General features: G+C 39.4%; 1 protein-coding gene across 3 annotated transcripts; it reads right to left on the bottom strand.

The window, feature by feature from the left end:
• Positions 1 to 19,812: 19,812 nt before the first annotated feature.
• Positions 19,813 to 59,258, bottom strand: MBTPS2 (membrane bound transcription factor peptidase, site 2). Of its 3 annotated transcripts, none has more exons than XM_033051914.1 (11): positions 59,100 to 59,257; positions 54,206 to 54,354; positions 52,372 to 52,510; positions 48,483 to 48,586; positions 45,968 to 46,095; positions 42,131 to 42,249; positions 41,104 to 41,284; positions 38,591 to 38,685; positions 36,188 to 36,383; positions 26,942 to 27,017; positions 19,813 to 25,635 (listed from the first exon to the last, which is right to left on the bottom strand). In XM_033051914.1, the coding sequence occupies exons 1-11, from the start codon at positions 59,172 to 59,174 to the stop codon at positions 25,413 to 25,415; spliced, it is 1,485 nt and encodes a 494-aa protein (XP_032907805.1). In that variant the 5' UTR covers positions 59,175 to 59,257; the 3' UTR covers positions 19,813 to 25,412. The 3 variants fall into 3 exon arrangements, with proteins under 3 accessions (XP_032907805.1, XP_032907806.1, XP_032907809.1); XM_033051915.1 differs by lacking the exon at positions 59,100 to 59,257 and adding an exon at positions 58,747 to 58,880; XM_033051918.2 differs by lacking the exons at positions 19,813 to 25,635; positions 26,942 to 27,017 and having other exon boundaries at positions 36,200 to 36,383; positions 41,147 to 41,284; positions 59,100 to 59,258.
• Positions 59,259 to 70,172: the final 10,914 nt, after the last annotated feature.

Genomic DNA, 70,172 nt, shown 5'->3' with positions numbered 1-70,172 from the left:
AGGGCAAACTTAGAGTATCCTTGGTTTTGTACAGTTATAGTTCCATACAGGCACCCTGAGCAAAGCAGAAACATTCATTGGAAATGTGCATCAGAAGATGCACAGACATCTACAGGTCTGTAGTAACTCTACTTTCTTCAGATAGTCTTCATTTGATACAGCTCATGGATGAGAGGCTGGGGGGTTTTATGATTAATTAGCTAAAATATACAGCTTTGCAGGTTCCCATTCAATGTCTTTGATCCAATGCTGGATGTTGTAGATTACATAGTTCTGTTTGAGTGGCTTGTGTATCGTTGTTGCCATTCCATCAAGAATTCTGATTTTCCTTAGTGCCATCTCTTTTTTTTTTTTTTTTAACCAAAATCAATGCTTCCATGTGGCCGACTTCAATCTCTGGACATTTTTTTTTCCAGACTTGCAACTGCCCCAAGACAGGCAGTGCTCTTTAAAATCTCTTACATCTCTCACCTTTGTTTGTGGCTGCTGCAGTGGTTTCAGTTACCTCATTCCATAAAGGAGGTTACTGGATTGATTTTTACTCTCATCAGTGGGAGCAGCGCCTTGTCCTATTACATTCTCTTTCCATTGTGGAAAAATTGGAGAAGGTAATAGTGATGTTGCCACCTAAGTGCCTTCAAATGGATTTGTTCATACGTGCCAAGTGCCTTGCTAAATTATGCCCTTACATACACATGAACAACTTTCCTGAGTTTACAGGGGAAAAAAACACCAACAAAGGTACCTCAATATGTCATCCAAATCTTTTCCTGGCATTAGTTTTGCAACTTAAGGCCAACCATTTCAGACTGGCACTTAGAGAAAGTTGAAACATCATCTTTTTAATTAAATTTGCCATGGAAAAAAGAACAGTGGTCTTACTGTGTCCTTTTTTATATGATGAGAATTTTGATTTCATAGTGGGCTGAAGAGCTGAAAAGGCTAATGACTTATTACAAAGAACAGTATGAAGTCTTTCTTTCTTAAACTTTGACTTAGAGGACAGTTATTATCCATAAATGGCTTTTGCAGCTGCTCATTGGGTTAGGTGGAACTGGGAAAGCTGGCAAAACAACATGAACAAATTCAATACAGGGTGGAAAAGAAGAGAAAGAAGAGGTTCATCTTGGTAGAGCTGTAGGAAAACCACCAACACAAGGAAGAAACCTGCAATATCAATATGTAGGAGTGAAAGCAAACAGTGAGTTACGTATGGTTTTACAGAAAAGCATAAAAACAAAGCCCACAAAATTTAAGCCTCTGTGAAGGATCCCGTCGCTGAGGAAGGAGCTAACAAAATTCTCTTCCACTTCTTTGGCATGACTGCTCTGTGCATATACTACTTAACTAGGTCATGCCTGGGATATTTTTGGGAATCTTCCTGTTAGAAAATTACACTGAAGGGAATTTTTAAAAGAGCAATTAAAATAATTAAAGAGATTAAGGGATTGATTTATGAGACAAGATCAAAAGATCTTGAATATTAAAACATGTTTCACAAATGCTGTGGAGTTTGGATGACATCACGTTGTTAAGATTAGCACAGACTGTTTGGAAAGAGTTTATTCAGTGTGAGATTACGTGCGTATTTTGAAACTAGTAGAAACTGCAAAAGCGAGGAAAAAAAGGTTGAGGTATTGGTGTTTGGAAAGCTTTGTGCTGAAAATCAAGGACAGAGCCATACCCTCTACAGGTAGACTGGTAGATTCAAGACACCAGCTCATGGGAACAATCTTGCACTGGCAAATTCTGGGACAAAGGCTTTGCACAATATGCAGTAACCTGCACTAGATGTGTGTTTTAGCCTGCATAACCTCTGTTCTTCATACAGGACCACAGCAGGCTGAAATACCCAGTGTCTCAAGTCTCCATGTTTTTTTAAACAGGGTGTAATAGCATTTTTAACCATAAGTTCCCTGCTCATCCTCTCTGACTACATTCCCCTCTGTTCATTGTTCTGAAAATATTTAACCTACAAATGCCACAATCCAAAGTTCACCTCAGGAATGAAAGTTAAACCCAGTTTCTTCCCATACACAGCTAAGAAACATAATTTAAGAAAAATATTTTTTTCTCCTCATGTTTTTGACCTGTTCAGAAATTCATTAACTTCAGGTCCTTCTGAGTCCAGCCTAGGGTTCACTAGGGTTGCTTAACAATAGTAGACTTTTTTTTCCTGAATGGCTGAAAAGTTTCTAAAGTGATGACACATTTAAGACAGGAATTCACAAAGGTTGTGTTAGCCCTTGTTTAGGAGGACGTGTGTATCTCATGGCTTTATCACTTGGGCATAATGTGGCCATCTCACAATGCTAATTGAAACCTTGAAATTAAACATATCTGTCTAAAATACACGTACACATGAGTTCTCTCTCCACGTCTGGTTCTATATATTCAAAGTATTATTGAACATTAATGCAACACAATTAAATAAACAAAATAACATGTGCAAACATATAACCCCAAGCTGAAGTGCCTGCTGGAAGATAGTACCAAAATGGGAAAAGCAGGGGCTGCAAACAGAAGAGGGGTAGAACTTGGTGCAAACCCCACTTCATGGTTTGTGCATTCTGGATCAGTTTTTCCACAGGAATTTTCTCTTTTTTTGAGCACAGCTCTAGTCCTTAAGTATTTGCTTATCATTGACAAAAGTCATGGTAAATTTTGAGAGGTAGGAGAGGGAAGATAATACTTCATTTTAGAAAAGTATTGGTGGGATGGGATGGGAAAGGGTCTTGTAAGTTAATAGTTGTAGAAATTGAGGTGACAATGTGGTATCACCATTGTGACTAAACTTGAAATTCACCACCTTGTGAAACAGTATTATCTAATTATATGAGATGAAATTTGTGTTTTCTAGAGGTGAACAATGCAGCTAGGAAAACCAGAACTGATTATTGTAATGAATTTACTCCTTTAATTCTTATTTCTACTTTTGTGCCTGAGCATGTTACTGTTTACTAAAACAAATACAGTTTATCTCCCCTCTCTTGGATGCTTTCTATCTAATATGTAGGCTTGTTGGGGCATAGCTCTAGAGGCTTAAAAAAAAGATAGACAACTGTCCATTTAAAATTAAATTTAGGCAGTGTGGATTCTACATCTTACTGGAAATTATGAGAAAAATCTCTGACTTTAAAGACAAGCATATTGTGTTTGACAGGAAACTTACTCAGGTAGATTACAAGATGAATAAAGACTCTTTTTTTTCCTTTTTTTTCTTTTTTAATTCTGCAAAGAAAGACCTTGGAGAGTCAAATTATATCATAGGATGTAAGACTTCTCACAGAACAAGAGAACAATTTCAGGAAGTTAGCAAACTCAGATAAGAGTTAATTACTTAAATAAGTGCTACCGTAAATTATAGCAGCTATTATATTCCCTACTTTTTGAGAACCTTCTGCTGGATTTCAGCCAGAGTGCTGTATGTGAACCCTTGGGATTTCCTTTGGTCCAAACAGACTTCAGCCTGTTTCTTTTGGGCAGAGGTTATTTACCATGGAGGTGAGACCTTAAGTCCAGCCATCCCAGGATCCTGGTCATCCTGCACATCTTCTTCAGGGACACTTGACTTGTGCTAAAACACTCAGTAATCAGGTTCCAGTCTTGACAGAAGCTAACAAATTATTTTGATAACACTGAGAAGTAGCCACAGAAACCACTTACAGACCCTTCCTTACCTTTGCCTTCCCAGCAGCACCCTCTCAGCTTAGCCCACATCATACCTCTAATCTGCACCTAATGGGAGGTTTGGGATTGGGGTTTTGTCCTAACTGCCAAAATGCCACAGACCTGACAGGTTTCTTTGTGTTTCTCTGTAGATGTTTGACCATTCAACAGAATTCCCCAGAATCAACAGCTCTGGGCAGCTCAGCAGGTGATTCCCAGTACCACACCAGATGATCATAATCCTGGATAGCAACCAAAGGGCTTGCCTGGCTTGTCCACCTTCTGTCATGCCTGTCACATTGTCTGGATGCACCTCGTCAGGGATCGATAGGGCCTGCCAGTACTCGTCTTCTTTTATGACCTAAGCTATAGAAGTTATGTCTGATGGCTGCATCAACTTGTTAGAGTACATAAACCACTCCCAAGTGGTGACTTACAGAGTACAGGACAGGACCTGTGCTTCACAATCAAAAAGAATGTAACAGAAAAAATTGGATTCTGATGCCTCATTTCCCCACGCACAAAGCAGAATGACAAGCTCAGGTGAGGTCAGGTAACCTAGGGGCAGCTGTGTGTGACATGGTTGGGACTTTAGGATAGGCCTTGTTTCCACCAGCAATAAAAAAGAATAATTTTTCTATTACATTAAGCTGGTTTTAGTTGTTTGCTTGGGTATTTTTTTTGTTCTCCTTCTGTTTTGTTTATATTTCCTAATAATTGCTGTCACAAAACCACTAATGCACAGGTTTCCCCAATCCCTTCAAGTTACAGCATCCTGTCTGTTGATTAAAATTTCCCATGGTATGCAGGTGACTTCAGGAAGAGGTTATCCCTGGATATCAGAAAACACACTGAATAGATAAATCTTTTTCATCACAGCACTCTGTACCCAGTGGACACCATTCTCCTTTCTTATGAGCAACATTAGCAGCTACAGCTGAAACCATGTAAATATTATAGAAAACTGTAAATAACCTGATCAGGACAAAAAATTTCTTTTACACCTTGTAAAACTCTTTATATTTGGGAAAATATAAATGGGGTGATAATTTGTAATACTAGCCTCTCATAATATGAAGAAAATAATATTCTTTCTGATCAAAGTTTTTTTTATGGAGGGAGAGAATCCCTGCACAGAGAAAAATGGATGGTAAATTGTTTAAAATTAGAGTAATGAATTCATCCGGACACCATGGAGGCAGTAGGACAGATGAGCAAAAGAGAGGGAGTGTAAAAAAAAAACCAAATAGAAAATACATTTCACCTTAACCAGACATCAGTAATATGTAATTTATGTACATGTTTTGCAATATTATTTCTCATAAAGTTGTTCCTTTTTGTTACCTTTACCATTTCTCTTTTGAGTGATGATGCCTCAGTGTGCACTCTGTGAGAAATGCTGATAAATGATAGTGTGAATTTTATTCTCATATCTGTATTGTCTACTGGATTCAGGGCTTCTTACATGAAATTCTGTTGCCACTAAAGTCAAAGACAGACTTAATGCTACCTTCAAGGGAGCCAGGATGTCAGTATTTGGTGCCTGCAGGCAAGGTTAGACCAATACTCTTTTTTACCTGGCCATGTGACTTTCCAGGCAGGATTGTATGCAACAGCATTCAAAATATAAAACCAAGGAGAATGAAAAAAATGCTTAAATACATGCCAATAACTCATATTAGCTACAATTAAGTCATAAACTCAACCCTTCAGAACTCTGTAAGGAGTATTACTTTATTGATGAGTTCAGCTTTCTTATTATGAGACAAGATATTACTATTATGCCTGTATTGAGTGAACCTTTTGACTGCAAGTGCAATACAAATTCCAAGTCAGAAAATGGTCTCTTCTGCAACGGGATTTCCAGATTAAAGAAATAGGCCAAGGTGCCAGTGCAGAACAGCTGTTGCACATCAGGCTCTCCTGGGCACCCTGCACATGAAACTCATCCCCCCTCACTCAGATGTCTACAATTCAGAAGCCTGCATTTGGTCTGGTTGTCTTGACTGCATTCAGAAACAGCAGAAAGCCAGTTTTAAGATGCAGTTCATCTCATCTGCAGTTTAAACCAGATCAGATAAAATGTGTTCTGCTTGTATCTGTTGCTTATGAATTGCTCAGGTGAATTCCACATTCATGGGGTACTTTGAACAGATTGAATTAATTTCCTTCTATTCAGCGATATTCACTACATGAAATAAGAATTGCCATGTGGGGATGAGAGCCATGGTTACTTCCTTCCAAGTTTTCTCCTTAGCAGAAACTTTTGCACAAACTTCTCCATTTTCTATTGCAAATAAGAAACAGCATGTGCTTAGGAAAGAGAGATGAGTTTTCCAGGGTAAAAACAATACAGTAAGATAATACTAATCAACTCAGCTGGCCATGATCTCATTTTATTTGCTGTCAGACCATCTTTGAGTTCACTAAATAACATCACAGAGAAAAAGTTGAAAGGACTTTGCGAAAGACTTAGTGGTTTTTCACAGTCAGTTCCTCTAAGAAGTTGTCAGGTAACATCTAATCATACATTTGTATGTTTTTTTAAATGCAATGGAAGTCAAAATGTAGAGTCAACAATATAATCCAAAGTTATTGATCTATAGCTCGCATAAATACTTTCACAATTAGAACTAAAATGGATAAACCAAATTTGGAGAAATTGACAAAAGTCTAGTAGTTAATCCTCCAAAACCTACATAAAAATTCTGACTCTGTTGACAAGGTAATACAATAATAATGTATTGTAACCTGTCACCAAACCTTTACCAGAACTCAATAAAGTAGTAATAGGCAGTAATTACAGCCTATTTGGAGTTGACATAAAAATTTGGAGTTTTTTGGAGTTGACATAAAAATTTTCAGCCTGAAACAGCCTGTTGTAAACATCAGAAAACTTACGTGTCCTTGCCACTCAGAAGTTTGTCAGGTAAGATACGCTGATTGTAGAAGTTAGTCCCCACTGGTGCCAGCTCAGTCTTTACTAAAATATCTCAGCTGATTCTTTGAGAGAAACTAGAGCAGTAGGTTAGGAGTCAGGAGATCAGTGTTTTAATTCCTAAGTTGCTAATAATTATTCTGCCCAAAAACTGGTGGCAGCAATGCTTTCTTTCTCTGTCAGTTTGTACACACATGAGGATGAAAACTGTTTCAGCTGTGACATTTTAAAAAATACAAATTCAACAGGTAGCTCTAAATTCCTCTTGGGAATCATGTATATGGTATTCTACACAGATTTTCCATAATGGTTCTTTATTACTTGCCTTATATTATTACTTGCTTTATATTATCTGACTGATTCCTTATACAGCTTTTAATATATTCTCCAGTTATTTAACAGGTTGGTTTAGATTTGTTTTTTAGGTTTTCTTCTGTACTCTGTTAATTTTAAACTGAAAGAACTTCTGATGAACATAGAATGGCATGTAAAGATATTGTCAATGAGCAAGCACACTGGTTCAAAAGATAACACAGTTTGCTTAGAAGTTTTGGCTGCAATGCTTATGCAATGACTGTTATTGCCAGCAACATTAACCTCAAATACAAGAAAATCAGAAAAGTAATCAGATAGGAATACTTACCATATACAAAGTTCAAATGTAGGTGTTTTTTTTTTTCTTCCCAGCATCAGAATTCTGAAAGATTTTCTTCAAAGGGGTAAGAGGTGAAAATCCTGAGAGGGAAGATTTTCAAATTTTTAAGGGGATTTCCGATAGAACCTGCAGCTACTGGTAACACCTGAGGATAATTTTAAAAGGTAGGACTTTTGAGTACTGTATCTATTTTGACTTTTGGGCTGAAAATGGTGAAAGAAATGCAGACCTGGAAAAAGAGACAGAGCAAAAGAATTTTGTATACAGAATTCAAATCGTCATTAATTTCCTCTGCCTGGACAAAATTGGAAGCAAAAAACTCCTTTGGTGAGAGTTATGTCAAAATCTAGGCACTGAAGATGCCAGTTGCTTCAATAGGCAATGATCATTCAGCTACATGAAGGAAGGCTTTTCATACAGAGTTCTGTAATCTAAGGACTTCAAGTATCTTATGAAAAAACATGCAATTGTATTTTCTGTATTTTAAAGTTTATCAGTTCAGGGTCTTACTTCTGTGAGTGTATGAATCCTGATAAAAAAAAGCAAGTAGCTATTTTGTTTCCTATCATTTCCCAATCCCAATTTTACTAGCATGACATGCAAAATTAAAAATGTAAGTGAATAGGTAATGTCATTAGAATGTCTGGTGTGGGAACATTTTAATTTTTCAATTAAAACTTGACAGAAAGGTTGCTTTTATGACCTGAAGAAAATGGTGGATAATTTAGTTTCGTCTGGCTCCTATCCTTTCAGTGTTTTGGGATCGCTCCTATGCAGGGGTTAAGCTGTAAGAAGAAAAGAATGTATTGTTGTACCTGCAGGGTACTAGAAATCCTGGTTAGGTTTCTCTTCTGATCTAGGCAATGATATGGTGGCCTTGTTTTTGTACTCTGATGAATTCAAGCTGCTGTGTTCTGAGTGCTCACTACTTCCTGACCTTTTTTCTATTTTGCCCCATTTTCAAGGGCTACATCTGTCATAAGCAATGACACTGTGTGTCATTGTGCCAAAAGAGCTCAAGCTGGTGCCTTGCCAATACCAAAAGACACTGATTCAAAAAGATATTTGAGAATGTTGAAATGAAATTCTTGGATTGCATTTTCTTCCTGATTCCTGTTTTAAATTGTGCACTATTGTATTTCTCTTCATCACATACTCAAACTGACAGAGCCCCATGTAACAGTAAACAATATGAACTGCCAGCCTTTAACTTTTACTGTTTGCTTAGAAAGTGTGCTGGAACTAATGAGAAAGTGTATGAATTCATTTTTTGACCAACAAATGTTGAATAACAGATTTTGCAATTAAAATGGCTCAGGAAAAGACAAGATGCATTTTCTATGAGACAACCACTTTTGGGTATGTCAAACAAAGCTGTAAAACTTGACCAATATGTCATGCAGACTTCTTGGAACAAATTATGCAGTTGCCTGATTCCATTCTTTCAGAAAAGTTTTCCGCAGATTTTATTGCACTCTGACATGGTTATACTGTGGCACTGAGAGCCACCAGCACAAGGAGCCCAGGGCTCTCCTGGTCGATGGGGCCAGTTTTCCTTTGTGTTATGGGCAGGTCATGCAGCCAGACTTAGTGTGGAGCCTTTCCTGGCTGCAGCACTGCAGGAGTGCAGAAGCAGCATGCAGCTCTGCTTGCCCACACACTGTCCTGTGTTGAAACTATGCAGACGGATTAAAAGACTCTGCCCTAGCAGATAACAGCTTATCCTGTCATAAACCAGGCTTGAGTGCTTATGTTGGGGTCCCTGTAGTCCCCCTTTCCATTCCTAGTGGTATGGAAACAAGTCCCATGGGATCCCATGGGAGGAGCTGCAATGGAGCTGCAGGAGGAAGCCAAGATGCTCAGATGAAATACTAGTAAGTACCTTACTCTGTAAGTAGTCTTCTTCCCTGGAAATACTTTCTTGTCAGCATTTCTACTGTTGGATCCCTTCTAGTTATGAGGCCACATGATTGTGGTTTTGCAGGGTAAACTCAAGGAACTCTGAAAAATTTCTTTGATTTCTGGACAAGAGAGCAAACCCATTATATGTATTGCATGTAGGACTGTTTAGACTACTGACCACTTGGCAACAAATTTGCTTTACTTTCAATTAGATTTATTCAAAGTGTTGGAGCAAGAACAGAAGAGGGAAACAGAGCTGGTGAAGGGTCTGGAGCACAAGTCTGATGATGAGCATCTGAGAGAATTGGGGTTCTTAACCTGGAGAAAAAGGGTCTCTGGGGAGACCTTATTGTTCTCTTGAGCTACTTCAAAGACGGTTGTAGCCAGGTGGAGGTCGGTCTCTTCTTCCAAGGAGTAAGTGACAGGATGAGACAAAATGGTTTTTAGTTGCACCAGGGGTGGTTTAGATTGGATATTGGGAAAAATGTCTTCACTGAAAGCATTGTAAGGCATTGAAACAGGCTAGTCAGGGAAGTGTTGGAGTCGACATCCCTGTAAGTGTTCAAAAAACATGTGGGTAGGGCACCGGAGGACATGGTTTAATGTTGAACATGGTGGTGGCACCAGGTTGATGGTTGGACTTGATGATCTCAAAGGTCTTTTCCAGCCTTAACCATTCTATGGTTTTCCTATTGTTTTTCTGTCTCATTCATGACCATCAAGCTAAAAAAACATTTCTTCCCCTGTGTTTTGTTCAAAATGTAAATGGTACTTTTTGATGGGAAAGAGACCATAGTTCTCTGCTTGTAGATAATATTTCTGGTCAAATTATATCTTGTGAATTACATTGGCTTTAGGCTCACTTCTGTCAGTAAGCCTTACTTCTACCTTTATAATAATTCATGGAATTCAACTTTAAGGGATAGTGCATGTGTTATTGCCAGAGCAGGCCTGTTCATATGACATCCCTCCTGCATGGCATATTCCATTGCCTGGACTATGTGCAGTCAGTCTGAATGGTAGCCTCCAGTAACACACTTACAGTATATCCTTCTCCTGAAAACAACACAGAGCTCTATTTATAAACTGTTTAGGAGTTAGATGTCTCATGAGTGTTCCAGCCCTTAAAAGCAAGCATTCACATTTCCTATGTATTAGTGAAATGCCCACATTTATTCACAAATTGTTCTCTGAGCTGGTTTTATCAATTCTAAACCACAACTGAATCAATGATATTTCTCCCATCATCTGGCTTTCAGTCAAGCCCACAATCACTTTCCCTGTGTGCCTTAAATGTTTAATTGGTAAACACTGCAGGATAATATTTAACTACAAATAAAAATCTATCGTTACTGCCATGTCATAAACACATAGGGAAATTCCAGTTTAATTTTCTGAAATTGCTTGCTTGCAGCACTAAATATGCGGGATTAAACTGACTTTGAGAGAATGCTAACTGAGAAGCAATAAGATGCTTTTGGCCTGGTGCTGTTTCTGAAGGCTTTGCAAAGATGCTATCATACAGTATTTCAGTCATGGCAGGAATGAACTGGAAATTTCCTGAGAAGAGGTGGTGGGTAGGTAAAAGGTTGCTGTAAAACCTTAAGCCTCCCCTAAGGTCATATTGCAAGCTGCTTGAAATAACGAATCTTAACATATAATGCAACTGTGGTGCAAATACAAAAAGTGCTGCATGAGAAAGTAGACAAAGAAATAATAAAAAAACCCCAAATACCTCTGAATGAAGGAGAAGCAATGACTATCTACATGACTTCTCTTTAATCCTCACACTCTTTCTGCAGTTTCAAGTCCCAATCATCCCTCCCATTCCCCCTTTCAACTTCCTGTCCCTCAGTTCCAGTCTCTCTTCTTTCTTTTCTGTGATCATCACTTTAAACCTTTGCTGACTGGAGGCCTTGTTCTTCAATACTCTCCCAACTATTTCACCGCCACTAACCTGGTTTTTCATTTGCTGCATGCTACTCCAGCCCTGCTTCTGTCTATAGCTCTGTGGTATTTAATTTAGCTTATTAACTTTCATTTATCTTAGCATCTTTATCTGTTATTTGGAAATCAGCAGAGCTTTCTCTATGTTCCCATTCAAACTGCACTTTTGCCCAACCTGTTCTGAATGCAGCACTGTTTGTTCTCAGTGCTTCCTTTCTTCTTCTCCTAAACCATACTTTATTCTGTTTGATACCATCATTTGCATTCCCTCCTGCTGAATCTTTTGTATGATGTTCATTCCATCAGTTTCTGATTTCTCTGCTGTTTACAACTGCTTTTCTTGCTCTGCCTGCACTATTGCTGACTTCTTGACTGAATTAATTTTCAAAATGCGTGCTGCTGTTGGAGTTCAAACTACATGACAGAGATCATGTTTAAGACCAAATATTTCTTTCCTAAAAACCAGTTTTTCCAGTGCACACTACTTTCAAACCATATTTGTATCAGTACAAATCTCTCCCAAGAGAGTTATATCCTCACATCACTGCACTCAGAAAGAGGGACACAGAGAATTTATAATCCAAATACTGAAAATAAAAAAGATCAGCAAAACACCAAAACATTATTGCTTCTCTTTTACATGGGCTGAGCTGAAAGTTTAATTCAGGTCTTGTAAAACAGTCCAGTTTGTTAATGGTGGAAATACTCTGTTACTCAAACCATCATCTCTCTGGTTCTCCAAGAAGTAAAACCAAGCCTGGGCAGATGTGGAGATTTTCCCAGCACCTGCCGTAGTTACTCAGTGTCACATTTAAGGTGCTGTCAATTTTAATGACAGATGCATTGCAGGCTTTACTGTCATCCAGTAGAAACTGGTCCAAGGCACTAAACCAGGCTGCTATTATTTCAGCTGTCCAGGAAACTAGTGTGATTGTGTGTGATAATATGGTTAGTGCCCTTAGTAGCACCTGTCTTTAGTTTTTCCAACCATTTTATTTTTTCTTTCAGTGGGAAGTAAATCACAGTCACATATACAAACACAAATGTCAGTGTGTGGTAAGCAGTGGTCCTGGTATGCAAGTGGGCTCTTCTAAAAAACCTTCATTTTCCATTCTCTTGCTTTGGATAAATGAATCCTTTAGACTGAGAATTCTAGAAATATACCCAGATTCGGTCATCACTTTCCAAAATCTTGGCTGGATCTTTACATGATGCATGTGATGCTTATTCACTGTACAAACATCTTTCTTCCTAAAGCAAATCATCCTTCAATGTGAATCCAGGTTTTTGCCTAATATCTGTAATGCCCTCAAGGGAGATGAAGCATTAAGCAATAGATAGTATGAAAGTATGTAACCTGGTATATATGAGCTAATAATCTCTGGCCAGAAGTGCAGCCTTTCAAATTTAGTTGCCACAGCTGGCAAACGACACGTAATTACATTGGGAGTCATCATTCTCCTCACAGTCCTTGTCAATCATATCACCACAGTAATTCCTTTTAAAGACATGTAAAAACCAGAAAGTGTGACAAACACATTTGCTAATTAATTCCCCAGCTAAATCTGGAGTAAAACACAGATGCCATGCTCCTCCTTTGCTTCCTCTTGACTGCACAGGAATGGCTTGTTGAGAAATTATCACTTTTTCATTAAAAAATCATATATTACTGACAAAACAAAGGCAGGCAGATACTAATAACTCTGCAATATGGTTCTGGATTTGTTAGTGAGAAGGTAAAGTCAAAGTGAGGAGGTGGGAGAGGTGCTGGGAAAGGCAGGAGGCAGAAGAAATACAGGTTGTGAGTTCATTGTCAAACTGGTAATCATAGAATCACAGCATGGTTTGGGTTGGAAGGGACCTTAAAAATCATCTCATTCCAACCCCCTGCCATAGACAGGGACACCTTCCCCTAGACCAGGTTGCTCAAAGCCCCGTCCAATCTGGCCTGGAACACTTCCAGGGACATCCCCAACCTGGACAACCTGTTCCAGTGCCTCACCACCCTCACAGTAAAGAATTCCTTCCTAATACACAATCTAAATGTGCCTATTTGCAGTTTAAACCTTTTCCCCCTTGTCCTGTCACTGTGCAGCCTTGTGAAAAGTCCCTCTCCAGTGAATGAATGTGGCAGTCAGCTGTGACAGGGAAGTTGTATCTCTAATTGGCTTTCCAGCCTTCAGGCTTGATCTTGGCAGAAAGACAGAGAAACGGCCAGTGAGCAATGCTGAAGGTAAAAAGTGATTATTTACAACTACAGCAGAGATATAGGGTGTGGGAGGTGGACAGTGATGATGTGAGGCCACACATGTAATTGGGAATGCCTGTCTTCAGGCATACATTTTACTTATGTTTAAGCCTGTTCTAGATAGGGTGATTTCTAAATCACTATCTTCATCATTAGTACTCGTTAATCATTATTGTTTACTTTTTAAACTCTTTTTACTGTAATTGTTACTTTAAAAAATAAGAAGAGACTGTTAGCTCCAGATACCTAGCAATTAGAAATTATTCATGATAATGTTTCAGTGATCTTAAACACACACACACATATAAGAAGGGTTATTGTGTTACCAGACAAAAATATTTTAAAACTGTGAATTATTAAGACCAATACTTAAAATTTTTAGAACATGTTCTAAAGCATTCTCTGGAGGAATGTGGTGCATGTGAATGAAGACCTTTTGAGTACAGTAATCAGCCACAAACCAGTGTTTATTCACACAAAGCTTTTTATTCATAAATGTGCTGTGGACCAAAGAAAGAAAGAAAGAGGAAATAAGGCAGTGTAGGACCCAACCCTCATTACTCTGTTCAACTCCATACTGCCTGTGTAGGTACTCTGAGCAATCCTATCCATTAATGTTGTCCTTCTGCAACAAGGCTGTGGAGCAGGCTGTGCCCTGGCTGCTCACCCAGGCTGGGTCTGTAGGGTGTTGGTTGCGAAGCAGCCCCAGAGCCTGGTGCTCCTCAGATGGCTTGTCTGTGGTATGTTTGTCTTTGTTAACTCCAGACAGGCTAAGGTGACTTTCCAAATGCCTAAAGCAAGTGACTCAAGTTAGGTGGGGTTCAGTCCCTGAATTCCTCCCCTCATAGCAGCAGTCTGTTCAATAAACAAGAAGCCTTGAAAACTTGTTACAGCCCAAAGCAAAAAAAACCCTTCCAAATTCCATTTGATTGCTACATCCTTATGCTTCAATATAAAATAACTTTTACAAGATGTGCTTGAAGAATAGGGCTATGTCTTACAGTACAGAAGTAAAGAGCTTTGCAAAATGCATAACTACAAGAGAAGGCCCTTGATTCATTCTGTAGGTTGGAACAACTGTTTTCCTCCCTCAGTAGGTGCAGCTGTGACACTGTTCTTTAGGCCATATCACCTGATTCTGCTATCACTTTAACACTCGATACTCCCCTCTATAGGGCCAGGATGTTTCCCACTAACATCAGTGTAGCCAGCCCATGTTTGTGGTGAACAAGGATGGAAGAAAGGAGTCCTTCACGTTTACATATTGATAACAGTCCTATTGCTCGTGCACAATTTAGCTTTGTTTTCACATGCATATCATATTCAGGTCTACTTCAAGGACTCCATTTGTTTTGGACCTACAATTTCCTGGTATCAGGTCTAATTGTCTGGCTGTGGTGTTAGATTTCATAGGACAACATTCCAAAAGCCTGAGATGCACAAGCAAAAATCTCTGGTTTCAGATGCCCAAGTGACTAATAAGTTAAGCTGACTTTCTTTACAGCTACACAACAGCAAGCTTTTATCAGCACCAAACTGGTGCTGATACAACAAGGACAAACATTTTGAGCAGTTGAAGAGGAGACAGCCATTTCAAAGCTCCTTTGTTCACAAGCTTCCATGGCCCAAGCTGCACGCTCCTAAACTTGGAAGAAAGTTAACATGTTTTTTTTTAACATTGAAAAGCTATTTCAGCAAATTCTTTAGAAAAGCAGAACAGCTTTTCAAATACTAAAGCAATTTTATTCTTTAATATAAAAGCATTTTCCACCAAAGCCTAAAGTTTGCAGCATCTCTTTAAAATTCCTCTCCAGCAAGAAAACACCTCATTCTTACATGGTTTGTATGCATCTGCAGATACAACAAAGATTAAAAAAATCCCAACAACCAAGACAGTGTTTAAAACATTCCTGGAAACTTCATGGCTCTGTCCTGGATATTTTAAGTAGGCCAAGAACTGGAACTGCCCTATAGCATTACATAAACTATCCAGTGGTTCACTAAACAGACACTGGATTGTACCCAGGTCGTTCCCCATCTGCTGTATCCTGCTCCCACCCCTGCATACAGCATTTTCCCAGACAGAACTACCCCTGCTGCATTTTGTGGGGTGCTGGATTATAAAATTCCATAGTGAGACTGAGTGCTACGCTGAGCCTCTCAAGCAAGAGGAGCAGCACATGTCGTTGCCAGACCCCAGCCTGGACATTGCATGTGAGCTCTTCTGCTGCCAGGGCTGGCCATGTGCAGAAGAGCTTGGGGCTATTCTGGGTAAAAATCTGAGCTGGTTCTGGAGGGCTTTGACCTCAAGGTAAGAAAAGTCTTAATGGTAGAGCTTAGTGAGATCTACTGACCTAAGTCCCTGCTAAGGACTGCAGGTGCCTTTCTGGGGCTGGCCCTGGCAGGTGCTGCAGGTCACACAGGGGAGCACAGCAGGATGGATTCCTGCCCTGCAGGGTGGCCTCACATCCCAGGCCCAGACAGAGCTGCTCAACCACTTTTTGTCACTGCAAGTTGTGTTTTATGGACCTGACAGTGCCACTTCACCTCAGCTACAGCCTGTATGTTCACAGCCTCCTAACGCCACAAACAATCCCTACTTTTATCTAAACTGATGCTAGTGCAGGCCAGCAGAAGTTAACCAAGTGCTTATCAAATTCATATCTCTGTCTATTCACAAACCCATGTCAAAAGACAAGAGGCTCATTTTGCCTTTTAACTCCTTTTTGATCTAGAAGAGTGCCTTAATTTAAGGGGTTTTACCCCTCAATTTATTTACTTGTAACTAATAATAAATAATTTTTTTAAACTTGCATGACCATTAATTATCTGGATTATTTTTGCTATTTTACATCAGAACATGACAGATTTGGTTTCATCACCACATATATGAGATCAGAGTGATTTATACATTTAGCGTCACATTTAGTATCACTTTGTTAAATTATGGTTTTTCTCATTTGCACATGCTAAAAGAGAACCCCTCTAAGTAACCCTGTAAGTGAAAGCTAAAATGTTCTCTTCAGAATGGTTTTTGGTATTTCAATCAAAATGAAAAAAAAAAAAAAAAGAGGTTTAAAAAAATGTGCCATTCCAGTTAGTTAAAATCTCAACTGAACAATAGGTTTCTGCATTTTTATGAAAAATTACCATTTGATAATATGCTGAAGTTTCCACAACAATGACAGTAATATTTTAACTTCTGGTTTGGCTCCATTTAATTGCAGAGGTCAGTGGTACACAGAGGCCAGTTAGTTTAACTACTGAACTGCTCTCCTTAGGAGTACCTTTGAATATAAATGCTGGAAAAATAACCAGACCCTTAATCTATGACAAAATAATCTTACCTGTGTTGGTTCACTAAATGAAAAGTGAATTTTGTTGTAAGAAGCACACTATGCAAGTTTTGGGTTGCCCATTTTTTCCATGTTTAGTGCTGCAAGCGCCAGAACATTTCCAGGGAATAAATTCAAGCATCTAATAAAGAGCTATACAGAGTCAAAGTGAGGAAAAAAAAAAAAAAAAGATAAATTTGTTGGTATAACCAGTGGCAAGTACCCAGGAATTTATGGTTTATCATGCACATTCATAATCTTTGTTGATTTTGCAGCTATGATGGAGATACAGGTGGTTTGGCCAAGTATCTGCTAGTTATTCAAACAGCTGCAGGAATGAAAACAAAGCCAAGGGGCAAAACATTTTAAAAACTGATTTTTTTAATAATTGCATTTATAAGGTTAACTCATGCTGAAGGGGGAATGTGGAAACAGGAGGAGAAAAGTTCTGACTTTGCATCCAGACTAAATGAAAGTCAGATTGGTCCTGATCCTCAGTCAGGGCGAGGGACGCAACTCCGAAGTCTGAATGCCCTGAACTGCTGTCTAGGAGAGGCTTTTATTGCCCCTCTGATCTTACTACCAATGTGTTTCTGCCAAAGATGGAAGTTTGTTAGTTCTAGTTGCAGGTAAGCTGTATAAATGCTTCAATGGAAAAAAAAAAAAAAAAAGAAAAAAAAACCGTAATAAAAATTCTTACTGTGCAGTTACTAGTGATTCTGTAGATGAACACCTCTCTCTATCACTCCCTTCCCTGACTTTATACCATTCTAAACTGGAAGTCTCATTTCCTTTCTCCTACAAGTTAAAAACCAGTCAAATGTATAGTTGTGGCACTTGGCAGAGATGCTCACAGTTCCTTCACACAGCCTTGTCTCTACCTGGTGCCTCCACAGCTTGAGACTGATGGCATTTTCCTTATAACATCAGACTTCCTATTTCTTCCTGTAGGTAATGCAGCAACACTAATTGCTGCTGCTTCCAGGCCTCATGCAGGAGAATGCGTGTATTCTGCCAGCCTGACTTTTCTACAACAGTCTGGATCACACTATTCTGAAAACAGAAAAGCTTAGATTAATTTTATGTCAGATGTACTTACTCAAAAAGCCTCACAGTCTACTGTAATTCACGAGCCAAAAAGAAAAAAATGCAAGGAAGAAAAGGAATCTGTTTGGCTTGATTTGTTGCCCACGTGCAAACATCTGGTGTGATACAAAATGCCCTCAGGTACCTTTCCAAGTATCCAGCAGCTGAGCCAGAATGTCTTTGATCTCCAGTAGGGCCTCACCCACATCTGGAAGCCCCATGTGCAGGTCTTAGAAACCCCAAGACTCATCCACCAGGAGGCAAAAGGAGACAAGTGGGCGATGAGTTTCAAAATGGTCTTTCAAGTCAGATTTTTAACCTAAGAACACCTTAAGATATCTCAGACCATACCAGATGCCTGCGTGGGCAACTGAATCAAATTCAGTTGCTTTGGGGAAATTTAAAACAATATCTGGTAGTATTTTAATAGATTTCCTCAAAGACCCATGAAAGGTAAAAGGACAGGAACTTTTGTAATACAATAGCAAATAAAAAGAATGACATTTAAAAGGGAAAAAAGTGTTTCTTTTCAGTTTGAAAGATTTCTTTGAGGGGAAATAAAAAAAGATGTAGGACCATGTGTCTTCAAGATAGTCAGAAATGGCAGTGATATAGTATTCAGCCACTAATATACTTGCAAAAAACTAAAAAGAGGTAGAACTAATCATAATGTAGAGAATATGATACATAATTGGTAAGAATATCCAATTGTATTTCAACACCACCAGAACTTTTAAAGTATGAAAGCAAACACTGGACCCACATCTCCCTGAGGTAATAAAAGGGAAAAATTTTAGTCTAGCCACAAGACATTTATGAGCTTAGTCCTCATAAATGTTGTGAATTCTTTCAGTTTACCACCATAAGATTAGAATCAAATCTTAAATTATATTTTGTTGTGTAGGTCACATCAAAATATCTCAAAAATATTTTAAAAAATATTTAAGCGAGCTCAGTGCATACAGATCTACTGAAGATGTTTAGGAATACTTCTGCTTGGTGGTTCAAACTGGTATGATCACAAGAAGAATTATATTTAGCTTTCTTTATAAACTTACCAAAATAAGACTCAAAGATACAGGATTTCTTTTTAAATTTTACCCTGAAATTACATCAGTGAATAAGGCAACATTCCTCAGGATGGCATTGGGATATAATCGATTGTTTTTCCAGACTACAAGAGGAACATACCTTATCACAGTAAAGGATAACATTTTCAAAATCAACTGAAAAACCTCAGAACTCTCCTAAAAGCTTACATACTTCAGAAAAAAAAAACAAAAAAAAAAACCACATCTCCTCATGCCAGGAAAATGCAATTCAGAAAACTGCAAAAACTGCATAGCAACCTATCTGGGAAATCCTACCAATGTGCCCAATCTGTGCTTTGTGTCCATTTCTCATGGTAATCTTTTATCTGGGAACAAAGCCACAATTGCTGAAACAGCTCTGCTTGTATAAAGTAACAGTGTCCAATAAGCAACAAAGGACGATTTAGTTCTCAGAACAAATAACCTGGCTGGCTCCAGATGAGCTTGCTCAAGAAGCAGAGCATCAAGGCTCCCCTCTCACAGAGCTGCAGTACCCGGGTACGCTGTGCTAGCACAGCCCAGACCCACCTGGACACCCAAGGAAACCTGTCCAGAACCAGCAGGGCATGTGCCCATCTGGGCTGGCCTGGATAAACAAATCAAAGGTACTCATACAGAAGCTCACCTTTGACGAGCTGACATTCTGAGTTCTTCACACGGGACTGGCCAGAGCAATGGTTTTGCTTACCTTGACGATGACATCAAGTGTCAAATGTTTCAACTATTACTGTGATAAGCTGATAAATAAGGGAAAGTGGTAGTTGGTATTATTTTTAGGAGGTGGTCAGATACCCAAAAGGATGGTATATCTTATTGGTACCCAGAGAGAGAATATGAATCACATATGAAGAGAACAGAAACATATGAGAGAATATGGCAATTGCCACTAGTAAGGAATGATGTCACTCTACCTTATTTTTAAAAACAGACTTAAGCACATCAACAATCAGACAATGAATTTATTTGCAGGATACATTTATTATACATAGAAAACAATACTTATTGTTTGGTTAATTAAATAGAGAAAAAAAGGAAAACAAAACCACAATACATTATTCAGTGTTCCATATATTTGCTAGCTGACATTTTCAAAATGAAGCTTTCTTTTTTTTTCCATTTTTTAAAAAAACCCCATGATCATGAAACAATGCATAGTGGGAACAAAGGGTCTAGAACTCTAACATTCCACAGCTGTGAGTCAGTATGAAAAATAAGGCAATGTAGAGGAAAAAAACCCCACAGTGAATTTCTAAACAATACGTATTCCATTGACAGGCTTCAGATAAGATCAACTGAGTATATAAAATCTAAAAACAATGTAATGTAAGGAAAAGATGAATTTAAAATATTATCAAACAACTTGAAAATATATTTTCCTAGTGATGGTTTGGAAATAGCCTCCAAACTTTCAAGCCAGTATCAATGAAGATCAATTGTACTATGATGCTGCAAAAACCATCCCAGGATGAACATCTAGAGGTGAGAAATATCCAAGTCCATTTTACAAAACAAGCTACGACTATCCACACTACTCATTCAGCACATATTTATTGAAGGAATGACCAAGTGTTAAGAAATAAGTTTGACCACCAGTCACTGAATGATTCAGTGAAGGGCTGCAAAACATATCTTCCTGCTCTGAAATGTTAATTACTAGTGCTTTTCAGGTTTCATGACAATGTAAACGGAATGAAAGGAATTGCAGTGTCATATCCTGCTCTTTGTTCCTGTACTTTCACACCAGGTCAGCAGTGTGAACGTTTCATAAAGCTGCCATAAACTGAAGTCCTTCACTGCCCTTAAACACTGCCATCTACTCTTCACAGGATGGAGTGGGTGAGCCCAAGGACCAGCAGTCAGAGAGCTGCTGTTTGCTGGCAGTCTCCAGTGCAATGTTCCCAAATGCTGCATTGATGCAGGGTGTGTACCCCAGGTAACTCAGCCACATTAAATAACTAATAAATAGCGTTACATGAAATTCAGAATAAAGAGGACATAAAATATTTGCCAATATTGGATCTTACCTGTGTTAAGGTTCAAGATTCCTTACTCACATGATTACAAGAACAAAGCTGAGGCAAAACTGGTTGTGGAAATTGGTCTGAATGCAGGTGTACTAAATGCATATTTTACAAATAACTATTTACATCTAGCATTTAACTCTCATATTTTTAAAACAATTAACTACAGACTAGGCTATAAAAACCTTAATAAGCCTTCTTCATCTGTCATTAGTGATACTCAAATCTGTATGAAAGCTCTGAATTTGTAAGAAATACATAATTTATTTTAAAAATATTCCTAGAGGTCACCCTTTGACATCATGTAAAATGTATGGGAAGCTATGGGAATGCTGGGATTGCTGATGTGCTAAGCTGAACAAAACATATCCTTATTAAAACAAAGCTGAAACACCCTGCCATGGAGAGTTCTGTCCTGAAAACTTTATTTCTTCAGTATGCTCTACATAGTCTTGTTCATCCCAGTTCTTTAGAACAGCACAAACACCAGCAGTAAGAGAGTGATGCATTCCAAGGTTGACCTCTTTTAGTTGCCCTGAAAAAGCTCTGTTTACCATGTTTGTAGTTGAGGCTTCACAGAAAGTAAAAAACATACTCTAAACATCATCTGAACAAAAGTCATGCAGCTGTGGTTACATCATATCCCCATCACTTGTTTTCTGCTAATAAAGAAGTTAAAATTGCTTATGGGAAGAAAATAAAAGTTCCCAAAAAGTTTCCAAATCCAGAGAAAACCACAGAGAGAATTCACAGAGAGAAGGAAAAAGAAAAACAAAAGCCTGCATTGCAGAATATGGAGGACTGCAGTAAGCTAGCCCTAAAATAGCATTAATCCATCCTATGGCTATGTATGTATCTGTTACAGAAATGTATGTATACACACGTATCCACAAATGTAGAATTTTCACTGAAAGAAACTATCAACATGGTTGTTTCATTCTAAATAAAAAAGATGAGTTAACAAATTTTCCACAGTGGCTCATAATTTGGAATCACTAATGTGCAAGTTTGTCTATACTTTTTCTAGTGAAGCCTCTTTCATTTCATTGGTACAGAAGCAAGCTGGTTTTAATTTCCTAAGTTAGCAAAGAGCATGTAACATCCCCCATGCTAAGGAGTTTGCCATCTTCATGTCATGTCATGCATTATCAGAACATGCTATTTAAATATTTGCTGATATAAAAAACAATTTCATTAAAAAAAGTAGAACAATGATTATAATTATGGAATTCTTCTGGAAATTTTCAAACAAAAGCTAAGTATAACATTTCTGAATATTAGACATTACTTTTTCCATCTGATACAGATTAAAAATGCATAGTATATACATAAATAGTAGCAGCCATCTGATCTTTAAGAGTGTTGTATTTTATAGTCCAGTCAATATGCCCTATAATTATATTGATGGATTTCGTATTAAAGATTTTGAGGGGCTAATTAGAATAAAATGTAGAAGGATTTAATTTTAAAACTTTCTATTTTTACAAAAACAAAACAAATCAGAAATACTCCAGTAAAAATCCAACACACAAAAATCACTCCGTACTTTTGTGTTTTCTCTTGCTAAATAAATGACCAAAACCCCAGGAAAAAATTGTCCCAGGAAGTGTATGTATGGCACATGCTTATCAGAATGTAATCCATATGTTAGGATTATAGAGAATGAAATGGATCCACTGAACAACTTCTTTTTCAGAGAGTAGTCCAACCTATTACCTTTCTAATTACACTAATTGAAGATGTTCTGGGTCACTCAGTTTGCTTAAAGACTTCATTTAAAGAACCTGTACATACCTAAATCAACCCTTACTCAGTTGAATTTTACATGTGGAGGAATGGACTCATGAATTATTTTTAAGCACTTCTAATACTCTCTCTTCCATACATGATATCTAGGGTCTTTACAGTGCACTAGTGTGTCTGTTTTGCTAAAGCCATGACCAATGTCTTCTCTTCTTGCTTATGAGCTCAGACACAGACTGAAGTTCTACTTTGTGAAACTGTGGCTTCCAGTGACCGTGTAAAGTAAACTGGCTTTAGCTTCATTTGATAAAACTTCATGTTTTGGCAGCACACTAAATAACCAGGAACAGCCTGCCAGCCTCATTACAGCAGATCAAATTTGTGTATGTCAATTCAGAAGCTTTGGGTTTTTCCAAATCTGTTGCCTACATCTCCATGAGAGGCACTATGCTGAAGGATTGTTCCAAGCCATTGTAGTCAACATGAATAAATAAATATCAAACTTGACACGTTTTGAAATTAAATATCCTGTCTTACTACACTACAGTAAAACTTCCAAGTGGAAATTGATGTTTTGCACTGTCAATTGGATGAGATGGAGGAAAGTGTCATAGAGCCACCGAAAGGAAGAGCTCAGATTAGTGAACAGCCACTGAGGTGAGAGAGCCTCAGAGTCAGGCCTTGTGCAAGGATCAGGCTGCTCCTGTCCTCCTGTCCATGGAGGGATGGCAGAATGGCCCATCAGAACTGCTACTCTGAAACCTCTATGTTTCCAAGAGTGATGACAAGTTAGACTTACAGGGAATAGTTTGCTTTTTCTTTCTTGCACTTCGTGTTATTTTTAATGGTCCCCAAAGGGGCCAGCTCACACTGGATTGGAGGATTTACTCTCTCCAACCAGGACCTGTCCCAATTTGCCTGGGTTGAAATGCCTGAAAAGGAGAGGCACGGGCCAGCCCCATCACAGAGGCAAACTGTGAGGGCCCAGCTTGTGGCAGCACTGGAAAGGGATGTAAACTAGCCAACAACAAATAAATAGACATGGTCTCTCATTACTTACTTGCATCAGTGTAAGAAAAGAGTGCATCTTAAGTGTGAAAGCTACTGTGCCAAAGTGCACATCAGTGGGCAAATGCAATCATCATAGAGTTATGAAACTGTGCAGCAACACCAGGAATTGGGCTCCTCCCCACTTTGAAATTACCCAGGCTTTCACCTCAAGTGCCAAAAAAATCTATTTTACCTGATCATAGATGTTTCAGTATTCCCTGCAAGCCAGGATCTGTGAGCTTAGGTTCCACTTCAGATCCTGATGGAAAGGTCATTTTTGTAAAGGAACTCTGAGCTTCAGCAGCTCCTATGGGGAGCACTGTATGAGGCAGAAGTTGCAGGGTATTTTTCAACTATTTCCTATTTCAAATATTTAGGCTCCCAAACCAGAGCATTTTTGTTTAAATATCAGCCTATATTGAGGCAAGGCTCTGACTGAACCTGACTTACATAAACTAGGCAATATATCACAGGAGGAAAAGGCATTCAATATATAATCCTACTGGGTACAAAACATTACAGACCTAAAGAACTTCAAAGCATTTTACACATACTTCAGTCAGTAAAACACTGACTGCTCTTCCACTGTTCATTTAAGAACATGGATATGGTCTGTATTCCTCTCAGGAAGCAAAGCCAAATATTTAAATAGTTCAAGTCAAAATCATATTCTTCCTCTAAATAATTAATATCTAAGACCAGCTAAGTATCTTTGTTAGCTATCTTTGAACAGAATGAATTCTAGACAAAGAAAATTACCCTTTGAAATACAGAAAACCATCAGTGAGTTACTGTACATATTACATGCATAGCATCAGAAGATAGACACCGTAAAAACAATAGGTTTCACTTTCAACTGTGAACAGGTAGAATACAGTATTATTTTCTGAGTAAAACACCACAAACATTACATATCACTCAGGAAAACTGCACAGCATACTTCAGCACTCAGAAACTAAATTTTAGTATCTTGTGGCTATTGCTGACAAATATTGCCTTTAAAAAAACTTCAGCTGCGTATGACAATATACAACTGAAAGTGTAAGCAATGCAAACGTGGGCTGTGCTGTCCTCCCACACGCTTCATTTTTAGCAGACATTGGGACTTCTCATCTACATCCTGAGGACAACTTTCCTCCAGTCATTTTGGCCAGGTGAAAAGGAAAGCCACTCACCCAAATGGCTTCTCTCTCCCCATTAACAAATGGTAAGCATTTTACCTAGCTTCTCCCCATTTTGAGACCAGACTTTAGGGCTTCTTAGAATCCAGTCTGGTAGAATACCAAAACCAAAAGAAGTCACTGAAGACTATGCTGACTGAGAAATGATCAGAGCCCATACAGACAATTATTTAAATTACAAAATAAAACTAGTTTTTTCCTCCCACTTTACAAATGTTTGAGGTAAAATAATTCCCTTATTTTGAGATCTGAATTAATGAAGTCTGATTTTTTCCTATGAAATCTTAAAATTAAATTTCTCCGAAAGTAATACCTAAAGACTGCTTAAAGAGTAAATAAAAAAGCTTCTACTTTTTCCTATGAGATTTCCATGACCACAGACATGGTGTTGTAAAGTTTTAAACTAAAACAGCAACCCCTAGTTGATTGTTCTTTCAGTGTCATTTTAAGGGAATTATTTCAATCTCAGTACTGGACAAATTTTAAAAGGTAATGGATTCATTATTTCTGTGTACTTTGAGAACTGATGGAAGAATATCCAATGTTCTATCGTGCTGTCACCAACCAAAGTCCCAGTGCAACATTGGCAGCCAAAAGTGCACTACCAGCAAGTAAAATCAAAAAACCAACAAGCTCTCTGTTTTGTTTTTCTACAATTAGGGAGCTCAGCGTGGCTTCCAGGAAGGAATTTAATATCCACTGACCATCCAAAGCAAAGCAGGGTACAGCATTGATAACTGCCAGTGCTCCTGATAGTGAGATGAGGTACCTGGTTGAATGTAGTTAAGGTTCATTAAGAGTATCTGAGAAAATGTAAAAAAAAAAATTTAAAAAACCCCAAACGATTTCTAGTATGCAAAGAGAGACATACAAGGGTTATTTTTCTAGCTGCCATTCCATTTCACAGAAATTGTATGAGTAAAATTAGTTTTAGCCCATAACATACATACCCACTCAGAGAACTGTCTTTACAGATTTTTATTTTCTAAGAATTAAGTCTGGATACTTAAGCCTGCACTCTTCACAACTTGAGTGAAAGCAGGAGACAGCAAAGCCACCATCTTCTTTGCTTGCTTTGTGTAGTTTTGGAGGCAAGTTATAGCTCTGGCACTATGCCTGAAGTAAGAAGGTACTCTAGACCCAAGTATCATGAAATCATGACTAGGAATATTTTCCAAAACACTAAATGATTAGAATATAATCAGAAATCTGACCTATCTCTCCTACTTACCTGTTAGGCAGAAAAGCTGAGTGGATTTCTGTACATGTCCATTCTGTACATTCTGAGAATGAGGCACGGTCAGGTAATTTTTACTGGTGGTTAAAGGCTTGCTGATTGCAGCACCTGCCTCTATCCTAAATGGCCAGGCAAGAACACGAGTAGGAAAGGAGCTGGGGCAGCACGAACCTTGATGTGCTCCCAGAAAATGGGAGCTCATGTGGTACCTCTATTCTGGTCCTACGGACTTGCCATTAAACTGAACTACACAGTTCAGTTATTCTATGGCCACACATAAACATTTCTTTCCAGGGTTAAGGGTTCCTAGATTGGCCACATTCAAGTCTACTAATATATATATGTATGTGTGTGTATATATATAATCTTGTTCATTAATAAGCAAGAGTTAACTGAATTATCCTGTTTCTTGAATAGCTATTTTCTTTTCTTTTGAAGAAAAAAATAAAAAACTCCAACCATATCCTCTTATTTAGTTCAGTATAATGACACAAAATAATAAAACTCTGACATTGCAAAGCCAGCAAGAACATCTCATTTTTCCTGACTTAAACTCAGGCTCACTTTGGCTTTCATGTCACATATGTTAAGGCTCACCCTCGAGTTAAAAAAGCACTCACCAAAAATATGCTTTTAAGCACAAGAAAGTGAGAGATTTCATTTTCAGCTTGGCACATGGACAACAATCAATGCAGAGATGGGATAAAGATGTCAAATCTATACAGAAATATTTCAGGGCATCCTGTCTAAAATGACATCCAACTGAAATTTTGGTAGGTCACTAAATTCTAAACAGTTCCCTCTTACCTTAAAAGAACAAACATACTTCAAAGGATACTTGCAAAATGTCTCTATCACCACAGGCAGATCAATACTTAGAAAGTTTTGTCGTGGCACAAAACTGCTGAGACTTACTGAAATGAAAATACACAAAGCATGAAAAGTCATTCCAGGGTTATAAGACTATGAATTTTAGATTACAATTTTGCAGAAAAATCACATGTGAAATGACCCTCTTCCAGGACAAATAATCAATGGGTTTTTTTACAAGAGTGCAGCTATTATATTTTTCTTAAACATGGCCACTATCCCAGTAAAGTCACTACACAAAGCACATTAGCATTTCAGTAAAACTAGATCTATAATACATATTTCAAGAGGCATCTTTAGTCATAGACTTCACGGTATGATTACAGTATTTTTCAAAGAAAAGAGATTATAGTTACCAGACTTTTTCAACATATGCAGTCCACATGCACACTGTGGGTGCACACGTGTATATTCTCTGAAGGTCAGAAAAAATTTCTCTTGCAGTACCTGCAGAAGATCCCCTTAACTTGAGGCTGAGCTCATGGTGTACAGGAGGGAGGGAGATGGGGAGCAGAATTCTGGAATCCCTCCAAGAATGCAAAGGCTATGAGGGGATGTACAGCTGCATCACACAATACCAGTTAGCCAGTACATAAGTAGCTTGTCTTCTGTGTTCAGATGATAAGTGATGTCAAGATATAACCTGGTGCAACTCAAAAACCTGGGAGGTGAGACTTGGCATCCTTAAAAACAGTGACTGGAAAACTGCAGTGTCAAGGACCACGTGATCCTGAATACTTTATTATTGTACACACTGTTCTTTGAAGGTGGACATGAACCTTCAGTAGACTGCATGTCAAATGTTTCACAGAGATTCTCCAAGGCAAGTGCAGTAGTTTGAGACCTGCCAGAAGGCACTTTGTTAGTACAGGAATGTTCCATCTGGGTAGCATTCTGGGTCTGCCAGCACCAGGGACTGTTTGAGAGCCATTCTCTGACAGCTGCAAGAAAGATGCTTTTCCTACTAAAAGGAAGGTACAGCAGGGTGATATCTCCAGAAGGAAGAGGTTAGGGTAAATTAATGCAGAATAAGAAAAACATCTTGAGGATAAACTTGCATAGTACCACCAATGCTCTCTTTGAAGAACAACTTTAGATGTGAGTGCCCAGCCACAATGGCCTGAATTTTCCCCACCTATGTGGAGAACACTTACAGCCATAAGAAATACATAACTCCACAGAGATATTTGAAGGCAAGAGTTCAAATCCCACTCAATACAAGCATCCCTCGGGAAAGGAACAGCTTAGTTTAACCCACCCTTGGAGAAATTTTAACCAGGCTAAGAGAACATTTGGAACATAACGTATCAAAAGTGCTGCTAAGTATATCTTACTTAAGAGTGAGATCAGATTTCTTCAGGTTCAATAAAGAATTCAAGGACACACCAACAAAGGCAAGGGAGAGTAGTTCTAAAGGTACATAGGGTAGAGAACTGGTCCATTCAGTCACATAAAGACATTTTCTTCTGTTAATAGGTGCCCTTCTGGTACGTCCAGCTAGCAAACACACCATGGGCTGGAAAGATAAGGACAGCAAGGAGAACCAAAAAAAGAATGGGTTTGGTATGGCAACAAGCAGAGAACTTTTCAGTATCAAAACTGCAAGTGTGCTTGAAAGTCACGTTTTTGCTTAAAGCTTAAGACTGACCTTTGATTTAGGGGAGCTGAGAAAAAAATAAATCTGTTGGACAACTGAGTGAAAGACACAACAGAAATCCTGGATACTACCCAGCTCAGAAAGTCAGAGCAATCCAAGTCAATCACAGAATGATTTGGGTAGAAACATCATCTTGTTTCAACCTTCCTGGCAGTCAGGAACATCTACCAGACCAGATTGCTCAAAACCCCACCCAGCCTTGCCTTGAACACTACCAGGGATGGGGCATAGATCATTTCTATAGGCAACATGTTTCAGTGCCTCACCATGTTTAGTGAATCACTACTTCATTGTTTACAATCTCTTTCTAGAAGAAAGCCTGTAGGATAAGCCACTGTTTATCAGAGATACAACTGGGAAGTTCTCTGAAACATTCTATGTGTTTGTCTAGTAGTTTTTAGTACCAAAAGCCCTAAAGATAAAAGAATTTTTCCTTTTACCTACTCTACGCACAGAATTACTCAACTAAATGCAATATTTTATTAAAATACTGTTTTAGACTTATTTTAAAAATTACATTGGTTAAGCAAGTAGACACTACAGCCTTCTGCAGCTTTATACAGGGGCTTGCCCCAGTGCAGGTGCAGGACTGTACTTGGTCTTACTGAACCTCATGAGGGTTCTTTTCAAGCTTGTTCAGCTTGTTGTTGGCTTCCCATCCTTCTGGTGTGCCAACCACACCACTGAGCTTGGCACTGTCTGCAAACCTGTAGAAGGTGTTCTTGATCCTGCCCTATGGGATGCTCTCCTCTGCTTTGGAGGCAGTTTCCCAGGAGCACCCTGAGCTCCATCCTCACACAGCCCCACACTGGCCACCTGCTCATTCCAGGGCCATGAGGTCACACAGCCCCACGGTGCTGCCGCAGCTCTCCATGGGCACCCTGAGAGCCATCCCCACACAGCCCTGCCCTGGCTGCACGGGGCCATGAGGTCACAGAGCCCCATGGTACTGCACTGGCCATAACAACCAACTGCCTAGCCCCCATCCCTGACTGCAGCAGCAGCAGCAGTGTGGTGGAAGGGGGACCATGGCCCTTGTCCACCATCTTTTCCTCTCCTTCCTCATCCTCCTGATGGTCCCGTATCCCGGGACTGCCAACTATGTTCCACAGAAATCAAAGGAAGCAGGTAAGCTGCCAGCAGTGGCCCAGCCTTCCATGGGTTAGTGGGGTCTTCTCACCAGTGTTTCTTCCTCCAGTGCTTTAGTGAGGGTTTCCTCTGTGTGAGCGCTCTCCTGTTAAGAGAGTCCCAAGGGTCCATCTGCCCTCCAGGGGTGTTGCACATTGTGTTTGAAGAGTGTTGAGCTGCCAGGTCCCTGGTCTCCCGCTGCAGCTCTGGCAATCCATTGACATTTGGCTCCCACGTTGTTACCTGACCCCCATCCAGTGCTTCCTTACACAAATAGAAGATCCCAACACACAATGGAAACATTTCTCTGTGCTTGCCTCTAGTTGACTCCCTAGCAGATTCTCTGGCAGCCTGGAAAAAAGATGGTTTGGAGCCCTTGGGCAGGCATGGAGCATGTAAGTTCTCAATGTCTCTTCCTTTGAAAGAATAATTATCACTAATGTATCAATAGCTTATTAATGAGCAATTTTCTTTAAGATGCTGAGGCCAAAGGCTTGAGGAAATCTTCAGTCTTCAAGCATATGCGGAATCCTGCAGGTAAGTTAGTTGGAGGAAAGTACATTTAAACTTCCTTCCATGTGAAATGCAAGTTGTTCATTCCAAGGCTGATGCCAGCCACTGGCATGGCCAGGTAATTGCTGTCCTATGGTGAGCATCAGGCACTTTCCCCAGTGCCTACTCTTGCATGTCACATCAGCAACCAACCTGAAAGCATGGTAGCTTCAAGACATCTGGATCCCATTGCAGAGACGATGGAAAACAGGACTCTTGCACAAACATAGCTCCCCCTGCAGCTTCATCCCAGAGCTTGCCTTGAGTACCTAGATGGCCAAAGCACAAAAGTAGCCCCGAGCAGGATCGCTCTCATGAGCTGAGGTCCACATTAGTGTTCCGACTCGCATATTGGGCAGGGAAGCTGGAGGGAATCTCCCCATCCTCCATGCCTGAGCCATGCTGAGGCTTTACCTGTCTCTACTTTTTGGCAGTGCTGTCTAAGACTGAAGAAAAACAGAATAAGAAAGCTGGTGAATCTCCTCAAAGAGATCCAAAGCACTCAGGTACTGAGCAGTCCTGCTGGGGTCCCTTATGGGGAGACACATCTTGAAACCTGGATGTGGCTGCAAGGAGTGCCCCTGCTGGAGAAAAGCCAGACAGGGAGAATAAAGCTCAAATGACTCCTGTGAGGGCCTGACTCCATCCCCTTGGGGTGTGGGAGCTGGCCCAGAGAGGGATAGTTGCAGGTGGAACTTCCTGGTGAGTTTTTGTCAAAGGAATGACTGGTCAAGCAGTAGTGCTCCCCACTGTGCTCTCCACCTGATCATTTGAGTTCTGTTCAGAGTGACAACCTTCCTCAAAAGGGTAGGAGTATGCCAGGGCCAGCACTGGGGGGAAAACAGTGAATATTCTGGTGATATCAAACATGCTGCAGGTTTACCAGTGGTAAACACTTTGAATTGCTCTGCAGAAATGGCTGGAGAAACAACCAAAACCCCTCCTAAAGCCCAGGAGCACATTGAAACTATCTTCTGTCGTGGAACAGGCTGTATGATAGGCATACTGATAGCCCTGGTTGCCCTGCCAGCTACGATAGTGATGTGTGCTCTTGCAATCTGCTGGTGGTGTCAGAGAAAACGGTGAGTCAATGTTCCCCCCCACAGCTCCTGCTTCCTGCAAAGGCAGCTCACAGCCACAAAGCATTTTCAGTCAGGCTGCTGCTATGCAGCAGCAAGTTAGTGGTTGATTGAAAGACTCTGCTGAGGCTTCTGCAGCTGTCAGCAGCTTTAACTGGCCTCTTATCTTCTGGGTCTTCTCTTGGGGAGCCTACTTGGACTGGAGCCAGCATTTGCTCAAACTGAGCATGCCTGGACAGGAGTAGCTTGCATGAGTGACAGGCAGAGGGAAAACAAAGTCAGGATGAAAAAGAGTGGAGGGTGGTATTGCTCTACAGAGCAAGAGATGCATTGGCACCTGCTGCTGACTAGTGAGGCTGGAGGAATCCCCCTACTTGGTGGTGCCTCTGCCAAGGTGCGCCAGCAGCTCCACTCACAGTAGTGAGCCCTGCCAGCTCTGGGCCCTGCTGTAGAGGAGAGTCCCTGTGTCTCATCTGCAGCTTAGCCACCTCCTCTCTCCACAGGCGTCTCTCTGGAGACCAGCAGGAACGCGCCGCCCTGATCACACGCACAGACAGCCAGAGCAGTTTACCTGAACCTGCCCTGCCACTGCAGTAGCCCTAAGAGACTCACACATCTGATCCCCAAGCTGTCCCTCTTCGCCTGCCCCTCCTCAGCTGCCCTTCAGCAGCTGTGGGAACTACCCAGCCCCAGTCACAAACCTGCTGGCCCAGTCCTCTGGCCAAAGCTGAAGGTGGGCCTGCCAGGGTAGGGGTTGGACTGACAGAAACACAACCGACAGCTTCAGGGATTGGCTTTTTTTCTGAATAAAAGGGACAGTCTTCACACAAGTATTTGCATAGTATCAGAATATCCAGAGTTGGAAGGGACTCACAAGGATCATCAAGCCCGACTCCTGGCCCTGCACAGGGCATCCCCAAGAATCACACCATGTGCTGACAGCATTGTCCAAATGTTGCCTGAAATCTGTCAAGCTTGGTGTCGTGACCACTTCCCTGAGGAGCTGTTCCAGTGCCCAACCAACCTCTGGGTGAAGAACCTTTTCCTGATATCTGATCAAAACCTCTCCTGGCACAGTTTCAGGCCATTTTCTGAGATCCTGTCACTGTCCTGTCAATGCCTGCCCCTCCACTTCCCTTTGTGAGGTTGTAGACCACGTTGAGGTTTCCTCCAGGCTGAGAAAGCCAAGTGAACTCAGCTGCTTCTCAAATGGTTTCCCGTCTAGACCCTTCATCATCTTTGTAGGCTTCCTCTGGACACTCTCTAATGGCTTTATATCTTTCTTATATTGTGGTGCCCAAAGCTGCCCCCAGCACTCGAGATGAGGCCACCCTAGTGCAGAGCAGAGCAGAGCAGAGCACGACAATCCCCTCCCCTGCCCAGCTTGCCATGCTTCCCCTGATGCCCCCTAGGACACAGGTGGCCCTCCTGGCTGCCAGGGCATTGCTGGCTCATGTTCAACTTACCGTTCACTAAGACACTCAGATGTCTTTCTGCAGGGCTGCTCTCCAGCCTGGCATTACCCAGTTTGCCTGTATGTACAGGTTAAGTGATACCCAAAGCAAACAACTTATCAAGTTGAAGGTTGGTATCAGAACATCTCACCAAAACTCCCATTCATGAGCCAAAATGGCTGAGATAGCCAGTGTATTCAAAGGTTTCAAAAGACACACACTGCAAAACACTGTAGTTACAAAGCTTGACTGCCTCCTGACAAACACCTAATGGCCACTACCAAGTCACCATCCTGAACCTGAAATTATGCCTACACTGAGAACGGATAATTGATCTTCATCCCTCTTTGTTACAATAAACTGTTGTCACTGACAGCCGCTAGACATGGATCTAAACTCCAAACCTTGCTGCTGAAGCAAGCTCCAAACACAGAAACTCTTCAGGAAGTTGCTGGACTGAGGTCTAGAGACTGTAACATGAAGCAATGAATTTTGTAGTTGTAATGGATCAAATCTAATGGTAGTAGGCGAGTCCTCTGAAGAATAACAAAAGAATTACAGAAATAATGCTCTACAGGCTTGTCCATAAAGACACTGCTGGGAAGAGGTGGACAGCAATGAGCCCGGGTGAGAGAAAACAGTCATTGTTTTCCCACTCTAATTAAACAATTCTTTGACCTGGAAATAACATTTCTTTTGTTGCCCAAGGCTAGATGGTGTTGGCAAATATTGAGAAGAATTCATAACAGACACAATTTTAATTGGAAGTGACTTGGAGACTAGGTTGACCAATGAGTTTTTCAAAACTTCTTTATGGGGGAAAGGACATGTATGCCACAGAGGAGACAGACAGCATGGCATGAGGTATTTCTGTGTGGTCTCCTGAAGAACTGTATGTGTAAGCCTTTAAACCTGGTTTAAAAGCAATGAAGGACCATCCTCAGCTATAAGGGTAAACAAGCATCGAAATACTGAGAGAACAGGGTGTTCCAGAAAGACCTTAATCAAGGATTATGGCTGCTGCTGCTCATAAAAGTGCCCGAAGTTAGGAAGTGCCTTATTTTTAGAAGACTCAGATATAACAGAAGTAGGAGACTGGTCAAACTTGAGGAAATGGTCTTCTAGGTAAGCTCCATCTTCTTTTCAAGAAGAAAATCTTACAGTTTTTGATCTGTGATGGGTAAGAATAACATTGAGGGACATGATGTGAATTCCTGATACAAATCTTAGACACCAGATTCTTCCCAATCAACAAGGGCCAGAGAAGGGAACAAAAATGTTGCACTACTAGAAACGACATGATACATAATAAAGAAGAAATACTGCAAATTTGAATGGCAGGACTGACAGGGCCCACCATTTCAACCCTACAAATCCATTGTCCAATAAAGGAAGGGACTCTAGAATATATCTAGCCTGCAATAAGAAGAGTTTAAAAGACTTAATACCATATGTAGTGAACCAACAGTATGAATTTATATTGGATAATATTAGATACTTTTTACAGAAAGAATGCTAACTAAAAGCATTACTCAATGTGTCTGTCCCAAACAATATGCACTCCTAATCATCCTTCTCTTCTAGTTTTAGCCAAATCTCTATCATTGTAAGTTCATTTAGGATTATAATTCTTTAAAGTTTTGCTATTTAAAAAAAAAACCCAAAAACCACACCAAACCTTTGGCCCTAGCCAGTCCTGAACAGTGCAATGCTAAGTCTGAAATACTTACAAGTTGTTTCATTGGAATACATTAAATTCTATCATGGTACCGCAGACTGCCTGCTACCCAAGCCAGGATCCTATCATTTAAGGTTTAGTGTTTTTCCAAAGGGAACGTGAGAACACAGATTGCATTTGCAGCAAAGCTGGTAATAAAATAAAATTCTAGCTTTCAAACTAATACATTCAGTGCACAGTTCCAAGGTTAAATCACTTTAAAATTCTGCTCCTACATGTGCATGCAAATAGTATTTTCACAAAGTAACTTCTTTAAGAAGAACTACCTTTTTAAATAACAGTAACATGCTTTCCTGACTTTTGCAAGACTGGTAGGTTCAATTCTTCTGCAGAATTACCACAGTGGGAAACATCAACAAAAATTCCATTGCTCCAATGTATTAAAAAGAGACCAATATCAACTGTTCTTCAATACCAATAGTTTGTATTGTTAAAGACCAAGAAAAGGAATTCTGAATAATTATAAAACTCTATTCTTAAAATATATTGCTGTGTTTGAAATAAATATCATCAGATATAGTAGTGTGTGTTGGTAACACACAAGTAAAAAATGTTTTCCTCTTAAATGGCATGAAGCTGGAAGCAACAAATGAAGGGATTATATTTTGGGCTTAAATGAGAGTATGTTGTAAAAAGTTGAAATAAATAACTCCTCAGAATATCAAACTACCAGTACGGAAAAGTAAAGTCTGATAGATTAACTAAAAATATGGTATCCAAGAATATTAATGGATTTACATCACCAGATTCATCACTGTTTCTAAAGCTTTTTTGTACCTAATTCCAGTGCTCATTCCAAAAAGTACAATGCCTTCCTAAGGAGATACTTCCAAGGTGTTTGAGGCAAAATCACCCTGAGAGTTTCAGCTGCCTGTAAAGAACAGATACCTTCCTCACAGGAAGGAATAGTAATTTAACACTTCAAACTTCTTAAAGCCCATCTGCAGTTAATTTTCACCATGCCACTCAAGCTATCAAGTAGGATGTGGATGAATTTGTTCAATTCTTTCCATACTCACTTCAGGAGCAGAATTACTTTTTATTTATATAAGATGCCCAAAGGAGAGTCACAGTGAACTTCCAAGTAAGGAAGTTACTTAATTTAAGGCAGTCTAATGAAAAAATAAATCAGGAAAAAACTATGTTGTGATAACACCTGTGGCTCAGTAGTTATGGGAATCTGTCACAGATACTTAGATATTAGGTGTGATGTAAGCAGTCACACTAGTATTCCAGGCAAGGTGCTGGAGCAAGGTGCTCTAGAGATTTTACAACAGCATTTTGAGACATTTATGTGCTAGGAAAATGCAGGTACCTGGTTCCTATGACTAACCTGAATAAGATCTGTTCTAGAAATAGCCCTTTTCTGAAAAAAAAACAACCACCTCATATCACATATGGTTTCTATTACCTTCTAAACTGATTGCACTCTGAACATTTCATTTTTGGCCTGAGTAGTCCATGTCTCTCCACTGGCTGTAACAAGAAATGGATTCTGCTTAAAACAAATAAACTAAGAAGCACTCCGAGACCTTGTTTAAGCAGGCAGGCAAAGGAAACCATATTAGAGATTGTTTTTGCTAAACTTTCAATAAAAAATACCAACCTGTGTACTGAAGATGCATGGGGTGTCCTACATAGAGCATGTCAATATGGGGTGGATGCTTTACCCTGATTAGCCTCGTTTGGTTCTCCAAAGAAGGAGTCACACAAAAGCTTGGAACAAAGTCCTTATGGCAGTCCATGTTGGTTCGACAAACTTTGCTGGCTTCAATAACTTTTCGTGCTGGCAGACAGGCATACTGCAAATGGATTAAAATCATTATGAAAGGTAAAGGTTTGAGCCAGCAGATCAAAATAAAAGGAAAAAAATACCTTTTTAAGCAAAGAAATGCCTCCCTGATATAAGCTCACGAACAGCTAAAATCTGATTTTTCCCCCTAGTTTTTTATTGTCAAATCCTGATGAATCTCCACCTGATGCATATTCAGCCTGACATTCCATACTTTGTAGTGTGGAAGAGAGGGTATGCACACATACCAAAATAAAAGCAAATTATTTCTGAAAAGTACATACATGCACCACAAAAAATCACAGCATATAAACATAGGTCAGTGATTTCTGTACCAATATCCTAATGACTAATCTGTTCAAGTTGAAGTTTTAGCAAATAAACCAACAAACCCACCAGGTATGTGGTAGCTAAGAAACCATTCTCAATTAAGATGAACATGGGGCTCAATGCACTGCTGTGCCCCAACCCCTGTCTATAACACTCTTTCACTCTCTGACAAACCAGATCTTTCTTGCTCCCCAAAGGCCAAAGATAGTACAGCAAAAGGGAACAGGAAATCAGTTTTCCCCTTCACGTTTTTCATAAAATCTCAGTGACACTTTTCCTTTTGTTCTAAATCAGAAGCAAGGAATCCTAATCTGCTGTTTGTCTTAGGAGGAAAAACAAAAGTAATCTCTACCTTCTCAGCCTGATCGTGGCACTCCCCACAGATGCATTAGTGTCACCACTAACCTTCATACAAATTCCTTCTATTTTAATGAGGGAGAGGACACACTTTACACACTTTCAAAAACAGCTGCATAGCACTGCAAAAACCATTTAAAGAAACTGTTCAAAAACTCACATCCAGTCTAAGGACACTTGAAAGTCACAACGTCTCAAGCTTCCTGATGCTTTTATTTATTCCCTGTTCATAAGTAGCAGCTACAAGCTACAAATGCTCAGGCTCATTGGGATAGGGATTTATCAAATCTTGCTGCCACTGCCATATTCCAAATGAACAACTGAAATGTGTTCAACTCTTAAGTGGTTTAATACCACAAAAAACACCCTGAAGTGGGAAGTTTATTACTGTAGAAACTGTAAACATAGCAGATTTGGAACAAATTTATTTGACTTTCTTCAGGTATTTATCACTAGAGTCAGAACAATAACAAACTGGTATGTGCAGAAAAGTTTGCATAGTTGACTCTTGTCTCTTTTGCTTGTAAAGAACCAACAGAAATATTCCATCACTGTCAGTATGGAACTCATATTTTAACAAACTGATGCATTTTCAAAGAATCATAGAACAGTTTGGGTTGGAAGTGACCTTCAAGATATCTCATTCAAACCCCAGTCATGGGCAGGGACACCTTCCCCTAGACCAGGTTGCTCAGAGCTCCATCCAGCCTGGCCTTGAACACTTCCAGGGATGAGGCATCCAAAGCTTCTCTGGGTAAACTGTGCCTCACCACTGTCACAGTAAAGAATTTCTTCCTAATGTCTAATCTAAACCTACCCTCTTTCAGTTTAAAGCTGTTCCCCTTGTCCTATCCCTACATGCCCCTGTGAAAAGTGTCTCCAGCTTTCCTGTAGCCCCTTTAGGCACTGGAATGTTACTAAACCCTTTTATAAGGGACTAAGTCAAAATCCTATTGAGAAATTTTGTTTCTACATGACAAGAAAATCGACATAACGAAAACAGATTCAAGAATGGGCCCTTATTTTGAGAAACTGCACAATCTCTAGCACCTTCTTCTGAATGTTTTTATTTAGATTTAGGGAGCAGCACTCCCAGCTTCAGACAAAATAACTGGACAAACAGCCCAGGGCTTTGCTTTCCCTGTAGTGCTCACTATCTTTAAAGACTGAAACACCAAAATAAGCAATTTTGACTTCTTCTCAAAAGTTGTTTGTTCTCACCAGTATTGTGTATCCAGAATACTGAAAATGACTGAGGTGTCTTTCTGCCTAAAGGAATGAGGTGTCTACAATTTTTTATGATTCTTCCAGAGAACCCCTGTTTGATTATGGGAAAAAATCATAACTGAAAAATCATAATATTTTGTGGCTTTTTAAGCTGTAATGGGGAGAATATTGTATATGCACACCTTTATTACAAAGTATATTCTTAAACACTTGAGTATGCTGCACAGCTGTCAGTAAATATTACTAATTTAATATAAAAAATTTTAGATTTACCAAAGAGAATTAGCAATTCAAGTAACTTACCAGATGGTTGTCCAACTTATTGCTGTATGAAAAGCAAATGTCTGTGAGGCTGTTGTTACTACAACATTCAACTGTGCCATCAAGTCTTCTGTAGACTAAAGAACATAGGCATAGAGTAAATAATATTATTTGCTGAAAAAAAATTAGTCTCTGAATGAAGTAAATCAATCATCCTGCAACCTTCCAGAATTACAGTAATCCACACAGCCTAGCTGAGGCTCACCTAAGATAAAAGCTTCACCACCAATACATGTGAATGTCACATTATTTCAGTCACGTCACACACTGATTTCTTCACCTTAATAAATCTCCTTGAGATGCTGGGGATCTACCACTGCAAGGTTTTGAGCATTAAAGCTGCAAAACACTTTTATATCTATTGTCCCTAACTTGCATCAATGATTGGCATATAAATTTTTAGCTACTACTGTACTGATTTCACTGGCTGGCTATGGAAACGGCCAAGACCTAAAACATACTTTTTAAATCATGAAAGCCTTCCAAGCCTTGAAGGCTGCAGCAGTGAATAAATTATATTCTAAACCATGATTTAACTAGTCTGGTAAAGAACCTTTGTACATATGGTCTTCAAATTAATTAAGCCTAACTTCTTGTCCAACAACAGCTTAAACACACACAGAGGCAGAAGAACGGCCATGGTAAGGATCTGTATCACAGCAACTGCAGTCCCTTCCTCAGGCAGATCAAGCCTGTGAAGCTGGTTGCTGATTTATCACTGCATAACCTGCAATCCACTGACATGGAGCTTTGTGCCTGGGGCTTACAGGTGCAAGCATTGTAGCGTACAAACCTCTTTTCAAGTACCCTGAGGCTAAGAAACCACATATATTTTTGAATAGCAAATGACCATGAAATTAGTTTCCTTATAAACTACATTGAAAACACCTTTTTTTTTTAATTTCAAGAAGATCCTTAGGGTATTGTTTTTTCTCTAGCTCCAATACTCAGTTCACTCTCCATTTGTTTTATGTTCAACTAGATGGAGTCCGTTTGCAATATACATTTTTATCAATACTCTGTATTTATGTCAAGTTGTGAACTGTCAAGATTTTGACAAATGACAGCTGCTGGAGACCAAACAGAATTCATTTAATTTCAGAGGAATATTTCTCACTGCTGGAGGTTTATGACTCCAAAAATGCAGACAGACTGGTCTGATTAGAAGGCAGCAGTGGGGACAATGGGCTGCTAACACAATACAGCAACCAGGACTGGAAGCAATATTGAGTCTCCAGCATTAAGCCTCTAGTATTTCAATCTAAATATGACTGGTTCATCCACAGAATATGCAGTTTTATTATCCATGACTCCAAAATTCACTTCAGACAACAGCAGAATCTGAGGATATATATATCTACAACATCTGAGAATTGGTTCTTGCCGTCCCTGCCCAGCTGAAAGCATGGGCCAAAGTTGCACTCCTCTTCAGAGGCATAATCCAAATTGTAAGACCTCTAAAAGCAGGTTCTTACCCATACTTCACTAGTTTCCAGTTTAAATATTTATCCCAATACCAGTTATAAGATCACTTTCTTTACGTACTAAAAAAACCCCAAAACTTTCTCAACCTCACAGAAGCAGTGTAGTGCATCAAAACCATCGACAGTCAAGTTGCCTGACCTCCTGTTTATTTCCAGGATGATGGAAAAATGCAGTGACAATTTTAAAGGTCTGAATAGCATCCTATAGGCTTTGCTCAGAAGCAGCCTCTTACCTCTGGAATTCAGTTTCCATAAATTCTTGCATGAAAGAAACTTTAGAGAGCTTCAGGGCATGTCACAAGACGCTCAGTCAATTTAACTTGACTGTTCTTTTTTGTTCTACAAAATTTTTGTTTATTGTTCTAGTTTAATGCAGTTTGGTTGGCTTTTTTTGGGTTTTTTTGGTTTCTTGGGGGTAAGCCCTTACAGTCACAGGCACTCTAATGTATAAAAGGAAACAGAAGGAAGTACACTAACTTCCAGAAGCAGTATGTGCAATCCAGACAAAACTGAGTTTATGGGCAACGACATAAAACCCTATAGGGAGACATATCCAAAGAAAATTATGGATATATCCATAATAAAGCACATCATTGGGTTAAATCATACAAATTGCAATGTCATGCTGATAAAGCTGTGAAGTAACGTGGAATTTACATCTGCAAAAGATCACTGAGTTGATCCATTTTACAGAACTTAAAATAGAGGAGATAACTGTACTACTGCTAAGAACCAAGTTCTGCAATAGAAGAAGCAAATTTTATCATTCAGCTCATACAGGGCATTTCTACAGGATGACTGCAAGACAACAGAAATTCCTATTTCTAGCCCTCCCTCACTTTCAGATTTCACAAAACAGCACAGCACATTGGTAATTGCTTAAGACAAGAGAGCAGATTTGACTTACAAGAAATCTGACCCCAAAATCCAAAATAGTCTTTACGACACAATAAAATTAAAATATAAATGAATTAACATACAAAATAATGAGGAGAGCACCTTAAGTCATACCTCTAGCTGGAAAGCTTAACTGCTGTAGGGTGGCTGCACTTACACAGTAGCCGACCTGTGACTTCTCTGAAATGTCTCCCAGACATGAATTCCAGTCTTCCACGTTATAAACTGGGCAGTCCTGTAGGTTAGTGACAAGGTCTCCCACAAAAAGACCTCTTGGTCCATTGGCAGGAGAATCCTGAGAACAGTGAAGTCAGTCACATTACTATACTGAAAACCACAAGGATTAGTTCACAGTTCTACTGAATACTTTGAAATATTTAGGTTAAGACACTAAAAAACAGGGGGGAAGGGGGAGGGAAAGGGAAATCTCCAAATGTCCTGGAGACATCTTCAAATTTGAGCAATTATTTTTATATAGGTCAAAATAATAAGAAAACCCACCACACATTAATAAGTTCAAGAAACTTATTTTAATACCCTGAACTTTTCAAGAAAGTAGGTGTACCTACACTTTAAAAGGTAATAAAGCATTGTAAGTGTCACTCTTTCCTGAGTTTTTTTCAACTGACTTTTGGATCCAGGAAAGATTTGATCCTTTCAGCTCTGCTGTTCAACTGTGCTGTTTTTGATTAAGTCAGGAAAAAAATCATTCTTTTCCAAAATCCCAGTAGCCTATCTCTTCTCTGCTTCCAGCTGACCAAACAAGGAAATCAGCTCAAAATAATCTTTAACATTAAAAACAGATAGCAGTAACTGGAGTGATAATGCAGTTTCCAGTAGATTTGCTTTGTGCCAATACTGAAAAACAGTTTAAAACTCCCAAAAATGAACCTGCAAACTGATCTCAAAAGTCTCAACAGTTTAATAGTATGCTAATTAGTCTATCCATTATTCACACCATGTTCCCTTACTTACTAATACTAAGATATGTGAGACTGAAAGGAAAACTTTAACCAAGAAGCTTAGTATATTAGATTCTGCAAAGAGCTGCACTGACCAAATCTCATGGTGACAATAAGAGATATAGATACATTTCAGATCACAAACCATATAATATTGAAACAACAAATATCCTTCTTACCTCTGCAACCTCAGTGACAAGCGCCCCAACACCCGTGTAATAGAAAGGGAAAAGAATGGCTGGCAGCAGAAACAGCACCATGAAACTGGCAACACCAAGAACAAAATTATGCCACACCCCTAAAAACAAGCCAAAAAAAGTTTCTAAATAAACACTAATAAAAAGCTGCTTTTTAAATTATCCTACAGATGCCTTCTAATTAACTTTCCCAAAATTATTACTGTAAGAATAAATGGAAAGTTGATTTGTGAACATAGGCATAAAAGAAGAGCACATAGATTACAAACTTTAGCTTCTATAATGCCACTTTGTAAGGGAGTTTTAGACAAATCTCTAAGCCCCTGAGAATCATACTATCAAAAAAGACAGGACAGCACCAAGTCCATTTCTAAGGTGCCATTCTAACAGATTAAGACTTCATGTACCACTAAGTATTTTCTAAGTATGAGAGGGCAGTGTATCCAGAAGAAAAACTGGGCTACTAAATCAATTATTAAAATACAGCTTCTATCTACAGAATTATCTTCAATCATAAATATTAAAAAATAGTGGAATGAAATGTATTACATGTTACCTTTTACCACAATAAACTACTGAATTTAACAATCTCAATAAATGGGTCTATTTTTGAATAAATACTGTTTGTCCTAGAGAGCAAGATGTTTGAAATTTACTTGCAATTCAGTATTTGTGATGGTAACCTACATTATTTCAATTAAAATTATTTGGTACACGTGTATGTGCCAAACAAATTTAGAAAATTATTTGAAAAAAAGGTTTATTCTACAAGAAAATATGAACCTAAAACCCCATCAAGAAACTAAATTGTACAATCAGCATTTCCTGACATGTTTTTTTGGGGAACATATTTGCAATTGCCGTCTTTATAGTATGTAGTTCTCCATAAGAAGCAATGAGCCATTATCATAAGACACAGCTAGTGTTCATCATCAAAGCTCTATGATGTCCATGTTCAGCACTGCACAAATTTGCTCATTTAGTTTGTGTTCTCAGACAAACAGTTTTGTACAAACAATGCAGGAAAACTTTCCAGTGTTGAAGAGTCTTTATTTGCTTCTTCATCTTGTTATGAGGAGTTTGATTCAACTCTATACTTACAGTGCAATTACAGCACAAATTCAATTAAATATATTTAAAAATATATTAATCCTATCTTTCTTGTAGTGTATATAACACAGAAATCATAGCATATGGCAGCCTTATTTCCCCTGTCTGTCTTCTCACCTCACCTCTCACATCTCACCTCACCTTCTTTTACACTTCTAATGTTACAAAAATGAGAGATTTTTGAAGTTCTTGAAGTAAGGGTTTGTTGCCATTTCCATTTGTAAGTGCTTCTTAAAGTAATTTCTTTCTATAGTTTTAATTGTATCTCATGGGAAGGCACTCAGATAGAGGAAATGTCTTATAATCAGTTCTCCTTATCTCATGTACACACATTTATTTGCAACAAATCCAGAAGCAGTGAGCAAATATTTTAACTTTATTGTTTTAACCTTTTTATCTTAGAAATATTTTTTCAGCTTAACAGCTTAAACAAAAGACAAAAATGTAAAATGGAAACAAAATTCTTTTGCAGCTGCTACACAGAGCAAACTGAAAAAATCCCAACCCTTAAAGTAATAATAATAAAAAAGAGTTGATAGAACTGCTAGAGAGTGACAAGGAATACTTTCAAGCAGATAGGAAATAGGGGCCTTGCTACCAAAATTGACACCATCTGCTGTGTGGAATACAGTAAAAAGTCTGAAATAGAAAGGTTTCAAACTCATCCCAGGTGATCCACAGAAAAATAAGCTTGCTCCAAATGAGGATACCTGCAGAGGCACACTGCTCAATCTACATTCAACTTCATCTTGTTAAAACTGCCTCATCCTTGGACACCTAATTCCTTACATTTAAAAAGGGACATTTCACACAACCCTAAAAAACCTTAAAATAATTTATTAACTATTAATTATTAAAAAAAGAAAAAATAAATTAACTCCTTTAAAAACAAGATAAAATGTATTAAAAATTATCTCAGAAAGTAGTAAAAATATTTGAACTTATTATAAGAATGTGCAGCACAGAATTACTTTTCATTTATCTAGTAGGCATGGAATTACACTATAAATACCAGTCTTACAAGAACACTCATTTCCTATTCTTGAACATATGATGCCATCTGCTGTACAAAAAATATATTTTTTGATCTCCAGACTATAGCTGGATTACAAAAAGACTATTTGGTATTGGCCTCTAGTCTATGTCTGTTACTTAGCTGCCATATAATAATCTGAGAGCATGTCAACATTGCATTTGATCATTATCAAACATCATAATTCTGAAACATATCTACCATAAACTGTAAAAAAATGCATTTATTTGTTATACCTAACTGAAAGCAAGTCATTCATGCTGACCAATCTCGCAACATTTGCTTCCTGCCTTGTATTCCCCCACTTCAGGTTTCCTGAGAAACATAAATTATTGCAGGTGTTTGCTTGTCATCAAAACATGCAAGCAATTATTTTCTATTACAGTTCAGAATTATTTTTCTCTAGATAATGTCTCAGGAATCTGTGTAAGCAAACCATTTTGAAATTCAGTATGTCCTTTCTTTCAGTTCTGTCCTCAGTAGATGGAAAGGAAACAGATTAATTTGACAAACAGGGCTTCATAAATGTTAGCCTATTGTAGTGAATGATTTTGGTGATTCAGGTATTTGGAATACAGATATATTTATTTACCTAACATTTATAATTATTTACTTGATTTATGAAAGCTTGAAAACATGCTTGCTAAAGGCTTCTGTATGCCCATCCTCTATTTGATGTTTTAGACACATTATTCAAGAAACAACTTAATAACTAAACATTACAACAGGATGGTTGCTAGCCTGCAACAGAGAAACACCAGTATCAAGAACTGAACCAAGATGATAACTTTTCTATCTCTATTTCAGTTCTTTGGGAGCCACCTTTGTCTCTACAAATAATCACACAAGTGGTTCAAGCTGAACGACACAGTCTCAGTTTGACTTTTCACAGCAAACCAGGCTATACTTCCAGTAGCCAGAGACTTCAGAAAACATCAAAAACATCTGGAGGTTATCTGGAGCCATAAGCTATGATTCTCTTTGGATGTTTGTGTTTTAACCTTTATTTCCTCCTGATGGCAACATCAAAACACAGCAACCTGTATAATAACACAACTCACAGGTCAGTGAAAATCACTCACAATACTACTGAAGAATAGACTGTTCCTATTGCAGAAAATGGCAGTGAATTGTTCAAGGACGTTGATCTGTGACAGGAAGTCCTGCTCTCATAGCACCATTCTGGTTGAGTATTTCCCAGCTTGTGTGCTCCAAGGTTTTATTACATAGGCATACAATGTGCAGAAACATCCCAAACAGCAAACAAAAATGACAAAGGAACTCCTGCACCTGGTGCAAGAACTCTTTCTAATGAGAGGAAGAACAGAAACCACAGCTTTTCCTCCAACCACACAACTGGAATTTCTTCTGCACAACTATTCTTAATTTGATCTAGAATATAATAACGTTTTTTATTACAGGAAATTGGCACTCGTTTAAGATGCTAGAAACTGACATCTCTAGTCCAGAAAGCAGCTCAATAAGGACAGTAATGATCAAATGATTTTCTGAGATGCCAACACAGGTTCAGAACAGAAGGATCACCGTTAGGAAAAGAGAAGTTTTGGTATTTATTCATTCTAAACCTTAAATACTCAATCAAAGATTCACAAATGATGCCTTAGAATAAGTAATGGCACTAAGCAAAGATTTAATTAAAAACCACAAACTATTACCTGCACAAAATATTCTTAACTGCTGGACAGGAGATATCAGTTGCAAATGAGTCGTGAAGAGGTCAACAAATGCTCCAGGATAGACAATGAAGATAAAAATCCCAAATCCATTAAATCGTACTTGTTCTCTTAAAAAGAAGAAAAGAGAAGTGAAGCGGTGTGACTGCAAACAAACAAGAGAAAAAACATAGATTCTACATAGCACACATTTTTTGACAACAAGAATTACTAAAAATTTAATTATAAAACTAATTTATTTTTTATACTATTAATAATTGAAAGATAATTAAACTAAAGGATGTTTTCTGCAGTAGTTGTCACTTCTAAGCAGTATACATTTTTAAGTTTGATAAAAACATAAAAGTTAAGTTAAACTTATTTTCTGTCTCCTGGTAAGAGTAACACATAAAATACTTTTTAAAAACCTACCTAACTTTCATCTTAAGATATATTTCAACATTTTGGGTAATTTTTCTTTTAAGTAAAAAAATGGCAGTCCATAGGAAGCAGTTTCAAACTCATCTATGTAAAAATATTTGCTAGAAGCAATCACTTTCCTTTTAAAGAAACATTTCCACAGTTCTGGAATTTTTAATTCCTCTGTTTCTCCTAAATGGAACTTAGAGTACGTTGTAAACTAACAAAAATGAGGAAAATGTCATCTGAAAAAATGAAAACAAAGTCAAGAGGTTAAAAGGACAAATGCTAATGCCCTTCCAAACCTTAAAACACTATGATTCTATTTAAATATATTAGCAGCTGACACTATTATACAGATAATATGTTTCCCAAGGGTTTTGCAAATTACTTTTAAATAGAATTTTTTTAACAAATACAATAAAGTTTTTTGAAGCTAGAAATTGCATAAATGACTTAAGAGTGACAAAATCATGTTCCAAGACAAACCAGGCACAGAGCTGCTAATCCCATGCCTTTACTGAGTGCAACATTTTACTTATTTACATTTATCTAATGTGCATATCCACCAAAAGACAAAGAATTATACAAAGTTATTCAGAACTAGGTCGTATACTAACGCTGTGGAGTTATCTCATCCCATGTTACCAATTAATAATAGCAGGCAGTTCAATGCCTATTCAGGATTTCATGACTTGGGTAGAAGATACACAGGGAGGAAGAAAAAGACTTGTTTGGTACAAGCCTTTACTAAGCTAAAGCTCAAAATATTTAAGTTCTTATAGTTCACAGTTAATGCTTTCTAGAACTGAAGTTGGCAAAAGTGTATTAGATTTCAGGAAGGCTAAGTGGCTTGTCAGAATGATAAAATTTGCCCGCAGCACAGCTTTTTAGTGAAGCTGAAACCCTGAGGATTTACAGTAACAGCACTACAGACCCAACCCATGCTAGAAGGAAAATAAAAGTCAAGCAGAAAACAGGAGGAGCAATACTGGCTGCCAATGTACATTGGGCCAATTAATTTCTCCTCTGGAAATAGCTGGAAAACCAATTTTTTGACGAAAATATAACCCAAACTTGAATATTCAAAGCCCTTGCTCTAGACCTTGAATAAAGATATCACACCATTGAGATACAAGAATTGTTCTTCCTTTCTGCTTAAAAAGAGCTCTGTAGTAACTCCTAGCTTCTCTGCAGTCTGCTAGCAACATGTAGTACAAAGAAAATTTTGTTGCTTCTTCCTGTCATGGGATAAGCAAAAGGTTCATCCTCCATAGAAAATTCCCTGTGAATATTTGAGGGAAGAAAGCTGAAAGACAAGCAGAGCATGAGGGTCTCAAACCACTCCTCTGACTGACAACTCTGGGGTTACAAAAAAGGTAGTATATGGGTAAAAATGCAGTCATGAATCCCCACACTCAGGAAAATCAGAGAAACAACTTAGGGGTTTATGCTCAAAGAAGAGATAATGATGCTGTCCAGGAGAAATGTGGAGGACACCTGAACATCAGTCCCAGTAATCACTGCTTAACCTTTTTATACTTAAGTGGCATTTAACAGAAATTACTAACCTATCAAATAATTTTTGTGAAGTAAGCAACATAGTTAAAGACATTAAAAATATAATCTTTGATCAAAACTAATACATCAGTAAGGTTAACAGGGGCAAATCACACTTGATGAGTTATTGCTTCAACCTTTTCGTATCGTATTTCACAAGCTATGATTAAACAAGTCAATTAAAAATCTATTTTAAAGTATGACTGTCCCACAGCACATGAGTTCTTGTCAAGAGCTACAGGTGCAGAAACGCAATTCCTGTGTAACAAACAGAGCCACTTAAAAATTGTTTTAAACCTGATGCTATATTTGCAAAGCAGAAGTCCTTTCTCATGATCTGTATAATAGACACCGTATTAAAACTCTATCCTTAATTTGTACACTCTTCCAAACTTCAAATCTAAGGAAGCTAAAAATTATAGGCTAAACTGACTCTCTAGATAAAACAAAGCAGTGCTAGCAACATTCTTGGGTAAGTAACTGCGCTGGAATATTTGGCTTCGTTGTCAAGAGTAGGAGAAAATAAAAAAGAAATTACCGAATAGCTGCCACCCCATGGCCGACTTCATGTATCACACCACTGATGAGGATTGCAGAGAAGAAATAGGTCAGCTGGCTGACGGGCAAATTGACACCAGGCACCTGTTGATGTGGGCATGACAACAGAACAAAACACAGGAGGAAAACAAGAGATACAGAGACAGATCATTCTGCCCCTAGATTTGCTGTTCTCACTCACTTCTTCAGACCCACAACAGAACAGGGGCTGTTCTCATGCAGCACGATCAGTTTGCATCTCTTTTACCAACTTATTCAGTGTATTTTAATAAAAATTAAAAATACATCATTTTGTTGAATGTTCTCCAGGCACAAAAGCCCTCTCCCTGCCCTATATATTTCCCACAGCTCTGACCAATGCGTCCTACTCTATATAAAGTTTGAGAAGTTTATAAAAATGTACACAGATTTCCATTCAAATGAAATGGGCTTGGCTCTGTGAGCATTAGTTTACAATTTCCTGCAGCCAGCCATGTAGCTATAGAAAAGATCCACTTTTCGAAAGAAAATAATTAAAACTCTATGGCACTTTAAAGAGTATGAACATGAAAAGTTAAAAAATGAGTTGACAGCTGAACAGTCAGTCTCTCCCTTTTCTCTTCCCATACAAATCCCAATTATCCCAGTTTACAGGGTCAAAAAAAAAAGGTAATTTTCATCTATTCTTCAGGTTTTGGCAGTCTACACATGGCAATTTAACCTTAAAAAAACTCCACCTTGAAATCAGTATACTATTTTAATTTACCTAAGACAAATTATACAGGCCCCTCATTTTCTTCCTGCTGCTGTGGATTCCCACGACGCCCAGGTCCTTCACTGCACTTGTCATGGGACACCAACTGCTTCAAAATGGTCACTAGTCAAGGCAAGAGGAACCATCCCCTCCTTCCTCCTGATGGACCTTCATCCTGCTTGGTTCCATTCCCCTCAGCTGCTGAGCTGCAGTGGGATGATAAGGCCACTCCTGCTGCTTGTTTTGGACATTTCTCCTGTCACATCTACAGCTTTTTCTACTCAAGGCAGGCTGCACTCCAGTACGCTCACTAACAACTCATGTGAACACAACCTGAATTGCAATCCAGCCTCACAAAAGAGATGCTGTGGGCAAAATCTCCTGGCCCATCTACAGAGCTCTATAAAAACCAGCATGGTGGAAAACAAAAGGCTGCACATCCAACTAGGTAGGCTGGATTCTACCTTGGCTCAGTCCTGCACATTCTTCACTTTTATTTACCTACGCATGCAGTAGAGCTCTGCAACTCTGGTTGTTGAGACAATCCAGCTAAAATAAATTCTTCAAAAGGATTCATTAATGTTAATCACCTCAAAAATTCTATCCAGAGTGTGATGGTGACCAAGGAATTTACCTTAACTGGCTCAGCTGTGGTATCTCACAGTATGAAAGACAGCCACGCTTCATTTCTTAAACGTCACTGCTTGCATTACAGCATCAGCTGGTGGCACTAATGCATCACTTCAGTGGTGCTGCCTCTGCAGTGGGAGGACAGATGGCAACAGCAAGAGTTGCTATCTCAATTCCACTATGACTACAGCCTGCTAGAACACAGATGCTTTCAAACTACGTCAAAGAAGCTATTTTAAGATTCACCTAAAAGAGAAGCTATCTCTTATGAAGCGTTCTGAAACCAATAGCAGTATTTTGTTAAAAAGCACACTGTCTTGTATTTTATGGCCTTCTGGAAGTGCTTTTAGTAAAAGAAGATCCTTTGCTTGCAACTAATCTGCCTCTTTCCTACTTTTGCCAGTAGGTAATCAACACAAGAGGGGGTAGCTGAAGAAAAATAGCCCAGTTACCTATAGATAGGGGTTTTAAATCAAGTACATCACTGAACAAAAGAGGAAGTGTACAAAGATCTTAAGAAAATTTAAGCAGAACTGTTTCTCCTCCCTCCACACCCAGAGGCTTAAATCTGAACAGCTTTATGCCACAGGCTAAAATTAAGTTTACAAAGAAAAAGCAGGGTTTTGCTGGCTAATTCACTCTCTTCCAGGTAGTGAAATACAAGTAGATAATTTTAAAGAGAAGGTCCTCCTAAATAATTCTTCACCTCTTTGCAATCACATAAGTCTCTTTTTGGTGTCAATTTACACTAGCCCATTCCTCTTAAAAAGAATACAGAAACTTGCTAAAGCCAGAATTATACAACTGTGACTATGTAGAAATGAAAGACTGAGGTAAGAAAGGAAGAGAACCACAACTCAATTTAGGAGAAGTAACCTTATCCCCACGCATGACATGACTTTATCCCCGTCTATTAAACTGTTTTCAGTGCCAGTCAATCATTAGTTTGAATGCAGTGCTATTGCCAGTAGGCAGTCACTGAGGAAACAAGTCCACATTGAAACTGTGAACATTATCCTACTTTTCTACTTTCATCGTTCCCGTTCACAGGAGGTTAATTCCAAAGGCTCATCTTTACTTTGGTTGTGTATGTGTTATTTTCTCTGAAGAGCAATATATTGTCAATGACCACTTTACTCTGGTGTCACAGAAGTAGATGGATCCATACAACGACCTCAGAAAAAGAAGATGCAAAGGAGGCTTTCCTTACTCCAGAGAGGTTAGGACAGATTTTGTTAGAATGTAATCGACAAAATTTTCTGTCACATGTTCAGCTCATGCCCTCCAGGATGCACAGACTTCCCACTACTGTGTGCCCTGGAGGTAATTCAGGAGCAGGCTCTGGACCGGGGACAGCAGTGGCAGTGACAGCAGTTCTCCCTCAGATCACACTGCCTGCTTTTTCCAACACACACTGCACTCTGTATATTCATTCTGGGAAAACAGACCCAGCCATCCAAAGGCACTGAGTTTATGGCATATGCTAAATCAGGCTTCCTGCCTCATGCCATTTTGTAAGTCTAGCTGCATGCAGCCAGTTTAGTGCTTACAGGAAGGTCTATTGTGCTACACACAATTCTCAACATCTGTTCACTTGAATAGCTGAGTACTTAAACAGAGTAACAAGGCTGGGCACCTCTGCTCTAAGCCATGTAGCAGAAGGCAGAAAAATCCCGTAACACTTTCTAAATTTCTGGAAAATGAGCACACATTTTGGCCAGATTGCACTCCTGATATAAAAAAGGTGACTAGGAACCCTTCCTGGTTAAAACTGTTGCAAGGAAATGTCAGTTCTTCCATTACTGCCTTGCAAGGAGATGAAAAAGACAGTATTTGCAATCTTTCCTATCCTGTAAAATGCATTCCATCCTAAAACCATACAATATATTATCCAGCACCAGAAATCCATTAAACAATTAAATATATCATTGGACTTTAAGTAGATACTGCCAAAAACAGCCCTTGAAATTTCACAGAGTAAATTAAGTCATAAGTCCTTGAAATGTCAAAAAATACATCCTCACTGACGACTCCTAGCTTTTGCCATCACACAAAGCTCTTTGCCCTTCTTTCCTTTTCCACTGCTGTTTTGTATTGTAATAAAAGAAACAGAACTTGCCTCTTCTTGTAAATTTTGTATGAGCTCTGCAAACTTTAAGGTCACCAGAGCATCTACACCGCACAGCTCACAGGAAACAAGTACTTAACTCAGTTTTATATTCTTAGAACTGTAATTTTATTCTTAGTACTAGAATTCAGGGCTTTTCAAAATGACTATCCAATCCCCACTCCTGAGGACTTTTAATATAAACTCTTCCACATGTTTGCCTTCATTTGCCCTTTTACTATACCCACTCTCCCATTTTTAAGGCTGGTAAAAAACCAGCACATTTTCATGTAGATGAACATCAGGAGTTGGGTTATTCTTGCATGGGAATATTTAAGCATCCCATACCCCATTAAGAAGCTGCTTTAGATCTGTAAGACCTGAGGAGGGAATACTCACCACAACTTGCAGCATTCGATCATTCTGGGCTTTCGGAGCCTCGGTGAGCATCTGGGTCAGAGTTTGCAGCAGGGTCTTTCCAAGCAGAATCACAGAGCCAAACATGGCAACTATTCCAAACACCATTCCCATGCTGAACCTACACAGAGAAACAAATAGTTCAGCAATGCACAGCCACAAGAGAAAAAGGGTATAATTTCTGGCTATGTAAATCTCTGCCTTACAGCACAAGTTATTACATAAAACACAGGGCAAAACCACAATTCATCAACAATCCAGTACAAAGATGCTCCAGGAAACTAGTAACAGCAATATACAATAATAACACCAATAACATATATTCTTCTTGTCTAATAAATATTTTACATTCAAACCATATCCTGATTGATTTTCAAATACTTTTATTCAGTTACCAATTTGTATAACTTGCTTGCAGCTATGAATACACAAATTTATATGAATACAGAAACATAACTAACAATGTATAATTGACCATGTTGCACCACAGCATCACATATTTAGAGACCTGGATCAAATGATGGGGCAGCTTATGGACTTATAAATATAAGCTTCTTTAGTACATTTTGCAGCTTTCTCACAAACAAGAAAACAGGTTAAAGAACAATAAATGAGACTGAATCTTTTTTAAAGAACAACTAAAAAGTACAATTGCAAGACCACATTAACACCAATTTCTTAAACTACATTGTTCTCACCAATTTTTCATTAAAATCAATGTTGAAAGCAATTTCAATTCATGTTACACCACCTAGTGAGAAATTTTTATTCAGCATTAATATTACTATTCTTATTTTACACTGTGCTATAGCTGAAGGATGTGATAACTTTTTTTTTAACTAAAACACTTCAATACCAGTCCTTCTTCCTCTTACAACAGCGCAACTGCTCTCTTATCAGCCTTAATGGAGCTCACTGGGAATTAGAAGATTTATTTTAAGCAACATGTACTTGTAATGTTAATTAAAGAGACTAGTGGAAACATTATACTGTAATAAATGATACACATTAAAAATTGTAATTGATATAGAGCTATTTCAGACTGATTATTACAAAATCATTACATACTAGAGAAACCAATATGAAGCAGATCTCTCTTTTATAACTATCTCACTGAGGGCAGCAATACAGGAAATGAAAAGAAATTCAAACCTTACTCATTTTTTATTTTCAGAGCAGATACAAAGTATATGCTAGGAAGGCAACTGAACAATAGTTTTCTAAACCAGACCAGGAGCACACGTACTAAAGCACCCTACTTATCTACCCATTGCCAGCCCTGTGCAACCTTCGCATGGAAAGGTGTGGGCAGATAAAAGACAGAAGGTAAGCAAGGTGCTTCTGAGCAGGTATTGTTGCTGAATGTCTGGGCAATGATTAACTACAGGGACAGGGATTATCTATAGGGATTAACAATTCAGTACAGCTGTCTCTGAATACTTTGTAAACTGTAGTGATTGGGAGAGCTAAGTCTACAGCATTGGGAAAGATCTAGGATCCGAGCAGCGGCTTTCAGACTTACTTCTGTGTTGCATGTAATAGCTGTACGCATAGTTCAAACCACAGGTAAAAATAGTTGAAGAATTTTTAGTTTTATAAAATCTTGATATGCAACCTGTATTGCATTTATGTAACTTCTAGCACAGGATGAATACTTATACTGGCACAGTACAATTAGAGCAACCACTCTAATTGGTTTTATCATTAGCCTATTAAAATAACCATGTTTACCCATTGCCCTTCTAATGCTGAAAAACATCAGTGTTCAATTGTTGACTGTGTATTTGACAGAAGAAAAAAGACACAGAATTTATACCACAAGTAGAGAAATCTGGGTTTCCATCTCCCCCAGCTGTAGAACTGGCGGTTGAAGAGCGCTGTTTGCCACCGCAGGTGGAAGGGAGAGACGCTCAAGCCGTACGTCAGCAGCCAGTCCTCGTACGATGCCTTCAGAGAGTTGGAGGACTGCAAAACAACAGAAAAACAGCTTGACCAAAACAAGGATTTTGTAATGTGACCAAGCAATAAATGTAATCTCTTGATATAAAAACAGATGTATAATTTCAAGTAGATGTCATACATGTAATTTACATTTTGACGTATAGGTAGGTGTGACATGTAATATCAAAAAGTCATGCCACTGTTTTGATGTCATTTTCAACAACTGTAGGTTTATGAGAGAAATTTGGTATCCAATTATCTGACAAACAAGGTCTTGCACTATCTTCCCTGGTGTTAAATCACTTTCAGTATTTCTACTTTCTGGTTAGAAAACTACAGACTGTTGATGCTATTCTTTCAATACGCAATTACATTCCAATAAACATTTTTTAAATTACAATGATGAAAAATGCTTCTTTTGCCTCCAGCTGAAAAAAAATGTCTAATACAGATGAGATATGGCTCAGTATTGCAGATATCTGTTAGTCAGGATGAAAATGAGGTCTATTATTCAAACACAAATATCATGCCTAAAGAGGGTCTGGAATATCTGATCAGACTAATGAAAAACCATAAGGAATTTAAAATTATCAACCTGTACTGCAATAGCAGTTTCACTGTGGTAACTTCCCAGCATTTCAAGACACTTCTAGTAATTGCAAAGCTTTCTCTTGATAAGAAATGTGACCTATAAAAGTGGCCTACGAATACTTACCTGCAGCATTATCTTCAATTATAGACCCATAACATGGTTTTTGCAATTGCTAACTTTATGGCACCTGCATTCTCAATAGGCTTTAGCCACCTGCTTCATGGAAGCTTGTGTCAGAAACCCAGGTAAGGAATGCTTTCCTTGGAGGTGAAAGAGGAACTCAGAGCTCAGGAAAAGCACAGATGAGCCTTGAGCCTTCTGACATTGGGCAGTTCCCAAGGCAGGAGTGTCTCTGACACAACCCAGACAAGTCTTGGGAGCTGTCTGAACTGGAGCATTGTTCCCAAGCTTCCTCACAAGCAGCAGCACCTACTGAAGACATCCAGAATGTGAACAGGCTCCCTTCCCCCCCAAGGAACTCCCTAAGTTTCTGGCTGTTGTCTGTGGTCTTTTAGAACTTGCCAATTCCTTGCACTCCTCCTGCCCTCCACCACAGCGGTGGGGGTTGAGGATCTCATACCGCACAATTGTATTAACAGCTTTTTTCATTTTGTCATATGAATTAAAACTTGAACACTAAAAGTTTATTTCAAATAACAAATTTCATCAGATATGAGACCCATTTACCTGAGTCATTGTCCACGCATTACCTATTACACCATTTAACCTTTTTTCTTGTATATTTCTGTGTAATTTCCTTCCTCTTCACCTTACTGATTTCAGCCACATTTTTGTTCTGTCATCTGAGGGCACCATCAGAAATTTTCACTGTAATGAATTCTCATCAACACTGCTCACTTCCTATGGCACCATTAAGTTTAGTGTCATAACAGGTTTTGCTAATTTTAACAGATCACAAATATGATTAGACTTGTACACAATTAGTGATACATAAGCCAAGGAAACAAAGAAAAAGACCTCCTCACATAATCTACAGATAATTAAGAAAAAAAAATACATAGATAATTAAGTACCTCTGACATGAGAAACTGTCTTTTGTGAATTACAAAAAATCATCCTATTCATTAATGCAGTCCAAAAAACCTCAAAACCACCCTAATACATTATTCCAATAAAGTTAATCAGATACATCGACCTGACACATGAAAATTTGTTCCTTTTATCACGTGTAAACCCTACTTTTTTCCCTTAGAAATGCCACAAATTCATCCCTTCAAATTCATTCAACAACATCATAGCCCCACTGTCCTAGCAAGACAAATAAATGTGAAGTTTTCCATGAGAAATATGGAATCACTGACCATACAGCTGTCAAATGTGGAAAAGGAAGGTACCAAAAAGTTTTTATTTTGTATTTTCCTCACAAGTTGTGCAAACGTTATTCATGATCACTAAATGACTGCAAACTTATGCAAAATATATTAAAAAGTTCTTTGCAAAGTTTTGCTCCTTCTATCCTGATCCCAGTGGGATCACCACATGATACACACACCCTCATGCCCTGGTGTGCTTCATTTCAAGCTGCTTCCACACAGGCCTTGACTCTGCTTCTCTGAGATCTAAGGGATCTTTGTTAGATTAGTTTTACTATAAAAGCAGTACCTACTTATTTATGCAAGCCTTTAAAATGCTGGACATCTGCTAAATACTCCAGGTGCTCCACAGGTATCTGCCACCAAGCAGGAGTCCTTAACATTCCTCTCTGCTGGCCAAATCTGTTCAAGAGCTCTGAATCATTTCAGCTTCCTGACTTTAAAAGCTGAGAGCCAACCTCGACTGAATGTGTCTAATGCATCCTTTATTTCTCACAGCACAAGGAGAGACAACCTCCTACCCCTTCACTCATCCCTGATCCTTCAGGCACAATGACATGTAATGAGTTAGGATGCTGGGAGAAGGAATTTAGGGGGTTGAGTGATTCCCTCTTACAAAATCCAAGCTTCAATGAAAATGGTGGCAGTGGTACAATGAGGAGCAATAACAGGGACTTAACATTCAAAATTCCAGCTTGACTTGGCATAGCTCTAGTTTCCCGACATAAACGTATCTTTTAATTCTAGCAATATTATAATATGTGGATTTATTTGGGCAAAAATACATTTACACACAGTTATACTTTCAATACTGCAGTCTAAGAGTCAGACTGCCAAAACAAAATATTCAAAATCTGAATAAAACCAGTAAGGGAACAATTGAGCAAAAACCACTGTGCATTGAGCAGGTTTACAGAATAAACATTAACTGCAACTTACACCACACATCCTTCCCTCACCAAAACTATCAACAGGATCACACATGGAAAAGTGTTCCCACATTAATTTTCACTCATGCTCTGTACAACCTCTTGGTGTAATTACATTGTAAGAGATTTGAGATTTAAATAATACAATTAATTAAACAGCACAATTTTGCTGTGGTTGCTAGCAGCCTTGGGTTGTGACTGTGGTGGAGATTTACAGTACCAGCAGAAAAACAAGCAACCTGAGCTTCACAATTATACAAATCTGGTTATTTAATCCAAATTCTATTTCAACTGTGGTACTCACAGTGAAACCTACGACTGAGATGTACAACATGAGATCTACCAGCAAGTTCACTGAAACTCAACAGCTCCCACATAATTCCTGACAATTAATAACCCATTCCTTAGTCAACTTCTAGCTAAAAGATCAGAATTAAAATTTAACTCATGCTTGCTATAGAATTCTAGGCATCCCCCCATTCTTTTTGAACATAAATCAGGCATTTAATAGGCCCCAGTGTAGGGGTTTTTTCCCTCCCTTGCTGCTGGAAGAAATGCAGTGGCTTTCCTTATTTACAAAAAAGAATAATTTTATGGTCTAATGCAGAAAGAGATCTTGAGAATCTCAGAGATGTAAATGGTCTCAACATCATGGCACAAGAGGTCTGGCGCCTGAGCTCACAGCCCAAGTCTTCACCAGACAAAAAGCTGCTGCCAAGGGAAGCAGCCTCCTGGCTGACCTTCCTGGTGTCTCACTGCAGTCAGAGCACGTTCTCCTGGTACCTGGCCAATCTTCTCATGTGTTTCAAAACAATGCTGTTGGGTTTTTTTTCAAATACTTAACACAGATTCACTGCAAGAAAATTTGAGAAGTCTTCAGGTATTTGTCATTATGTACAGACTAATACTTTGTAATTATCAGCTTTCATCATTAACGGAGCTAGATTTGCTCTCCAATTAGCTGCAGGGGGAGACACTTTTCCAAGTTTTCTAAGCACCTGAATTTTCTTGTATTTCTTCCTATATTTTACAAGAATGACAAAATGCACATTTTATACTTTCGTATCACTGAGCCTTATCTGCCTTGGCAGAAACAGATGCAGCTCCTGGACTGTAAAATTAAGAATTACAGATCAAACCTTTCATTTAATTTACCCTCATATTTAACCAGCACACAGCCTACTTTGCATGCATTCCTTGCAATTTTGGTCATGTCTTAGAAACCGTACCTCTGAATCTTAAAAAAAAAAACCTAAACAACGCCACACCACTTAATGAAACCAGAACAATGCACAGATGCATCCCACATATAATAAATCATGTCTTGGTGTATTTTCTTTTTATACCTTCTTCCATGTATCAGGAGGAAAAGGAAGCGTCTCCTAATACTCTCAAAGGATCAAAGTTTATTTCTTTAAAATAGTATTTGTATCAAGATCTGTCTCCACTTAATTTTTTCCAGTAAAACTAACGCCATTCCAAAGACACAAATATGCATCACTTTTAACATTTTTTTGGAAATCCATCATTATAAGGTGCATAATCTACACCGCAAACTTACAAGGCTGTCTTTCAGGATTTGTTAATATAATAATAATAAACTCCGGACGGCACGTTCAAATGCCTCGGGACCGCTGAAGCAGTACACTAAAAGCTGTTTTCCCTAACTTTTCGCGGGAGGCGTTCGGAGCGCGGGCGGGGCGGAAGCACAACAGGGGCCGGGGCCGGCGGGGCTGGGGCGGCATCGCCTCACGGCCCGGGGCAGCGCAGCGGGCCCGGCCAGGCCGCGGCCCCTCCGCCCGCTCGGGCACGGCAGCGGGGCCCCGGGCCGCCCGCGGCTCCCGGCGGGGCCGGGGGAACGGGGCTGCCGCTGCCTCCTCCCGGCTCGGCCGGCTCTGCGCTCTCGGCCCTCACCTTGAGCAGCGTGTCCGCCAGGTACACGGCGCACCAGCCGCCCAGCACGGTCACCACCACCGGCACCGGGATCATCGCGGGCCGCGCCGCGCCTCAGCGGGGCAGCCCCGGAACCTAACCTGCCCGGAACTTTTCTCCGACCGCCTCTACTGCCCGGGCGGACGCTTCCGGGCAGCGCGTCGGAAGGTGGCGGCATGACGTCACGGGCCGGGGCGCGGGGCAGCGTTCGGGGCGTTAGGGCGGGGCGCGTGCGCAGTGGGGGTCGGAGGGGCGAGGGGCGGGGCCGGGGCCGGGCTGAGGGCGGGGCCGGGCTGAGGGCGGACCGGGCTGAGGGTGGGGCCGGACTGAGGGCGGGGCCGGACTGAGGGCGGGGGCCGAGCTGAGAGCAGGTGGCGGCCGGAGTGGCTCGTCCTCCTGTGCCTGAAGGCGCCGCGGCTGTGTTCTCTCGCGCGTTCGTCGGAGCGGCTCCACTGGCGACGATCAGGAAACTGCGCGGGAGAATAAACGCTGTTTGTGGTGGCAAGATCAAAACACATTGTGGAAGCGCTTCAGTAACGAGAGAGTAACAGGGTTGCTTTTAACCGCTGGCGTTTTCTGAGAAATTCAGCGCCGGCCTCGTTGCACAACAAAATCATTCTCTGAGGCTGCCTTTGAGATTGGCTTTTAAGCAAACACTTCCTGGGCCCCGTGTTTCTTTCCCAGGCCACTGTCAATGCTTATTGTCCGACTGTGTGCCTGTACTGGGTCTGGCTGACATGGAGCTCCTTTTCCCTCCCGGGTTTGCTTTGGTGCTTTACAAAGGTGTTGGTAACACCGGGGTTGGCACAGCATCAGCACTGTCTGTCCAACATTCCCCCGTCAGGGGGCTGGGGCGGGCAGGGTCCGGGGACAGGGTGCAGCTGGGACAGCTGACCCAAATTAACCAAAGGGATAGTCCATAGCATGTGGCATCAGATATATAAACTAAGCAAAGGAGGAGGAAGCATTTGTTATTTACAGTGCTTGACTTCCAGAGGAAGTGAGAGAAAACAGCCCTGGGCAGCCTCTCATCATTGGCATTTGCAGGTGCAGAGCAGGAATTCAACTAGTAGTGGATGCTGGCTTCTACTGCTTCTGTTTGCTCAATTCCTTTGTCTTTCATCTCAACTCAGGGATTGTTTCCCCCCTACATTTAGATTTTCCGTCACTCTAACAACTCTTCTTTTAGATGGCAGCTGTCCATGTTGACTGATGCCTTTCGAGAATGTTGGAAAGAACTTCATTTGGACATAAAATCCGAAGAATTACAGAGTGTATCCAGCCCTGCATGCTGCCAAGTTTGAGTTTATGCACTGATATAGATGATTTTGAGATGTCCCCAGCATCTAAAAGGAGTTACAAACAGTCACAGAATATTGAAATCTGACCTTTTTTTTTTTTCTGCAATGATTCCCAGTCTAACAGATTTACGAAATCATTGAGAAATTACTCAAATATGGTTTATTCTATACCTTACTGGTTGAAAACTCAAGTTGTTCCATAAACCAACATGAATTTAATATAAATATACAGGCTATAAACCAGTGGTGGTCTTCAGAAGCAATGGAGGGGAATTGTATTCAAACAGTTGAGAACACGAGTTCTTTTACTAATGTCATACCCTCAGTGAAATAAAGCAAACTAAAATGGTTTAAGTGAACCAGTTGGTGACCAGGTTTTGTAACATTCTTGTATTTTTGCTGCTACATTCAGTTAGTGTACCACGAAATTACAGACTTGAATTTTATTAAGTTTTCATAGAAATTGGAACTGCAACTAAAAAAGAAATGAAAATAAAAGACACAGTCTATATTTTGCTGCTGGAAAGCTTATCTCAAGAAAAGAAACAAAAACAAGAAACAAAAAATTCTTCTAGAATGCAGAAGATGGAAGTTCTGAGTGAACTGCCAGCCCCAGTGTCCTGACCTGGGTAACTTGAGCAGGTGTTTTGCCCGTGGCAGAGAGGCAAAGTTTATCCTTGTTCCCATGGAATTAAGTTGTTGTGGACTGTGACGTGTTACACAGAGTGGTTGCATTTTAAAAGTAAAGGTGTTCAGGATTAAAGATTTCCACTTTAAAATGGTTCAGGAGGTGGCACAGATACTGATGCACATTTTACCCCTGCTTGGTTTTACTTAGAGCCAGGTATTAAGCTGAAGCAGTGGCCAGAGCAGAATGCCTGCAGTCACCACGTGAGTGCACAGTGTTCGAACGCTGTTCCAGAGCAGTTCAGCTGTCAGAGTGTCAGGAGTCACAGCTGAGGGGTGCATCAGGGGGAACATGACTGCACCTCAGCAGGGCAAGTATCTGAGAATGTTGGAAAAGTTAAACATCAATCATCATACAAGAGTGTCTAAGTGCATGCAAAAAGCTTGGACAGGAAAAAAATTCTCTCATAAACAATACTAATGGTTAAATAGAATTTATCAATTATCAAATCTAAATACCAAATAGAATCTGTTAATAATACAGTAATTAAGATATTATCAAGTTCAATTAGTGATTTAATATCATAAGCATCTTTATCTAGACATGGTAAATGTATCTATTTGAGATTAATTAGCAGTATGTCTAATTATTAATCTCTTCAACTTCGATCTATTATTGAAGTAGATATGTGATTATTCAGCTAGTACCATAGCTGACACATTGCAAAATAAGGGTAAAACTACCTGAACAGCACTATCAAAAACCTTTACATTAGAGGGGTTTGCAGGGCTTCAGGGAAATTGTATCCAATTGCAGTTCATCAAAGGCTCAGACCTAAAATCAGCTAAGATGTTGATTTTGTCAAGGAGAGGTTGTAAATTTTTGAAGACACTACAATCAGAACATGAATTGATTGGATAAGTGTTTGAGCCTTGGGGAAATAAAATGGGTTTTGATATGTTCTGAGTAGTCTTCATCTTTGGAATATTGGGCATGGAGATGAGCTAAGGACAGGAAAGGACGACTGGGATAAAATAAATGTGATTCTGCGAGTTTTTATTGTGTCAGTGTAACTTAAAGTGAAGGGATGCTTTTACAGAGTACATGAATGTTTCCAGAATGAGCCTCCAAACCTACCTGAGAGTTAAAAGTACAGACTAGAAAGCATGAAAGAAGAAATCCATGGGAGAAGATGGAATAGATGGTCCATTGTGAGGTTAGGACACACCACTTCGTGTTGGGTTATCTTCTGATAAAGCAAAGCAGCTAATGTGAGGTTAGACCCTCCAGTGCTCTTTATGCTCCACTTCTGCACGTTAGGAGATTACTTCTAGAAGAAATAGAGAGATCAGAATACAGAAGAAATCTGAGACACAAGAGGAGATATACAGAGACTGGCACACTACAGAGATGTGTGTAGCATTGGTTGTAGAAGTATGAAGAAAAGGTATGTTTTCATTACCTTAGTAATATTATTGTATAAAAAATCTTAGTTAACGGGAGTAACTCAGGTAGTGGGAATTATGGCGATATATGTATGGTCTTTTAAACTGAAACCCAAACAAGAAACTAAAAACATGTTTTCACCTTTACTCTGCTTAAAAAACTTAAGAGCAGAGCATTACACAATTTTATTGGTTTGGGTGTTTTAATGTTCCAATTACAGTATAAAACAGTCTTGCTTTATCTAAATAGAAGTGAGGTCAAAATACTCTGTTAAGGTTCAGGATTTGTTTGCAGTATTTAGCCTTATTACCAAGAATACTTGCTGGAAAGGTGGGATTTTGATTCTTAAAACAATTGAAATTTGTTCTTAAGTCACTATTCACATGCAAACATAGGTAAAGCACAAGTATTCCTAGAAATATGCCTAGATTACTAGATTATTCTGCAAAAAACCAGTAGTTGTATGTGCTTTTTCACCAGTTGTCTCACAGTGTTGATCTGTAGCAAAACAAATGATAGGTTTTTCTTGTTTGCTGTCAGTCTGCAGCATTTACCCATCTGTGTTAACTCTGTTAGGCAAATCTCAGCTGGAATTACATCTAAAAGAGGACCTCCAAAGCTGTTGCATTCCAAGGAGAAATAAATATCAGACTTTAAAGAAAAGCAAAGGAAATGGAGAAACTTGAGAAATGTGGCTTGAATATTATTATAGAACACGGTTCCATAAAAATACTTGTTTCAGGCTTATGCTACCCATTTTTAGATTGTAGTCTTATATCCTCTGTAATCATTTAGCAGTTATACATGAGGAAAATCTTCTGGAGAGCAGCTATTCAGCATTATCTCTTCTGATGGGAGCCCTTTACAACTTAAAAAATCTGTCCGTGAAAGTGAGTTTACCTAAATTACAGGAAATAAAGGGCTTAGTCAGTGAAGGAGACCATAAAAGGGCATAATATCAAACAATTGTTTGGAGGTTTAAATTACCTATGAAGTCCCTGTGAACACAGTCCCATGTTTTACTGCAGAATGCAAAATAAATTCAATAGTTTCAGTCTAACAGCTATTGTTTCATGCCAACTGTAAACTGAAATAAAAGCACATGATAGCATTAGACCTATCAACTTTGAACCCCAAAACCTGTAGGGCAGCCTTAAACCCTAGGGAAAGAAGTGGCCTTAGCATGAGCAAGTCAAAGTGAGGTAACAGTTTGAGACAAAGTAGTCGGTAGTTCATCATTTCATCATCTGTTAAAGCCTGAAACATCTCTCTTCATAGAAGCATAGGTTGGGTTGGATTGGGAGGGGCCTTAAAGCCATCTAGTTCCAATCCCCCAGCATGGGCAGGGACACCTGCTCCTAGACGAGGCTGCTAAGGGCCCCATCCAGTCTGGATTACAGTAAATTCACGAATACAAGCCGCACTGAGTATAAGCCGCATCTCTGGGTGTTGGCAAATATTTTGGTTTTTGTCCATAAATAAGCCGCACCCAAACATAAGCCGCTCTGTCGTTCGCAGCGAGGACCCGCGTGCAATTAGTAACAGAACCGCGGGAGGGCGGGGTTTACTGGCTGAGCTAAGGCTGTGCAGGCTCGGCCCGCTAGGGGCCGCTGACGGGGCCAGGTGGCCCAGCCCGGTGCTGCCGCTCGGGGCCACCCGCCGCTGCCACTGGCTTGGTCACCCCGGGTCGGCGCTGCCCCGCGGTGGCAGGCAGGGACGGAGCTTCCCCCGCTCCTACGGCAGCGGCGGCGGGCGGGGACGGAGCTTTCCCGTGCCCGTGGCGCCGGCGGCAAGCAGGGACGGAGCTTCCCCGCGCCCGTGGCGCCGGCGGCGGGCGCGGACAAAGCACCCCGCCTCCTCCCCAGGCCGCAGCAATGGCTGCGCGGGGCTCCCATCGGCTCCCCGAGCCGCGGCAATGGCGGCGCGCACTTCCCCCCCCCTCCCCGGGCCGCGGCAATGGCGGCGCGCCCTCCCCTGGGCTGCGGCAGAGGAGGGAAGAAGAGAGCTCTCCCGCCTCTCTCCCCGCCCCCCGTGCTGCCTGCAGGGAGCCAGGGCAACACGGTAACACTGTAACAATTGCGAAATGCCGGCTTTTACTGGCAGGTGCTTGGCTCGGCACTCTGGCTGGCACGTCTGGGGTTGTAAATGTCAGAAAATTATTCACATATTAGCCGCCCCCGACTATTAGCCGCACTTCCGGGTTTCCACCAAAATTTTTGTCAAATTGCTGCGGCTTGTATTCGTGAAATTACTGTAATCTGTGCATATGTGATACTTGTCTGTTCTGAACAACAGGAATGTCTTGCACAGGATGAAGCAATGAGGACATCCCCAGAACTGTCCACTTGGACTGCACAGGTGGCTGAAGCTGCTCCTGAATTGCTTCATCATGCAGCACAGCACTCAGTTAAACCAGCACTGGTTCTGTTCTACCTCAAGGACAGAGGGGAGCAGCTTTGTGATTACACAGCACTGCACACAGTGGATAAACTAATTTTAACTGGTGTCCCAGCACTACAAATCTGCTCTGCCCCTTGTCAGCCAGAGCACCTGTGAACTATCCATGCCAAAACTGTGGGTTTGCTACACAGACCACTTTGTGTTGGGAGCCTAAGCTAAGAACATTTCCTTTCTTGCTAATAAAAATAAATAGTTTGAGAGTTGGCGACAATAAAACAGGGAACATTTTCATGGATACTCTAGTCAGAGTATGGTCAGTACCTCACCAGTAGCACAGGAAACAGAGCAGCCTACAGTTCTCAAAAGTAATTTCCAAGACAAATTATTTTCAAGCATCATTTTTAGCTCCAGATCTGGAGAAGTGAACTGTACTTTAAAGACCTTGTGTCGCAGAGCCAGAGAAGATGGAGTAAAGCAGCTTAATATAGTTTCTTTTTCCAGGCATGTTTTTATCCTTGTGTAGAAGATACTGCCTGTCCACAACTCTAATTCATATGGGTGTAAAGTGAGATGTGAAGATAAAAAAACCTACTTTGTGTAATTTCCTAAGAGAAACACTTTTTGATCCTGGAGATTTGATACTGTATTGGAAAACATCTTTGTCCAGTGGAGCAGCTGGAAGACTTATCTTTCTGTGCCAGCACCGAATTCTTTTGGCAATTTCTCTCTGAACATTTGTATGGCAGGAGGCCACAAATAATTGAAAAATGTTTCTGTAGCAGATTTGATTAAATAAAAATAAAGTTTAATAGAGATCATGTTTGACTACTTGATAGACAGGTATGGCAGTAGATTTATTTATATCTTCACCATGGAAAGCATTCATTCTTAATGGACCTATTTTTTCAGAACATTGGAGGTGTGACAAGGTAAGGATTTTTCCTTGTGACTGTTGAGAACTAAGGTGTCCTGATACTGATTCAAACTTTAAAAATCTTCACATCCACGATTTAATGATCTTCCTCTTTTATTTTCTGTTCAGCAGGTACAAACCAAAGATACCAATTGATAAATCACATATAATTCAGCAGGGGGATGCAGTTGTCCTTGAGTAGTAACTTTTTAGCTAAATTTATTAATTTATAATGTCCTTTAAATTCTGCTTCCTCCAGCCCATTTCCTCACCTTGCTTTTTCTAGTTGCATCTTACTGCCAGAGAGATTTTGAATGTCTCAAACATGTATTTCTTTCCTCTCAATATGCCATTTAAATGAGAAATCAGCAGAACTTAGTCATTGTTCTCTTTGTTAGACTTCAGATGATTGCACTCACAGAGGGACCATAGCTGCAATTTTTTTGTCATGCTTTATCACAACAGATAAATAAATTACTTTCTGTGGTGCTGAGTCCCCTGGTATATCTGTACCTAGTTCTCATATATAGCTCTGGGTTGAGTCAACACAAAATTCCCTGCTGCAGTCAGTTAAGGTCTTAATCTGACAAGATCTAATAGTGCACAGCTGATATGATCAACTGATGGGGATGTGCATCATCAAAATAACTGTGTGATGGGATTGAAAAAGATATTACATGCTTACTTGAATTATCCTGATTTGTGAAAACAATTAGTAGTCTCTTTGTTGAAAATTTCAACAGTGATTTAGTCAGTTCCTGTTTTGTCAAAATCATTTGCTGAGAGCAGTATCTGGTGGTGCAGTGTCATGTTTTTTGTTTATTTTCCAAATAATTCTGAATCATGACAGTAAACAGGATGTTTGCAAAAATCAGCATGTAATTTAAATTTCATATTCAAAATCTGCCATTAGCCTTGCTCTTTCTTAGGCTACCAACTTTGCCAGATATACTGTTTAAAATTTACCAGGAGAAAAGTGGAAACAAATTTGTTGCTTGTACATCGTTGTCATCATCATAATCATCAACATCACGATCATGGTGTTTCACTTACCCAAAGTATTTGGGTAAGTAGAACTGATTTTACACAATAAAAAGCAGCAGAGAACATGGCTTTGGGTAATAGTGGTCAAAGCTATGATGTTCTAGAATTTGTGTGGGTTATATTCATAAGGCAGTTTTCAGAACTTAATACAAATTCATAGATGATGCTAGCAACACTATTAATGATGCTGTGACTCTGAAATTCAGAACAAGGTCACTGCGAGCCTTTAATGAGACCATCTCCTTAATACAAGGCTAATTATTTCTCTGTGGAACAGTCTGTGATAATAATCATCATGCTTTTCTATGGAAAAGAAAGAGAGCATGCAGGAGTTGAATTAATATTTAGTAGCTCAGAAATGTCACAGAAACAAAATCAGATAATTTAGATATGCTTTGTATTGATTTCCTGCCTACTAGATAACAGCAAACATTTTTACAGGCTATTTTATGTCATTCATTATTTAAATAACTTAATTTTTTTGTTGTTGGCATAACTTTACAAGTAGAAACTCAGGAGTGAGTGCTTGATTTTTTTCTTGATATTAAGAAATAGAGGTTGAGAAAAATGAGAGAACATACACAACCAGTAGAGGATACTTCCTCAAACAATTTTTCCTCTGACAAAATCGCTGAGGTTTGATACTCTTTCTGCAATCTATGATTCAGAGTTGCTTTCTGTTAAAATCAAGCATAGGAATGGTTTGTGATGCCTGGTAAAATTGATAGCTCCACTATAATTTAAATTTCTGTAGTTCTGTCTGACCGCATGTGACTGGGTACCATTGCTAAAAGTCTCTGCCTTTCATCAAGTCTATGTGCCAAGTCATTATTACATGGGTGCATCTTTACTAAGGAGAAAGAGCTCAAAAATACAAATAAAACCTGAGTGAATTAGAAAATGGATAGTGAGTTTGGGTTTTTTTACAGGATCCTCTGCATAAGTCCTCTGATAAATGTCTGATAGCAGGTTTCTTATTTTGACATCTTAACCAGTAGTTTCAGTGTGCTAACTGAAGAGAATAGTTATACTAGTTACACTGCAACTTTAGTTTGCATATTCTTCATTTAAAATTTTCAAATGAATGTAAAGATAGGTGTTAATTAGCCAAATACTTCATGTCGTGGACCCACCATTCTTACCTGATAATAAACTGTAATTTATGGAGCTAAGATTAAGACAGAGAAGCAAAGTTTTGCATTGATAAAGATCTATGATATGTTGCTACTACATGGTAAATTAAAGCAAAACTCCAGAAATGTATTTTTTAACTTCTTACTTCCAAGAGTCTTATTTCAAGTGAGCTGAAGTTGTGACTTCTTATGTGCAGACTTGCATTTTCAATTGTATTACACTGTTTGCATTACATTAAAACATTGTGGACTACAATAGAAAAATTAATTCTTTTGGGACGCTCAGGGAAGTTTTATCTGTGCTCATGAGGTTTCTCAAAAAGCAAAACATTTACGTAAATGTATTAAGTACTGACAGGTTTAAAAAACAGTTCTGACATTATGCAGTGAAATATCTCAGTGGAGAAGTAAGACACATACACATTTCTGTTAACCATCAACTTCACTTTCAAAACTAGGAAGTTGTGCCAGGAAGCATATTAATTAGACAAGCTTCTAGCAATGCCACAAAAGTCTATTTTTAACTATATTGGGGTTTTACACTTCAAATACATGCATTTTTGCTATATCTTTTGGGTCTCTATACACGAGACATAATAATTTTATGCCATGTGTGTCAATGTACAGGGCCCTAACTTGCCAGACACTGAATCCATCATCTGAAATGTGCATATGCCTCATTATTTACTTACTAATTCATCTGCTGCATGTATTTACCAGATGACTCTGCAAGTCATGGGGCTGTGCATCCCAAAGATTATTCAAAGACAATGATATGCTGCAAAATAATGCTGAGTGACTATTTTTCCCTTCAAAATCTACTCAGATGTGCACTTTATGATATTAGTTATAAAATTTAAGTTTGCTCCTTTTATCCTCACAATTTAATACAGTTCAGATATGATAGTTACTGGGTGTTAGGTGGGTGACAGACTCTTCTTGTTTACATATCATTAAGATTATTAAATTACTTGTTACTGCTATGAAAATTTGTTGAAGGGAACAGTGTTGAGCTGATATTTCTCAGGCATATTTGCAAGACGAAGAGATTATAAAATCGAAACAATGGCCTACCTTTGCTAACAGCACATGGAAGAAAGAACTGTGCATTCAAGAGCTAGTTTGTAATATTACTATTGTAATATAAACTGAAAGAAGTTAATGTACAGGACCATGTTACAAAAATATATTGCCTCTTCCTTTGCCTTCTGGTATTTTTGTTGTAAATATGAACCTTGAGAAGGAGATATGTAAAGTCACTTCCCTGATTGTGGTTTTGTTTTAATGCAGTCTCAACCACCTGGAAGGCCAAAGAACAGCTCTGTGAGCCTCTTGGGAACTCCACCACCTTTAAAGGGCAGTCATCTTCTCATGCCTCAAAAGTTTTGGCAGCAGGCACAATCAGCTTTTCTGAGGAATAAAGGTCTCCTTGGAATGAGATGTTTGCTGTGTGTACATCCATCAGTCCTGACCTACACAAATGCACGTCCTGGTTGCGTGCCTGGTTCTGTGACATTCATCTTCTTGTGGCTGCTTGGGAAGGGGGTGGCTCTAAGTAGCCAGCAATCTACCAGAGCAAGTCATCAGCTTAATCAGCTTCCAGATGACAACATTTTTGGGAAAGAGGGCAGTGGAGAGTGAGTCACAGGCTTAATGAAGCAGCCTGCTTGGTCACCTTCCCCTTTGAGATACTTGAAATTAAAAGGGTCATTGGTCAAATGAGTTAAAGTCAAGGGAGATCCTTGACAGTAATTGCCCATAATGACACTGCTCTTGTCACCATTACTGTTGTGGGTTCAGTGGAGATCAGCTACAGCAGAGGAATGAGGCAGAGGGAAATTCATAACTGTGAAGATGGACAGATGACCAGGAGTCTGCACTTCTGCAAGTGGAAACCTGAGGATATGCCCTACACATGGCTTGTGAGATCTCCATCAGTAGCCCTCACTAAGACAATACTCCAGCCAGCATGAGCACAACTGTGTCATGTTTTCCTTCCCTCCTGAGGGATAACAACTCTCTCTCTCTCACACACATACACATGCTCCTCCTTTGGCTTTCCTTTGTCCCCATGCCAGCAGACTCAGCAGCTGGTGGCTATGGCCTCGCATGCCCAGGAGCCCTCCCCTGTGAGCAGGGCTGTCCTGCAGGGGGGAAGGCTCTGCCCACACCCCAGGGCAGTGCTGTGGG

The sequence above is a fragment of the Catharus ustulatus genome, chromosome 2 (assembly GCF_009819885.2).
Source record: "Catharus ustulatus isolate bCatUst1 chromosome 2, bCatUst1.pri.v2, whole genome shotgun sequence".
NCBI lineage: Eukaryota > Metazoa > Chordata > Aves > Passeriformes > Turdidae > Catharus > Catharus ustulatus.
Note: the sequence above shows the minus strand (reverse complement) of the source record. Positions and strands in the feature narration are given on the sequence as shown.

Coding starts and splice junctions, on each gene's coding strand:
- MBTPS2 (XM_033051914.1), bottom strand. CDS start 59,174: ATGATCCCGGTGCCGGTGGTGGTGACCGTGCTGGGCGGCTGGTGCGCC. Junction 38,686..41,103: donor GTTAAGCTTTCCAGCTAGAG/GTATGACTTAAG, acceptor TATGTTCTTTAG/TCTACAGAAGACTTGATGGC. Junction 25,636..26,941: donor GTGATAGAGACATTTTGCAA/GTATCCTTTGAA, acceptor ACATTCAACCAG/GTACCTCATCTCACTATCAG.